At 41.1% G+C, this 72,089-nt stretch overlaps 1 protein-coding gene across 1 annotated transcript; it reads right to left on the bottom strand.

The window, feature by feature from the left end:
- Positions 1 to 10,761: 10,761 nt before the first annotated feature.
- LOC147315428 (cadherin-1-like) lies at positions 10,762 to 27,950 on the bottom strand. Its single transcript, XM_086258269.1, has 15 exons — positions 27,814 to 27,950; positions 24,859 to 24,973; positions 24,120 to 24,208; positions 23,668 to 23,769; positions 23,131 to 23,271; positions 21,351 to 21,506; positions 21,110 to 21,251; positions 20,343 to 20,515; positions 19,523 to 19,732; positions 15,406 to 15,561; positions 14,367 to 14,508; positions 13,977 to 14,149; positions 13,132 to 13,215; positions 12,523 to 12,575; positions 10,762 to 12,134 (listed from the first exon to the last, which is right to left on the bottom strand). The coding sequence occupies exons 1-14, from the start codon at positions 27,859 to 27,861 to the stop codon at positions 12,558 to 12,560; spliced, it is 1,749 nt and encodes a 582-aa protein (XP_086114395.1). The 5' UTR covers positions 27,862 to 27,950; the 3' UTR covers positions 10,762 to 12,134; positions 12,523 to 12,557.
- Positions 27,951 to 72,089: the final 44,139 nt, after the last annotated feature.

Consider the following 72,089-nt stretch of genomic DNA (forward strand, 5'->3'; position numbering starts at 1 on the left):
AGTGTTAATATTTGGTACAAAAGCCTTTGTTTGCAATTACAGAGGTGAAACGTGTCCTGTAGTTCTTGACCAGGTTTGCACACTGCAGTGGGGATTTTGGCCCACTCCTCCACACGCCCACATAGCAAGCAGGATCTGGTATCAAGCTGGCACTGCTGTTTGACTTCTGGCATGATAAGACGTATGTCATCCAGATATGGACCAGGCCTGGCATAGATGGCACTGTCTATGTGATAGCATGCCATATCTGGCTCGATTGTGGTTTGATTTATCTGGTCCAGGCCCATAGAAAACAGGTCTGGCCTGGATCTGCCATCAAGCTGGCACTTCTGACTGACCGGTGTCATGGCTGAGTTTATGTCAACCAGATGTGGGACAGGTCTGGCAATGATGGCATTATTTATGTTCCTATTTTCCTATTTTAGTTAGAAGACCCAAATGCCATGTTGCAATACTATACTGCTATGGTAGCCAACGTTTCAAACGTAGGTTTGACAGGTCTGTGAGTGTAAATTTTATCCAAAACCTAGTGAAGGTTTACTCATGCTTCCTGCTGGGTGGCTGTAGCTCAGGAGGTAGAGCAAGTCACCTACTGATCCAAAGGTTAGTGGTTCGATCCCTGGCTCCTCCAATCTGCATGTCAAGACTGTGGATGTGTATAAATGTAGTCAGGAAGCATTCGTTTAAAGATATTGGGTGAATGTGGTATGTTGTATAGAGCACTTTGAGCAAACTGGGAGTGTAGAAAAGTGCTATATACAAACCAGTCCATTCACTATCTGAACAGATTTTTGTCATGTTACTTTTGCACTATATGTTGTCATTACATGGCTTGGTTAAGGTACACATTAGGCTGACATTTGGGGCCAGAGCTGAAACTGTTCTGGGCCAGCGCAGGGCCAGCAGTGTGCCTGCAACTGGCCTTGTGTTGGCCCATGTGTGGGACACCTCTGGCAAACCAGATCTGCGCCATGTGGGCCATGTGTAAGCACATTGTGTGGTCCAGATCTGGGCCATACCAATTTTGCTATGTGGGACAGATCTCCTCTAGATGTGTCAAGTTTCTGAGCTGTTGCTGAGAAACACAGAGTTTCAGCTCCCTGCAGAGATTTGCTATTGGATTTAAGTCTGGAGACTGGCTAGGTCGGTCCAGAACCTTGATATAATTCTTGGTTAACCTGGCTGTGTGCTTCAGGTCATTGTCATGTTGGAAGACCCAGCCACGACTCTTCAATGACTGAGGGAAGGACGTTGTTGCTCAAAATGTCACAATACATGACCCCCTTCATCCTGTCCTTAATACAGTGCAGTCACCCTGTCCCCTTTGCAGAAAAGCACCTCCAAAGCAGGATGTTTCCACCCCCAAACTTCACAGTAGGGATGGTGTTCTTGGGATGCAACTCCTTCTTTTTCCTTCAAACATGGCGAATGAAGTTGAGGCCAATTTCTATTTTGGTCTCATCTAACCACATGACTTTATCCCATGCCTCAGTTCGAGGGAGACTGACAGTCGTCTTTAGCCTCTTCTATTTTCTAACAATTGCTCCAGTAGTTGATCTATTTTCACCAAGCTACTTGGCAATTGCCCTGTAACCCTTCCCAGTCTTGTGGAGGTCCACAATTTTGTCTCTGGTGTCTTTTGACAGATCCTTGGTCTTGCCTATGATAGTAGTTGGAGTCTGACTGACTGTGGAGTGGAGAGGTGTCTTTAAAGAGCTCAGACACTGGCTACTAATTTAGATTAATAAGTAGAGTAGAGGTGGACTTTTTAAAAGCATAGTAACAGGTCTTTGAGAGACAGAATTCTTTCTGATTTCCAGGTGTTTAAATAATGTGCAGCAGTGCAATACAAAAAAAATATTTCAAAATCATGCAATGTCCTGAATTGTTTTTAAATGCTGTCTCTCACAGTGGGAATACACCTACAATGTGTTCCATGATTTCTAAGTGGGAGCACTTGCAAAATCGCAGGGCGTTCAAATACTTATGTTCCTCACTGAATGCTTTATTAAAACGGAAAGTTTTAAGCCTAATCTTAAAAGTAGAGAGCAGCTCCAGAGAAGAGGGGCCTGAGAGCTGAAAACTCTGCCTCCCATTCTGCTTTTAAATATCCACATGTAAGCCAATGAGAGTGAGGCGGTCTGCTGGTATTATGAGAGCTTTAAAACAAGATGGGGCCTCATTAGGATCTTAAATAAAATTCTGGATTTAACAGGGAGCCAATAAAGAGAAGCCAAGATACAGAAATATACTCTCTCTCTCTTTTTTATCTTTTCTGCCTGTCCCGTTTGGATCTTTAGCCATCAGAATTGTTGTCTGAAGGCCAAGAAAGATGCCAAGCAGATTTATCATGGCCTTGCCATATTGGTCCATTTGATTGACCTTTATTATAATTATGTATTCATTTTATTTTATTTTCAGTTGTTACAGACGTGACAGACATGACTGGGCGATAGGACAGGGAGAAAGAATGAAAGAAAGAGAGGGAGAGAAAGAAAAATAGAGAGGGGAAGAGATGGTGAGAAAGGGGGGAAGAAAAAAAAGAAAAACAAACAAAACACCTGGATCACCTGCATGGAGATAAAAAAACAGAAGAGAAAACAAACAAAAAAGAGCAACATAATAAATACAACACTATTACAATAAACTAGCTAACAGTAGATAACAGTAGATACTAAATATTACATGTTATTGTGCAGTACGCAAGATTGACAGAGCACAATGTGCTTTGAGGCAGCAGCCACGAAAGGTGTAGTTTGTGTCTGTGAACACCTGTGTGGATCAGCACACTTGTATTCAAAAGGTTTCTCCATGTAACGATCTGCTAGGGAGTGTGGGGAGCCATAGCCCCGTCCCCCAGGGCATGAAGCAGGTATGGAGGACATCCAGGCCCCAGACATTGAGAGGCCCCAGATCCGAGGAGGACCACCAAAGGCGCCACCGTGCCACCCTCCTGGGAAGAGCTGAGGAGAGCCCCAAACGAGAGGTCACCCAGCAGCCACGGAGGAGAGGCCAGAGGGGGTTGCAGTGACGTGGCAGCGGGCTCTGCTACTACTCTCTTTCAAGTCCATGTCAGTACTCTTGCTGCAGCATTTTCAATTAACTGAAGACTTTTCAGGGAGTTTTAAGGACAGTCTGATAATAATAATAACAGTAGTGCAACCTAGAAGTAATAAGTGCATGAACTAGTTTTCTGGATTTAATTTTCTGAATTGCTCAAAACCAAACAAAACCAAACAAACCTAAACAAAATTCTTAACAAACAAGTGACTATGTATGTTAACTAAGTTGTATAGTACGAAAAAAGTTGAACACAGCCAGGGTTGCTTTGCATTACTTGGCTTGACAAAACCCCAAACCCCAGTTGGAGATAATGGGTATCATAACAGTGATTATCTACTTTCTCTTTTAAGCGCCACTTTCTGAAGCTTCAGGCAGTAAACACTCAGTTAAAAATGGTCGTTTTGTTGGTTGTGTAAATCTTCTTCCACACAAAATGATCCCTCTGAGTGCCAGAGACATTATCGCATGGTGAAATGCAATAAAATGCAACACAAGATATTCATGCTACAGAACACTGTTAATGTATTGCACAGAGTGGTTAAAAAAATTAATTAATAAATTCAAGTTAATTATGCTATTGTTGACTGTGCTCTTGTTGCTGCTGCTTGTGTGGGTGCACATTAGAGCTCTCAACCAGGTTATGTATTCAGCATAGGTTACCACAGTGATTTAGATACACTTGTATGACACAGGGAACTTTGACTGCTGCACCATTTCATATGAAGGACATGTCAAATGTTTTTTTTTAGAGAGGCACATTTAATACATATATATTAGAGCAGATGGACCGTGTGTCCATACATAGAACAATGTGTAGGTCTTAGTTCCTTCTGAGTGATTCATCAGCACAATTGGTTTACAGGAAAACCTCCATAGTAGGACAGTACATAACATGGTGGAACTTATCTATATGTCTGCAGCTGACAACAGCATAAAAGCACTTCAGCTGTTCAATAGCACTTGACTTCCTGTTAAAAGCCCATTGTCAGGCCGCTCATAAGCTTTTAGTTCCCATCAGATCATCATGGAAGAGAAGCCCTACTTTCTGATCAGAGCTTCACTTAAACACAGTCACATGACAACAGTGTTTGTGCACTCAGTCGTAAACAACTGCAGGTTTGCTCATTTGCAGCGAAGTGCTGCTGGTGATGAAAAAAACCACAGACCGCAAATTGATCATGATAGCGTAGAGCCACTAAATGAGACTGTATATCAGGTAATTCTTCATATTTGCAGGCAATAATTATTGCAGGCAAAGTTTTTGTACAAAAGATGACAGTTACAGATCATAACACAAGTATTACACCACCGCCCAGTGTAAGGTTTTTGCCTCAGCTGCCCTAAATGGTAATTACCAAAATATTTTTTATGCTTTGGTTAATCCTTAATTAAAATGCTATTTTTAATGCTAAAATATAATAATTGTTGTTATCCATAATGTTCTTTTTAATTTACTGTTTAGAAAAAAGTAGTAACGGACATTTTTATCATTTGTGATATTTTATTAGCCTTCCTAAACAGAAAATTGTGTTTTAGTTGTTGAATATTGTGCTTTATTGAGAAGTTCAGTGTGTCAGATCAAAATGTGATTATGAAAACATGAAGTCAGTTTGTTGTGAAGTAGGCATTCCAAGAACATGACTCAACATGAAGACGGTTTCTTCACTCTGTCAAGAGGCGAGTAGTGCTGTGCGATACTGCAAGATTTGGTATCCTTCCGATACCAAGCAAATATTGGGCCAGTATCGCCAATGCCGATAAAGTGGATGCATCATCAAATTGTGAAATCTGAATGAATTAGTTAGAACAGAGGACAAAAAAAATAAAACGATTAAGGCTGCAGCACATCTACTTGTAGTTTAAATATAGTAATCATACAATTTCCCTTTCACAGTTTAAGCAAAAGGGTAATTATATCCAGTCAAATCTGAGCCATATTATACCACCTTTATCTACCTGGATCTGAGCATGCTTGCTTGTTTGTTTGCACTGCCAAGTCACGTGACAGTACAACCTCAAAACACAAGCGAGGAGAGGAGGCGCAAACTGCCTGCTCTGTGCTGTGTGACCTGAAAGCAGCAGGAGAAGGCAGAAGTGCCAAGAAAAGAAGTGCCATTTCAAAGATAAGTCACAATTTGTCTACATTAAGTTTGACACCCCTGTACTAATGCGTCTATTAATTGCCTCCAATCTCTACAAAATGCCGAGGGAAAACGTTTATCTTACTCTCATAAATATTCTCATATTATCCCAGGGTTAAAGCTTCAGCACTGGTTTCCAGTCAGGCTCGGATTTCAGTATAAAACTTTGGCTCTTACTTTTATGGCTTTATAAGATGAGACCTTCAGTTAAGGGAGATTGTGCATTAAGAATCTGAGTTTCAAAACTCTGAAAGCTCACCACACTCTCTACATATCTGTGACATTCAGCTTACAAGTCATCTGTTCAAAGAGGCATTTGTCTTATGTTCTTTGTTCAGGGCTGGACATTTTCATTACTTTTACCTTGCACTGTCAGTGTCCTTACAAAGGTTCCCCTCATCCCCACCCCAGTGTAAGATCTGTGTATGTGTGCCTGTGTGGGGCAGGACAAAGGCCTAGTCATATTTTTTTCCCCTGTGGTTTCACCTGAAGCCTAATGCAATTGTACGGATGACGAAGTAGGAGAGGGGAGGTGATAGTTGCTCTAGCTCTTGAGTAATCGTTCCAGAGAATCATTTTTAGATAAAAGAGCAGACTGAAGAATTAGTCAGTGTTTTATTTTCACATTCTGTGACAATAGTTCATTTTCTCCTTATTTTAAAACCTCTTCATCCGAGAAACTAGGATTTTTTAGAAGAACATATACATTAATAGCAATATTGTTGTATAAAATTCATTTGGTTCCCACTGTTACCAACCTTACTGACGCCCAAGTAAATATTGGGCCAGTATCGCCAATGCCGATAAAGTGGATGCATCATCAAATTGTGAAATCTGAATGAATTAGTTAGAACCCAGCACATCTACTTGTAGTTTAAATATAGTAATCATACAATTTCCCTTTCGCAGTTTAAGCAAAAGGGTAATTATATCCAGTCAAATCTGAGCCAATATTGGTGTATAAAATTCATTTGGTTCCCACTGTTACCAACCTTACTGACGCCCAAACTGATTCTTTAGCAGTTACTGGAAAACTAATGCAAATGACATCAGTCTGACACAGAAAAGTGGTGACAGCTGCTTTTTCTGAAAAAAATAAAAATGTATATTCATTTAGTTTTTAATAAAAACAAAAAATAAACCTAAAACAACTGTACCAAAGGACCAGAAATAATTATGCTGAAAATGGAAATCCAAAAAGAGATTTTTAGATTTAAGAAAATGCACATTTTGAAAAATCTCCTCATGTTTTGAGGTTGTTCCTTCAAATCATCAGGTAGCAGAGAGACAAAATCTTAATGTTGAAATGCTGAACTCTGAAAGTGCCTGCAGACTGCCATCTCAGGTCTCGAGCTAAATACAGATGACGATGACAACAGAATCGTTTTCCATATACAGTTATGTTGAAACTGTGACGATGACAGAGGGGGAGTTAGAACATTTCCAATAACAGCATCACTGTGAGTGAAAGGGTGATCCACATGATTGCCATTCATATGATGCTCTGCTGCTTTCCTTCTGTACAACTTCCTGTTTCTCCCATGTGTCATTGCCCTGAGGCTTTGTGACTCATGCTGTGATGAGCCTGTCAGTCATGCTGTGATAGCGGGAAACCAGAAGCTGTGTTGAAACAGTGTTCCCATATCCTGTGATGGTGGTGGGGACTTCTCCTATTGCATCCACACACATGATGTGTCCTCCATTGTTATACTGATAAAAGAAAAAGAAAGAAAATATTATTATCAAAGAACACTGTCTGCATCTCCGCCAACTGTATGAAACATTTAGATTAACTGGTTAACTATCTGTACACGCCCTGCTTCATGGAGTCAAACTCCACACGAACTGCTAACAAATACAAAGTCCTGCTAGTGCAAGGGAAGTTATCTTATATAGAATCAAACACAAAGCGAAACAATGGTCTGTTTTGCAAACGTAAATATAATTTTTGGAAAGTGTTCTTGCCAAACAGTAACAATGAAAAATTCTCTTAATGATAAGGGATTCCAGGAAAGGTTAATATACCACCACGCCTGTGTGCTGGCCTTGTTGCTCTGTGCTTGTTGTCCAAAAACTGCTAAAACACAGCCAGTGTGGCTCACTGGAACATTCCTTTATTATCATGAACACGCACACTGGAGTTTAGTTTAACTCAGTCACACACAAACCACAAAGCTTCGAAGACCATGTTAATCTGCCACTAAAAACAGCCTACTGCCCTACTGTTTGATTAGTCACACTGAGCCCTTTTACAGTCTAACTGTAAATTTGAGCTGTTGTCAAAGATGGAATCTTAAGAAGGAATGGGTGGACACAGGTGCCACAGACAGCAGAAGTGATAGAAGGTCATCACTTTTGTATTAATGTGAGATTGAAAAAGGGGGGTGGCAGCAGCCATTTTGACATGAGGAGGTAAGGTACACACAAAATGAGTTATGGTTTCGTTCTGTTGAGTGTGTCAAAGCTCTCTCAGTGAGCCACTTCAACTTGTAGAGGCAGTAGGCACTAGTAGAGGCAAGCAAACAACTGTTAGCTGGATCTGGATCTGTCAATCATAGCACCCAGGCCTGATGGAGGGCTGGGTTACAAATAAATAAGTAAAAATCAGCCACTATACACTTGTTATGTAGGTGGAAATGTCTTTTGTAACAGGCTGTAAACATTAACGTTATCACTAATTTTTTTTAGATGGGCATAGACAGGTTAAGAGCCGGTCTTCCATAATGTAGCAAGCACAACATCCCAGGTTCAATCTCAGGAACAGACTCAAAAGTCCACAGAAAAGTCCACATTATTGAACACGTATGTTCAACAAGCTTTAACCTGCATTGGTTCTGTTTAGATTTCTCTCTCTGATCGTGTGTCACCAGAGTTCAAATGAGTTGAGCTCTCAGCTAACGGCACTGAACATGTTTGCAGTAAATATACCTCAGGCTGCTCACTTCCTGTGCTGACATGTTTTCTCCTGCTGGGAGTGTCTCTAAACATACTGCGCTGCGCTAACAATTTAGCCTAGTACTATGAAGCCAGGATGCTTTCAGAAAAACAACTCTTGTAACGACTTCACTTTAACAATAACCAAAGAGCAAAAAGAAAAAAAAAAAACACATCCATGGAAACTGACTGGCACAAACCAAAAGAATTCCTCTTCATCCCCCCATAACCACATCCTAATCCCTGGCAGACTGGAGCCTGAGGACGAGGCCTGTCTGCTGTTTATCTCTAAGAAATCTTGTGACCACACCTCTAATCTTTACCTCTGCATGTGCTTGTTGTGTGTGTTTAATGGCCTGTCTATTGTCATTCAGGTGCGAGCATAGGTGTGGCTCTTTTTCAGAATTACAGTCATTGACATTAGTAAACACAGGAAGCAAATCCAAGAGTAGGGCAGGAATGGCATTATTCTCTGGTTTTACCTGGTAAAACTATGTCAATGTTTGGTACAAAACCTTCCCCAAATGTTTTTTCAGTAACTGACACACCTCTGTGCCTTTCAGTTAAGCTGTTCCACTGCAAACAGAAGCAAGAGCCTGGCTTATCAGCAGCTGTAAAACTGCCTCACTCTCTGCAGACAGCAGAGGCTTGCTAAACAGGAACAACTGGCTCGCAAGACAATAATATCACATGTGCTTTTATTTCAGGTCTCTTTATCATTCACTTTAAAGTGTCAGAAAGCACAAACAATACCAGCAGTCAAGTCATGCATATTAATGTTTTCTTATTCACAAAATCCTTCCAGCTCCTGTATGTTTCACTTCTCCATAACTGCAAACAGCATGCAGTTAGCATTTAGCTAAAGAGCCAAACATTTTCAAGAGCCAGTATATCTAAAGGAAGTCTGGCCCAGAAACTCAACTCAACTCCATTTGTAAATGTTTGCCAACAAGTTTATCCAGGTGACAGTCCCAGTTTTGTTTCCAGCTGCCTTGAAAGAACAGATAATTATGTAGAACAGGTTTTACGTAGCTTGTTGTTTGTTTCTGTTTGTTATTGTTTCCATTTTCACTGTCTTTCTGCGTAGTTTGCAAATTGAAGTAAACCATTTGTAAACACTGGTGTATTTAAAGCTTTAACTAAGGCAGGAAGAGTGACTACAAAACAAACAGTTTAATCCACAGTTAGTTTATCGCGTATATCTGGCTAATAACCTGCTACCAAACACCCAGCAGACAGACAGGAACATGTTTGAGTCTGAATTCCCGGAATACAGACTACAGACGGCCCACTTGTCTGATCTTGTTTGTTGGAGACTTTGCTTTCAGTTTGATTCCTTGTTTTTTATGGAAGTCCTAATCAAAATGGCTTCAGAAGAAAATCACAAAGGAAAATTTGTAAAAAGAGTTGACAGTGATTCTCTAAATCAGGGGTGTCCAAATCCAGGCCTCAAGGGCCGGTATCCTGCAGGTTTTAGATGTGTCCTTGATCCAACACAGCTGATTTAAATGGCTAAATGACCTCCTCAACATGTCTTGAAGTTCTCCAGAGGCCTGCTAATGAACTGATCTTTTGATTCAGGTGTGGTGACCCAGGGTGAGATCTAAAACCTGCAGGACACTGACCCTTGAGGCCTGGAGTTGGACACCCCTGCTCTAATGGTCAGCATTATTAGAGACCCTTTCACATTAGAGGCCTGTTTGATTCAATGTTCAAATCAAACTTTGTTGTTTAAAAGGGCGTGATGACATCACAGTTGGGGTGGCACACAACTTAAATCTTTTCAGCCTCTTTAAGAGGAGATTGTTGTTCCTCTTCTTGTTTAGGTTGATTTCGTTCAGTTTTTTTGTTTTGTTTTTGGTTTCACTATTGCTATTAAAAATATTCCAAAGATATTGTTAAACAAAATATGTAGCTTGCTTAGTGCAGTTGATATTTGCACACAAGAAGTTAATTCTGAAATTAAACTTCTTTGGATATAATAAAACTTTAATATGAAAAAGAATATAAAAAAGAAGAAAAAACAACCTAAATGGCAATCCTTCTACCTTTGCCTTCTCTAAATCATGGACAAAGCAAAAAATTGCAAATATCTTTTCCAAAACAACAAATTAACGATATTTTTCTCGTATTATTTCACACATGCATGACCGACAGACTAAATTTTGTAAAGTGAGTGAGTCGCTGTGCTGGCCTGACACAGTGCACTGAGAGCTCAGACCTATAAGTGAAAGCAACATAGTCAGCAGGCTGGACTTCACCGTCTTTAAATAACATGGTGTTACTCCACCAACAAGCTGTGACTTGCAGTGACAGGCAGCCTGAACCAGTCGCTGCCCACTGTTGAAATAGGAAAGTTATTATAAAGGTCTATATGGTTTCACTTTTCTTTCCTGTCAGACATGTTAAATGAGGTCGTTTTCTGTTAGTGGTTATACTAATGCATGTGAATTTGTCGCCATCTAGTGGGCAGCAGTGTATATGAATAACATTCAATTGGGCAGACTTTCTTCTTCATGCATGATCAAAATGAACCCAAGTTTACAAAGCAAGAGCACCAAATTAGAGTGTTGTGTTCCTATGCTTTCATGATAGTGTATAAAAAACAGTCCCAGTTTCAACCTTGTGATTTTCAATGCTTAATTTTATTGGCTTTGACTGAAAGGATACAAGAGGCAGCATAGCAAGAGCAAGAGATAGACAGTTACTGTAAAAAAAAAAAAAAAGAGCAACAATCCCATTTTCCTTTCTTATACATGTATAGTACATATACATTATTTCATTTGTGTTTTATGCAGCAGGCCATATTAAAAGAACTGTGACTATACGGTATTGGGCCACACTGTTAAAAAACTTCCTGGTGATTAACACTGGCTGTTTTGTCACAATGCCATTTTCTGGTGGGTAACCTGGGTTCCCAGCACTCATGTGGTTCTTATGTTGAGACATAAGGTAATATGTCTATAGGTAATAAAAAACCGATATTTGACAAATGTAAAGGTTGGTGCAATGACAGAGATAGTTCTGTTTTCTGATCTTTAGGCTGAATAAGGATTTCTCTGAAGTCAAAGCGGACATGCGTTGATAGTTTTTGCAGGAATATATTTATCTGTGTTAGTCAGTCTATTTGCTGGGAAAAGCTCACTAAAAATGATATGAATAAAAACTATAATTGCAGTAAAACCCTGTTATTAAGTAAAAATAATATGCAGCACCAAGTATATTTTAAACCAGACAATATTGACTGGATTGTGTTTTCAATTCATGAAGTGGTAACTGGATCTGAAATATCATTTGGCATGCAACAGCAAAATGATCCCTGTCATCATACACTTCCTCTACACAACATCCACTTACAAGTTTCTTCTACAAACTTGTAAGTGGATGTAATAGTACTTTATTTTGAGTGTGCATCAAGACAAAGTAACAGTACTTAATTTCTTTGGAATTTAAAGATACTTTTGGACATAACCAACTGAACTTTTATGTTCGGATACCAATACTCTTAATTAGTTATATATGTTTCAGTTACTATAAAGAAGTATATTCCTCAGTGACAGCATGATCATGTTCCAACACATCATCAAATCTATTGTTTATGCAGCTGCTGACTGTGGTTTACACCATTTGAATCTTTTGTTTTCTTTGACAAACAGAGCAAGAAAATCACTTGAAGGAGTGCTCGCTACAATAATCATTGAAAAGAAAAGCAGCAGATACACAGCTCCCCCTGGAAGTTTTCTAAGACACATATGCAGAGCTTCCCACCACCTACAAAATGCTTACATGTGAATAATAACTATGCTGGGAATTTATTGTCACATGATCAGTGACAAACCAGCTTTGATCATTTTAACTGCTCATTCATGCATTCACACCCATTCACATAAGCACTTTTTTCTATGTAAGTGCTTTCTATCTAACATTCACACATGCATATGAAGAGAGCGTCATGTAGAATCAGCCAGTGATAGTTGTCTCTGATGTCTTCGTGCTCTGTTTTGGGTAAAACACAACAAAAGTTTCTAGCATATCAATACGGAGCCACCAAACCAGGGTGAACAATGTTTTTCTTCAAGGGGTCAAACTGACTCAGGATCAGTGGAAATGCAGTAAGTGGAACAAATCAGAAATTACTGTTTGTTTATTATTTTAAAAAGCTCCATTTTTGTTTCAATTTTGTTCTATCCAGAAATGTAGATTCTGTAACAGTAAGGTAAGAGTGCCAGCTCCTTGTGGGTTAATTAAGAAGCACTACTTCTTGTCAGAAGTTAGGTGATATTAATATTAATTCTAGAAATGTTACAATGGGGGAAGTGATGACAATTAGTGTAGTTCACTATTGGACAATTCAGTTTAAAAAATGAGATGTAGTTAAACTTACCAAACAGGAACAGGAGACCTGAAGCTTTTCCAGGACTACTGGCTCTCCACCACCTGTTATTCAAACACAGGCTGTTAAAGTGCCTCTAAAAACAACAACCGACTGCCAACTACCACATTTTGAAAACAAGGGGCAGCATTTTCACAGTGACAATGTTGCTACTGCTATCCTGTTTTTACTTTTGATGTTGGTTTTTAGCCCTCAGTTAATCAAGAAACTTTACGTTTTTCCAAGGTCAATACTGGACATACAAATATCTTTTTAATATGTAGCCTGGTTTTGTACAACATGAAAGCACAGCCCTCCTGATATGGCACAACATCTCATTAACACACCTTGTTTCTCTGCATTATTTTGATAGCTTTAAGCTAATTTTGGATAATCCTGAACTACTATTAAAACACTATTCATGAAAAGTGTTCTCAGAAAACGTGTCAAGGAAAGAGCATTTCATTCCTTTGTAGTAATGCTGACATCACCACACTGAGAGCCACGGTGCCCAACACTGGGCCAGCCCAGAATCTATTTGACACCTCGGCTAAATTTGCAAACGTGGAGTGATTATTAAGACCCTCTAGTGAAAAAGAGAACATTGATGTTATCTCTGACCTTGATGATTACTTGTGCTTGTCCAGATAACCCTTCTCCCTCCATATCTGCTGCCTGTACTGTCAGAGTGTACTGTGGATATTTCTGTTGGAGGAGAAATATAATAAGTTCAGCTCATCAACAAGAAGGATAAAACATTCTATCATCAGTTTGTATCCAAAGGAGACTCTGATGAGATACTTCTCTTTTTAAAGTTCAGTGGAATATGCTAACTAATTTCTGTTTACATAGAACTGACAGTGTCATGTGACAACATCCCAGCAGGACAAAGTTTTCATGTTGATTATTGGCAACAGGAATATATGGAATCAAGCTTTTTTCTGAAACCAGAAAGAGCTGACAGACACTTTGGTACATTTTAATGTTGCAGATTCATCTAATGCTATAATGCTGTCCACCCTATGAAGCTAACCACTAACTGTGTGGTAGCATAGGCAGAATGAGAGCCAGGGAGTTTATTTTCCAGTTGCACTCAGAAGAGACAGTTTTATTTCATTTTTGAACATATATCTTTGAGACAGCACCAGATCATATTTAACTTTGTCTACACTGACACACCTGTGTTAGCCTACTTGAATTAGTGGACATAAGTGGACAGATATCAGCTAAACAAGTAAAATGGAATGAAGTCGTGATCTTTTCCTGCTTCTTTGATACAATTTGCTGTTTGTTAAAGCTGTTTTTAATTTGTAAAAAAGTGGTACAGGGGAAAAGAAAAGTTAAAACTGCCAACTTAATAGTTGTTCTTTTTTTTTCTAAATCCCTTGTATGCCAGTCATAAGTGGGTCCCCTTATCCCGAGCTGGCCAGTGTGCTTACTGTCACTGAATGCGTTAGAAGGCTAACCTCTCTGTCTAGTCCAGTGCCAGCAACACTGATGGCTCCAGTAACTGAGTTGATTTCAAACATGTTGTCACTGGGCAGCTGCGGGTCTTGCCTCAGAATACGGTAACGGATATCTGAGTTGGCATTATCTGGTTCATCAGAATCTGTAGCCTCGACCTTAATCACTTCAGAACCTGGAGAGAAAGAATTCAGAAGTAGGAATTAAGAACAGTCATTCAGGCTTTGTTTATCTTTTATTTATAGTAGGTTTACAATGTACACATCCCACTTTACTGGAGCTAATTACAAATAAAGTACCTTGTAACTATTAGCAACCGATTCCTTTTTCTCCTGTAAAAGTGAAACAAGCACACATGACAAGCAAGCTTAAATTAAAAACACTATCAGTACCTTGTGCTGAGTTTTCAGCAACTTGTCCCTCAAAGGTGTTTTGAGAGAAGACAGGTTTGTTGTCATTCTGGTCGATGACTTTAACTGTAACACTCATGACCTCCTGGTGATCTCCACTTTCTGCCACGACATGCACTTGTAGCTGCCAATATACAATCACATTAAAATTATGCTGTTCAAAAAAAGAATAAACAATGTACATTAATGCTTTTATTCAAAATAATAGGAACATTTTGGGGCTTTATTGGATAGAGAAAGTGTAGATAGACAGAGAGAAGGAAAGACATGCAGCAAAGGGCTGCGGGTCATACTCAAACCACACCTGTTGCTGCTGCTGTGGTAAATAAAATAAAAAAATCTGTCAGCACAACTCTTTGGGCTTAAATTATTAGAAAGACTTCTGATAGCTTATTGCTCAGACTATGTTTTAATTATAAAACAAAAGGTTATAATCTATTTTCTTACAAAGAACTACCATAAATATCTTTGGTAGATAGTGAAACATCCACACTCTCCTGTTGTCTTTCTGTGACTTAATACTTTGATGCAGTATAAATGGGAGAGAAGCTATAAAACTTGTAAAACGTGTTCATCTGGACGTAACATTTAAGTGGAAGAAATATTGGCCATGAGTACCATCCAGAGAGAGTTGGGGAATGGCTGCAACCACAGCATTGTAAGATGTTGAAAGATGGTGGACAAGGAGGACGCTGGGTTGAGCAGGAGTCAAGGAGCCTGTTTATGTGAACCACCTCTGAACTGAAGAGGGGGCCTAAGGTTTACATCTCTCACTGCAAATTCATTTGTATTTTAATTTAGATTCAAATAGCATTTACATTCTGAAGCAGTAACCTTATTTTATTCTTATGTTAATACATCAATAGATTCAGTTACTTTTGCATAAAAACACTGCTTTCAAGTGGTCCAAGAGTACATTTCAGAGCTTGTACTTTTTCACTTTCACTTAAGTAAAGAGGTTGATTCAGTACTTTTACCTTTACTGGAGTATTTTTTAAACACAAGAAAAATGTCACTTTACCTTATAATGGGCTACTTCCTCTCTGTCGACTGGCTGTGTGACATACAGACTGCCAGTGTCTCTATTCATGGTGAAAAGGGCAACAGGAGGCTGATCAGCTCCTGGACCAGTGATGCTGTAATGTAAATTCTGCTTTTGATGTTCATCAGACCGTATCTAAACAAAACACACCAGGATTAGGTTAAACCACTCTCACTGACTACAGTTATAATATTGCACAACAACTATTGTAAAGCAGTTGTGCAGAGGTCTTTAGCTGTACTTTTTTTAAAACATTTATTATTAGCCCATTATTAGTTTTAACAAATTTTACGTAATACACCATGGACATAAAAAAATGCATAATGATAAAACAGAAAACAAAACAAAACAAACCATAACAGAAGGTAAGGGCAGATATACAAATCAAGTTAGCACTTCAAGCCGTTAAGTCCACAGTGTATACGTTACAGTTCACCAAAACGCTGTAGAATTTTGACCATATGGACCAAAACTTGTCCAGTTTATTTCTTAATGCATAAGTTATTTCCTCCATAGATAGTATAGATGTCAGTCCATTAAACCACTGAGATAGTCCACATATTTTTTGATTTTTCCAACACATAGCAACACAGCGCTTGGCTTCCAAAAGTCGATCGTTAACAGAGCTCTATTGTTTGCAGCAAGTACAAAATTATTTGTGTATATATTTAAAATACATATGTTGGGACTGAGTGGAATCACATCACCAATGATTGGACAGATTTATTACCTTTTCCCAAAAAACTTTCACATGTGGACATTCCCATATACAGTGAAACAAAGAACTCCTATCCACTCCACACTTAATACAGGTGTCTGGGATGTTTGGGTTAAAATGATGCATTTTTGATGGAGTAATATATTGTCTTGTTAACCATTTATGTTGAAGTAGTTTAGATTAATTGTCTGACTCTGGGCCAAGAAGCATGATTTATACCAATCGTCATCTGATATATCCATTTGCAAATCATTCCTCCAAGCCTCTAAAATAGACTGCGTTGATTCTTTGGAATTTTCCATAAATAATTTGTACAATGCAGAAACTTGGCCTCTCTCATTTAGATGATTTATAACTGTATTCTCTAGAGAGGAGTAGGTGGGGATTTCAAAGCTGTTACCTTGTGTGGTTAAGATAACATTTCTTAATTGAAGAAATTTAAAAAGAAATGTTTGACAGGAATAGAAAATGTACTTCTAAGCTGTTCAAAAGCCATAAGAGTATTATTCCTAAACATATCAGACACTTTTCTTATACCTTGACCGAACCAAAGTTTAAAGCCTGCATCCGCCCTACCAGGAGGAAAGCTGTTATTTCCAAATATTGGAGTGAACCTAGAAAGTTGTGACGTTTCTCCCAAGTAGTTATGTGTTTCATACCAGATCATTACAGTGTTTTTAAAAAAAGGGGTTCTTAGTGTGCTTAAGTAGTGCTTTCCTGTTGGCTGAGTAAAGATATAAGTTAGGGGGAATTTTGATTTCTGTAGACTGCATAGAAACTCACGCTGGAGTCTGCTCATTAGCAAAATAAAACATTGCCACTCTGATTTGAGCAGAAGTACCACGTTAAATTAGGAAGTTGTAAACCCCCTCTTTCATAAGGAAGGTATAGTAAGGAGATTCTGAGCCTTGGTCTTTTGCTATTTCAGATAAAGTTTCGGAATCGTTTTTGCAAATCTTAAAAGAAAGATTTTGGTCGGGAGAGAGATATTGATTGAAAAAGGTAAAGATATTTGGGCAAAATTTACATTTTTAGTATATTAATACGATCAGTTAAAGATATAGGTAATTTCGTCCATCTATTTAGGAGTGTAGTAACTGACGTCGTTAAGGAATTATAATTGGATGCAAGAATATTTTCAATTGAGGGAATTAATTTCACACCTAGATAAGTAAACCCATGTTCAGATTGCAGAAAGGGAGGACTTTGTCGTTCATTTTTATTCAAAAATAATATTTCAGACTTTTTATTTTGTAACCAGAAAATGTACTACGGTAAATGTATTAATGAGACTTAATATGGATGGTATTGATTTGTTTAAATTGGTGCAGAACAGGATCATATCATCTGCATATAGGGCAATACGGTGGTCAACATTGCCTACTTTAATTCCTGATATGTTTTTATGATTCCAAATTGGCATTGCAAGAGACACAATTGCCAAGGTGAACAAGAGAGGTGACAAAGGGCACCTTGTGTAGTACCACGATAGAGTCTGAATGGTGTGGAAAAAAGACCGTTAGTTAAAATCTCTTCTTGAGGATTGGAGTATATCAATTGAATCCATTTTAAAAATCTGTTTCCAATACCAAACTTTCTCAAAACTTCAAATAAAAATGGCCATTCAATCCTGTCAAAGGCTTTTTCATCATCCATTGAGATTAATGCATTGTCTCTGGTCTATTTTTTCTCATAAATGATCTTCATGACCCTCCGTATATTGTGAAACCTCTACCTCCCCTGGATAAAGCCATTCTGGTCTGAGTGAATCATATTAGGCAAGAGTGTCTCTAGTCTCGTAGCTAATAATTTGCAAAGTATCTTTTAATCAACAGTGAAATTGGTCTATAAGAACTGCAATTAATTGCTGGCTTTCAATAAAAGGTTTCAGTAAAAGTGTAATTGTTGCAATATTACATGGAGGGGGGGAGAGACCCAGATTCAAATGATTCCTGATACATATCCAATAAGGGCTGGATCAAACTGTCTTTAAATATGTTGTATATTTTTATTGGTATCAGTATTGGTATAATCAGGTCCAGTTTTACCCCCTTTCATGTTCCTTATAGCATTATAATTTCTTCTACTCTTATATTAAGCCCTAGTTCATCCATACCGTTCTAGGAAAATGCAGCTGATCTAAAAAAAAAAAAAATCATTTTTTTAATTAAAATGAATTTAAATGCTCAGTTTTGTATAGCTGTTTATAAAAAGTGCAAAAAGAGTCATTAATATGTTTAGGATCAGCTGTGATCTGTCCTTCATCTGTAGTTACAGAATTTATTGTTCGTCTGAGCCTGTTAAATACGCCAAGCCAGTATTTTACTTGCTTTTTCATCCTGTTCATAATATGACTGTTTCAGTCTTATTAAACTGTTAGTAGCTTTATTTAATGACAAAATATTGAATTTAGCTCTGAGTTTATTTAACTCTAGAATTGGAGCATTAGATTTGGATATAAATATCTCTTCCTCAATGTCTTTTGCCCTCTCAGGAAAGCCTCCCATTTTAAAGTAGCCGTGGTTTGAGTTGTATTATAAGCAAAGTAATAATCTATTTGCTTTCCAATGTGTTCCAAGAATTCTGGATCTTTCAACCAGAAAGATTGCAGTCGCCATCTAGTGGTAAATAATGGTAAGCTGGGTAAATATAGTTGAAATGAAACGGTGGAGTGATCTGATATGACAATACTATCACACCAGGATTTAGTTACCATGGATACCAAGGATGCAGAAAGTAAGAAATAGTCAATTCTGGAAAAGGTCCCATGAGTGCTAGAGTAGCAAGAGAAAGTAATCTTATCTGGGTGCATGTTTCTCCAAACATCAACTAAATTGAATTCAGTCATAAATTGTAGTATTTCCTTTCTAGACTGCTTATGAGCTGAATTGACTCCACTTGATTTATCAACACTTGAATAAAGTGTGCAATTAAAATCTCCCCCAATAATGATTTATCCTGGAAATAACAAAACAGATTTCTAAAAAAAGATGGGTTGTCATTATTGCATTCATATGTATTAAGTTCAATTTGTGAGGCTATCTCACATTGGACAATAAAATATCTGCCATAATAATCACTAATAATGTTAACAAGGTTAAATGGTACTGAGTTATGAATTAGTGTAATTACGCCTCTGGATTGAGAATTATATGAAGCATGAATAATGTGACTCGACAAATTAAAGCTCAAGTAATATTTTTACAAGCGACCCACCTAACTGCTGATGACACTATTAGAGTAAGGAGACAATGGCCGGATTCGATTCATAACTTGTTTCAGTTTAACCAGTTTATTCAACCTTCGAGTAAACCAACACGGAGACATCCTGTGCAGAAACAAAAGTCTGAAGTTAATTTCAGAATCAGATTCTCTTACTTCAATTAACTTAATAGGATAGGGTCCTCTGTTGTTCTCAGTGAAGAAAATAGCTGGAAAAACACGTGCAGTGTTTGGTTCCACGTTGCTGCTGCTGTCAGGAGCATTACTGCTGCCATCTGTCACCGAGAGGATGACTTTGGTTTGTCCAGTTAACCCTTCTCCTGCCATATCTGATGCTTGTACTGTCAGAGTGTACTGTGGATATTTCTGGTAAGATACAGACATCAGCTCATCAACAGGAAGGAAGAAACACTGACATCGGTTTACAGACTGTAACACAGCCTTCAGACGGACTAAAGCTCTTCATCTATGAAGGCCGATTCTGCTGAAAAGCTGAAGTTTAACTTGTTTAATATTTTACTTATGACAAACATGATGCTTTTGAGAGGCGTGACCAAACTTAATAAAATAAAGTATTCCTTGACCATTTGGCACAAGGCTGTTTGTTGTTGCTCTGCGAAGTCAGTCGCAAAGAGTTTTACGATGCTGCACCAAAAACAGATTTCTCTGATCTGCCATAGTTTGCATGGAAGACACAGATTTATCTGACAAACTATTTGCCAAGTAGGAATTGTGTGTCCAGAGGCATGACACAAACCAGAAATGTAGACTGATAAACTATAACTATACTTCAGAGGCTGTGTCAAATTTGAGTTTCATTATCAAAAAACAAAACATGTTTTTTTGCAGCACCCTCTTTGTGACTGATCTCTAGCAGTGACAGGCAGACTACTGATCCTGATTCATTACAAAATGTTTTTTCAGCCCTTAGGTGTAAAAGGACACTTGTGTTTTAAATGCGTTTAACAGGTTTTACCTCTCTATCCAGTCCTCTACCAGTGATTCTGATGCTTCCAGTAATTGGGTTGATTTCAAACATGTTGTCAGTGGGCAGCGGTGGGTCCTGGTTCAGAATACGATAGCGGAGCTCTGAGTTGTCAGTATTTGGCTCATCGTCGTCTTTGGCCTCAACCTTAACCACCTCAGTCCCTGGAGTGGAGGAAATAAAAAAGAAGTTCCTGAAGGTCTTCACACTGCTTCATTTACAAGATTTTCTGAATAAAATGGACGTAATGCAAAACGTCTGCTAATTTCCTTCCAACCCAATTCATTCTCTGGTGCTTTCGGCGTCATTTTGATTATCTTTAAGTCTCTGGTATCTTGAGATTCCTTAAATATAGTGGACGTGGAGAAACCTCCATCACGGATAACAATTATAAATAATAATGGATTGTATTTATATAGCGCTTTTCGGGGCACTCAAAGCACTTTACAATTCCACTATTCAGTCACTCTCACATTCACACACTGGTGGAGGCAGCTACAGTTGTAGCCACAGCTGCCCTGGGGCAGACTGACAGAAGCGAGGCTGCCATATCGCACCATCAACCCCTCTGGCCAACACCAGTAGATGGTAGGTGAAGTGTCTTGCCTAAAGACACAACGACCGAGACTGTCCGAGCCGGGGCTCGAACCGGCAACCTTTCAGTTACAAGACAAACTGCCAACTCTTTGAGCCACGATCGTCCAAAAACAAAGAAAACTACCTAAGAAGTCCAGAGGCAATAAGGTTTCTATACATACCGATGGCCGTGGCCTCAGCAACATCGGCGTTGTACTCCACCGTAAAATAAGGTTTGTTGTCGTTCTGGTCGATCACAATGACTATAATCTCCATGGGTTCCTCAGCTTGTCCTGCTCCGTCAACCACAGCATGTGCTTCAAACTACACAGACAGAAGATTTTAAGTTTAGATTCGCCCACACACACACTTTTCCAATGGGGATCAAAATGCAATAATCAGGTACGAAGTGAGGATGATTACCGTGTAACTGGCTGTTTGCTCTCTGTCGAGTGGTTGTGTTACATACAGAATGCCCGTTTCTCTGTCTATTGTGAAACGATTAACAGGAGGCAGATCAGCTCCAGGACCAGTGATGCTGTAAAAGAGCTTCTTTAATTTATCGTCACTAGAGCGGATCTGGAAAAACAAACAAAAACAAATGAAAAACACAACAGGACTAATTAAGATCACTCTCACCATCTAAAGTAACTGTTAAATAGTAAAGAGGCTGTGCATTAGACTCAAATTCAAGAGATTTCTGGTTATTTTGATATATAGATCAGAAGGACTCCTTGTGATCTCAAATCAAAAAGATTGTTAGATTCTCTAAGCATTTTGGGCACACTATAATTACTCATTGTAAATAATCTGAGTTATTAGCGTAGTGTTATCGTCAACCAATTTACTCCAGTTTTAGTTAATTTTGTGTGTCACTGTTGCCAAGTTCAAAACACTCCATACCGCAGGATTAAGACCCTATAGTATTAGAAAGAAATCACAACAATCATTGTAAGGATTGTAAGAAAAACAAGACAGCCCCCATAATCTTATAATTACAGTTGTGTATTTGGTTAAAATTTCCGATTGTTCAAATATGTTATTTTCTTTAGTTGTAAGATAATGTGTGCCCCAGTCTCAAATGAGGAGAATTATTCCTCTGTTACACCACAAGAGGGACCATCTCCTGAAATGAGCAGCTCTGGCTGCCAGGCCACTCACCATGAGGCAGTGTGCCTAACGAACGCTGTGTGAGACTGTGTACAAACCTGTAACTATGTGCATATAGTTGCAGAATATACAGTAAAGGCAGACGCACAAAGCTAAACTGGTTTCTATTTCTTTTAATCTAAGTGTGCAACAGGATCATTCAATAAGGCATCTTGTGATCTCTGAATAAGGAATTATTTTGATATCAAATCTTATTACTGAGTTTCGTTGTGGCACACGTGGGACAGTTTTCTCTCTCGCTGATCATCTAACTAATAATCAATGAAATCTGAATGCTGCTTATTTTAACAACCAAACCTGACTGATGTATTACTGGAGACATGAGTAACTGCAGGTTAGTGGTTCTTTTTTTGTCAAAATCTGTTCTCTGTTGTTGTTGTTTTTAAATATAATTTTGTTTTACATTTATATGGATGAATCTGAGACTGAATGGTTGTCTGTGTCTCTGTGTGTCTCTGTCCAGGGTGCACCCCGCCTCTCGCCCTCTGACAGCTGGGAAAGGCTCCAGTGCCCCCCGCGACCCTGGAACGGATAAGCGGAAGCGAATGGATGGAGGGATTTATATGGATGCTTCCTGTTTGTTTTTGTTTCCCGAGTCTTTAATTCAATAGTTTTTGGAACAAATAATCTGCCCATTGTGCACAGCCACGTTTTAACTGGTACAATCACACACAGACATTTTACAGTTGTTCTTTTTCAGTTCAGTTCAGTTCAGTTCATTTTTATTTCAAACATTTCAAACATGTGCCTTCACAATCATTACAAAATATCATTCCATTATTTGTTTGAAAAGGAGTAGGCTGAAGTATTTACTTATTTGTCCCTACCCCCTCAGTTGTTCTTTTCAAAACAGTATTTTAATGATTGCCAAACCGAGTTGCTTTCAAGTGGCATTTGAAAATGACAGCAAATGTCAAAACGAGTATACCCACTGTAAAGAAAGCCAAATGGAAAAGATCCTGTCGCGAAAACAACAAATTGAAATACACTTTAGAATAAATGTTTTGCCACAAGATAATTGAGGTCCCCTTACCTGAGCTACTTTCAGGGGATAGGTTCCTCTCTTATTCTCAGTAACACTGAGTGGAGGAATAACCCAGTCTCTCTTCCTCCTCCTCAGCCCTTCACCTGGCTTGGGAAACTGCAGAACAGGCACCTGAGCATCAGCTGCATTCTGGGAAAACAAGCAGACATTTTATAGAAGAACACTTCCAGAAATGGATCAAGTGCAATGAGGAGGATGAGATACATTCGATGTACTAGGATTATGTTGACTGTCAAAGGTGGCTGTAACAACAAGAGTAGCTCTGTAACCCACTAACTAAATGTAACCGACCCTTACATGTGCAGCCACACAGTGTTAAAGAGAAACAGCTCTTTGTGTCCAGAGCCTTAGTTTTGTATTCAAAGTCATTAAAAAGGTACTTGAGGTTTCATGCTCTAAGTAAATAACAGTACGATGTAAGCGGGATATTTTCCTTAAAAAAAATTATTTCGAGAAGAAGAAAAAATTGGTTTTCTTTTGTCTCTTATCTGACTGCTGAGCCCACTTTAATATAGTGATGCTCACCATGCTCACACTGACAGGAATGGTCAGTTTTAGGCCTTGTGAGTCCCAGGAGTGGATGAAGAAGTCATGGTGTCCTTCATGAAGATAAACTGCTCTCTTTACCTGAAAGAAAACATTTTTTATAGATTTTTAAAGAAGCTAACATGTAAAAAACATTCAGAATTTGTCAAAGTAAAATTCAGTGATGTCCGTTAGCAGTCTATGATACAGTGCTCAGTCGTCGAAGAAACTTTTGCTCCTCTTTAAATATGTTGCAACATTTCAGCTTTCATGTCAGCAAAAGCTAAAATATCCTCAGAGCTAGAAACGCTCAGTTCTTTTCAGCAAAAAATCCCACAAACACTAATTAATCTAACATTGTCAGAGATATTTGTTGCAGTACATTCAAGTGTTTACTACTTTCTGTTTACCCACAAAAACAGTACCAAGCAAGTCTTTGAATCTGCACTCACCATCAGTACACCGTCTGTCTTTACTACAAAACGTTTGTCAGAGGTGTCAAACAGAAATCTTGTGCGATCTGTGCAGTCAGTGAAGCCCACTGAGAACAGAGAGAGAATAGTTATTGTTTAATTACTGGAGTTCATGAAGAGAAAGAAAAATAAGTGGCACGTCTTAAATGCATAAGAACAAAGTAATAAAAACTGTTGTTAAATCAAATAGAAGTTAAGAAATATCCTATGCTTTGAAGGTCTATGAAGACTCCTGTATCAAAGCTGCAGAAAAATTGGTATTAGTTGATATCATGCCTGGTATTACTTCGGCTACTCTATAAGTATGTTAACTGGTCTAGTCTTATTACACCTCCTACATATCTGCAAGCTGCTTTGAAACCAACTTCAGCTTCAGGTGTGGTGAAATGTGCACATGTGATGTGAGATGTTTTGTCATCATTGTAGCTGTGCATGACAAACAAATATTTTGATTAATATATTTTTGGTATGGTGACGTAGTGGTTAATACTTTGGCTCACAGCAAGATGGTCTTGTGGTACAAACCCAGGAGCTCCAGGTGCAATAGTTTTCTCACTTGTGAAAAATGTGTTTGATTAAGAAATTTCATCCCTGAAATTCTCAGCTATTTGAAATGTGCTGTTTGCTTTTAACCTGTTGATGGCCTCTCAGAAACAAATCCCTACTAACTGCAACTTTAAACCACTACTAACCAATATACAACCATTTCTGTTATTACCTTTGCCCAGTACTGTGCCTCTTGTCAGGTAGTTTCTCGTCACACTGAAAGTGAGCTGATCTGACTGAAACCCAGGTACACATACTGGCTCCTCAGCAGTCACTAAATTTGGAGGCTAGGACAGAAGAAACAGCATTTTAATGGTTTCCACGAATGATTCAGATTCCTTTAAACAATTACTTGTGCATGCAGTTGTAGGTAGATCATCAGAGACATTACAGAGTTTTCAAAAGTATCACCAAGCAAGAAAAAAAGAACTTATCAGTGCGGTTACTTTCTGGTTCCCAGCAAAATAAGAAAAAAGTGTTTATAAGTAGGACTTCCCTGGTGTAGGCACAGGGCGCAGGATGTTTAGTAGCAACATGTTTCAGTCAGCCGTGTGGTGTTGTAAGAATGAGGACCCAAAATGCAGGCATTGGCTGTGATGCAAGTGAGCTCTTTATTACACGAGGTGAAAAACAACAAAAGCGAGGATGACAAGGACAGAACTAAAACATAGCCTAAACTGGGGAAAAACTAGACAACACAAACACACAAACCTAAAACCATACAACCTCTGGACGAAGATCGGAAATGTCACAGAGAATGTTGGGCAGAGAGATGCAGAAATTTCACCAGGTTACACAGACCAGGTGACAAGGAACACAGGCAGGCACACACTATAAACAGGGCTGCACATAAGTGGTCCGCGTGCGCTGTCAAAATAAAAGAGGTGCACCAGATAAGAAGTTGAAACGCGTGTTTGCGTACATAAGATTTTCTGGAGGAGGATAGACATTTGTTTAGAACTCTTAAAGATGTCGAAGAAGCTCCTTTAAGCAGTTACTGTGATGTTCCTCCACCTCCAAAGAAATGTCAGGAGTCCAAACCGCAAAAGAAGCGCGTATTCCTAGAAAAGTGGTTGCAGAAGGTGAGCTGGCTTCAAACAAATGATTGCGCGCACAGAATGTGGCGCAGAATGTGCCGCATACTCCCATACAACTTATGTGCACCCCTGACTATAAATACAGACAAGGTAACGAGGGAATGACATAGCAGAGGGGAACACAGCTGCACCTAATTAGACAAGACAAGGAAGTAAAACAGAATAAACTAACATGAGACAGGACCTTTCAAAGTAAAACAGAAACTTCACAAACACAAGCTCAGGGACATGAACAGAGCAGAGGGGGAGGACTCAGGCAACCAAAATCAGAAACAACTAGAACATAAGATAATAATAATACCAAACACAAAACGACCCAGGACCATGACAAAATCAGTGTTATTTGTTATCTATCCCTTATATTTGTTATCATCCACCTGGGTCTTACAGAGTTTCTGTCTGTTTGCTCAGACTTTTTATCTGATTTAGTGCTCAGCTCAGTAAAATAATTATTGTGGGTGATTTTAACATCCATGTAGATGCTAAAAATGACAGCCTCAACATGGCATTTAATCTGTTTTTAGACTCAATCGGTTTCTCTCAAAATGTAAAAGAACCCACCCACCTCTTTAATCACACTCTAGATCTTGTTTTAACATATGGCATAGAAACTGAACATTTAACAGTGTTTCCTGAAAACCCTCTCCTGTCTGATCATTTCCTGATACCATTTATATTCACAATAATTGATTACACAGCGGTGGGGAACATCCATTGTTATCGTCCTCTATACCTTTTTACCAACACAGAGCAGAACAGCTTCCTGAACACTACTCCAACAGAGGTTGATTACCTTGTTAATAATTTTAACTCTTCTAAGTATGACTCTGGATACTGTAGCTCCTGTGAAAAATAAGGCCTCAAATCAGAAGTACTTGAATCCCTGGTATAACTCTCAAACACGTACAACTGATACTTTGATACTTATTTAGTCTTTTTGTCCAATTGATCGTTCAGTCAGGTTTCAGAGCTCATCACAGCACAGAAACAGCTTTAGTGAAGGTTACAAATGATCTTCTCTTGGCCTCTGACAGTGGACTCATCTCTGTGCTTGTCCTGCTAGACCTCAGTGCAGCGTTCCATACTGTCGACCATAATATCCCATGAGAGCGATTAGAACATGCTGTAGGTATTACAGGTACTGTGCTGCAGTGGTTTGTATCATATCTATCTAATAGACTCCAATTTGTGCATGTAAATGGAGAGTCCTCTTCACACACTGAGGTTAATTATGGAGTTACACAGGGTTCAGCGCTAGGACTAATTCTGTTTACATTATACATGCTTCCCTTAGGCAGTATCATCGAAGACATCGAAGCATACATTTTCACTGCTATGCAGATGACACCCAGCTCTGTCTATATCGGATCTATACCTGATATTCTGTCCTGTTACCTAACCAACCAAAATTTCAAATTCAATTTGGAAATCGTGGATTCTTTGGGTTAAAAATGTGACAGAGTGCACTGCTTGTCGTGCAGTTGAACCCCATCTTACACTTGAACTCAACTGTAACACACCTCCACAGTGATTTTTCAGAGAATGCTTTACGTATTTCAGCAAGACTATGCCAAATCTTTTTCTGCATGCAATCCAACAGCATGGTTTCATAAGAGCAAGAAGTGTCTGCAGGCTAGACCTTTCAGTCACTTGAATTCAAGAAAAATTCAATTCAGCAGAACTGGAAATGAAATGAGAAACATAGCAAAGGACATTACAAACTATTAAGAATCTAAAATCTTTATCAGTACCGTATAGAAAAAAGTAAAGGCTTCTGAAACTGTAGCAACTGGTCCCATTAAATATAGAAAAGAGTGTTGTTAGAAGAGGTGATGCAGCAGAGTTGTGCTGTCACTGTCATCTATAAACAAAAACTCAATTTTATCCTCAATTTTTAAAAATAGTAAAAGAAATAGTAAAAAAATGTCTTGTAGAACATTTGAACTAATATTCAGTATTAAAATGATTTTGAAAATGCAAAATATGTAATATGATTTAATATATAAATATGTAAGATATCTAATTCTTACCTGAAAAACTGTTAAAATGCACCAAATTACAAACCAAATGCTCCCCATGTCTTTCTCTCAGTGAAGGCAGAGCACAATAACCAATGATCTTGTTTCCTGAGGGTAGTTACAGCAACTGAACATTCACGTAGACGAGTCTACTTTCAGCGCATGACGTCAGCTTGTAGAAGCTCTGGCTCTGTTTTCCTGATATGGTCATGCACACTAAACACACCTGAGCAGACAGATTTCAGTAGTTTCTGTATTTATGAACATGTAACAGACATACAACATACACTCTGCAGCATAGAGAAAGTTCAGCTTCAAAAAATAAACTATTAAGAGTAAGTCATGTAACTTCTGTTTGGTCTGTTTGGAATACCATCTGAATAGAATCAGAATTGCAACAGTTTTGTTCTTCAGCATGACAGTGACCCCAAACACACTGCCAGTGCAGTAAACTCATACCTGGATATCAAATACACAATGGAATACTATCAGTCATGAACTGGCCTGCCCACAGGCTGGAGTTCGACATTATTGAAACATTTTGGAGACGTCTTGACAGAGAATGTAACAAAAAGCAGACAACATCCAGATAAGAGCTCTGGAATGTCCTGAAGACCTATCCTGAAAAATATTTAGAGAAATTACAAGAAAGCCTGCCTAAGTGAGTTTAGGATGTGGTGAAGAATAAAAGTGGTCGTTCCAAATACTGACTTTTATGCTCATTTGAACTGTTGTTACACCCCGGCCTAGGCAACCGGAGTGCAACACGAAAAAAGTAAAAATAAGGCAAAAACACACGAGAAAAAACTAATACGGGCTTCCACAAAAATAATCCCAAAACGACATTTAAAGCAAGATACGACATTTATTTACATCACCAAACACAAGGCGCCAAACTATTTACAACGGGGGGGGGGGGGGGGAGATCACGACCATGACACACTGAAACACAGGGTTTAAATACATAGAGGGAGCAATCAGGAAAATGGACAACAGGAGGGAAACACAGCTGGGGCAAATTAGACCTGACGAGACAAGGAAACGTAAACTGAAAACACTAAGATAACACAGACTTTCAAAGTAAACAGGAAACACATAACAGTCACGCCAAAAACAACACACTGACAACACCGAAACGTAACACTGTACATAGTGTTTTCATCTAATATACTGTGTTTGTTTATTATGATAGGATCCCCTATCATAATAAAACAATTAGAAATTACCCAAGATTTCTGCACAGCACTGTAAAACAGGAACTTTCTTTTAGTGTACACTAATTCTTCACATTACACAAGTCATATAAATGAAATCTAATGAGCTTATGTGGAAATCCAAGCACTATAATAGGAAATCTGACTTAAATTGCTTAAATGTGACAAGCTGGTTTGTGTTTTCCAAACTGCCGATATGTTGTAAATTTTCATGTACAAATATATCTAGGGTTTACAGAGAATGGTCTGGAAATGAAAAATATAAGTGAAATCAATGTGACTGCTTTGTTCAAAAATGTTTTTTTGAGAACAGAGATCAGTAAAGAATTGCTGGACTGGTTTTATCTGATAGAAAGTCAACAGTAGAAAAGTATATGAAATGTGGCAGAAGATTTTTGCTATGTGACATAGAAGGTCATTATTGCTTTGCAAAGGCAAAGCATGTAAACTGAAAGATGGACCTTTTTTCAATTTTTGAATTCAATTGCAAATCCGTTAGAGACTGTTAGCTGTTAGCTGTCCAAATACTAAATCCCAGGTAAAAATTTACACACACAGACTAATATATATAACACCCAGCACGCCCCTGCGGGCGGTTTATCCTTCAAGCTCGGGTCCTCTACCAGAGGCCTGGGAGCTTGAGGGTCCTGCGCAGTATCTTAGCTGTTCCCAGGACTGCGCTCTTCTGGACAGAGATCTCCGATGTTGTTCCCGGGATCTGCTGGAGCCACTCGCCTAGCTTGGGAGTCACCGCACCTAGTGCTCCGATTACCACGGGGACCACCGTTACCTTCACCCTCCACATCCTCTCGAGCTCTTCTCTGAGCCCTTGGTATTTCTCCAGCTTCTCGTGTTCCTTCTTCCTGATATTGCTGTCATTCGGAACCGCTACATCGATCACTACGGCCGTCTTCTTCTGTTTGTCTACCACCACTATGTCCGGTTGGTTAGCCACCACCATTTTGTCCGTCTGTATCTGGAAGTCCCACAGGATCTTAGCTCGGTCATTCTCCACCACCCTTGGGGACATCTCCCATTTTGACCTCGGGACTTCCAGGTTATACTCGGCACAGATGTTCCTGTACACTATGCCGGCCACCTGGTTATGGCGTTCCATGTATGCCTTGCCTGCTAGCATCTTGCACCCTGCTGTTATGTGCTGGATTGTCTCTGGGGCATCTTTACACAGCCTGCACCTGGGGTCTTGCCTGGTGTGATAGACCCCAGCCTCTATGGATCTTGTACTCAGAGCTTGGTCTTGTGCTGCCATGGTTAGTGCCTCTGTGCTGTCTTTCAGTCCAGCTTTGTCCAGCCACTGGTAGGATTTCTGGATATCAGCCACCTCCTCTATCTGCCGGTGGTACATACCGTGCAGGGGCCTGTCCTTCCATGATGGTTCCTCGTCTCCCTCCTCTTTCTTGGGTTTCTGCTGCCTGAGGTATTCACTGAGCACTCGGTCAGTTGGGGCCATCTTCCCAATGTATTCTTGGATGTTCGTTGTCTCATCCTGGACTGTGGTGCTGACACTCACCAGTCCTCGGCCCCCTTCCTTCCGCTTAGCGTACAGCCTCAGGGTGCTGGACTTGGGGTGAAACCCTCCATGCATGGTAAGGAGCTTTCTTGTCTTTATGTCAGTGGCTTCTATCTCCTCCTTTGGCCAGCCTATTACCCCAGCAGGGTACCTGATCACGGGCAGGGCGTAGGTGTTGATGGCCCGGATCTTGTTCTTACCATTCAGCTGACTCCTCAGGACTTGCCTGACCCTCTGCAGGTACTTGGTGGTTGCAGCTTTTCTAGCAGCCTCTTCATGGTTCCCATTCGCCTGTGGGATCCCCAGGTACTTGTAACTGTCCTCTATGTCTGCAATGTTGCCTTCTGGTAGTTCAATCCCCTCAGTTCTGACTACCTTCCCTCTCTTTGTTACCATCCGACTACACTTCTCCAGTCCGAACGACATTCCAATGTCATTGCTGTATAGCCTGGTAGTGTGGATCAGTGAATCGATGTCTCGTTCACTCTTGGCGCATACACAAAATTCGGTTCGGTTCGATACTTTGGTGTCACGGTTCAATATTTTACGATACAAAAAAATGTTCATGCCTTTTTAATTTGTCATTTATAAAAATTATAACTATATATTATAACTCAAAAGTAGTTTTTAAATTTAATGTTACTGAAACAACAAAATAATAATAAAAAAAAATCTATCTGATGGAGAAATCACTCATCTTTGGAAAAGAGAGTTTATTACAGAGAAATGGCTCTTTCCAAAATAAAAGCTATACAGGGAGTGCAGAATTATTAGGCAAATGAGTATTTTGTCCACATCATCCTCTTCATGCATGTTGTCTTACTCCAAGCTGTATAGGCTCGAAAGCCTACTACCAATTAAGCATATTAGGTGATGTGCATCTCTGTAATGAGAAGGGGTGTGGTCTAATGACATCAACACCCTATATCAGGTGTGCATAATTATTAGGCAACGTCCTTTCCTTTGGCAAAATGGGTCAAAAGAAGGACTTGACAGGCTCAGAAAAGTCAAAAATAGTGAGATATCTTGCAGAGGGATGCAGCAGTCTCAACATTGCAAAGCTTCTGAAGCGTGATCATCGAACAATCAAGCGTTTCATTCAAAATAGTCAACAGGGTCGCAAGAAGCGTGTGGAAAAACCAAGGCGCAAAATAACTGCCCATGAACTGAGAAAGGTCAAGCATGCAGCTGCCAAGATGCCACTTGCCACCAGTTTGGCCATATTTCAGAGCTGCAACATCACTGGAGTGCCCAAAAGCACAAGGTGTGCAATACTCAGAGACATGGCCAAGGTAAGAAAGGCTGAAAGACGACCACCACTGAACAAGACACACAAGCTGAAACGTCAAGACTGGGCCAAGAAATATCTCAAGACTGGCTTTTCTAAGGTTTTATGGACTGATGAAATGAGAGTGAGTCTTGATGGGCCAGATGGATGGGCCCGTGGCTGGATTGGTAAAGGGCAGAGAGCTCCAGTCCGACTCAGACGCCAGCAAGGTGGAGGTGGAGTACTGGTTTGGGCTGGTATCATCAAAGATGAGCTTGTGGGGCCTTTTCGGGTTGAGGATGGAGTCAAGCTCAACTCCCAGTCCTACTGCCAGTTTCTGGAAGACACCTTCTTCAAGCAGTGGTACAGGAAGAAGTCTGCATCCTTCAAGAAAAACATGATTTTCATGCAGGACAATGCTCCATCACACGCGTCCAAGTACTCCACAGCTTGGCTGGCAAGAAAGGGTATAAAAGAAGAAAAACTAATGACATGGCCTCCTTGTTCACCTGATCTGAACCCCATTGAGAACCTGTGGTCCATCATCAAATGTGAGATTTACAAGGAGGGAAAACAGTACACCTCTCTGAACAGTGTCTGGGAGGCTGTGGTTGCTGCTGCACGCAATGTTGATGGTGAACAGATCAAAACACTGACAGAATCCATGGATGGCAGGCTTTTGAGTGTTCTTGCAAAGAAAGGTGGCTATATTGGTCGCTGATTTGTTTTTGTTTTGTTTTTGAATGTCAGAAATGTATATTTGTGAATGTGAATCAGAATCAGAATACTTTATTGATCCCTGGGGGAAATTATTTTTTGGTACAGTGCTCCATTTTAAACCAACATTAAGACAAGACAGACAATACGCTAACTAAGAATAGTACAATATATACATATATATACATACATACATAAGTCACTTATAAATAAATAGTTGGAAAAGAAACGTGTAGTTGTAGCAGCAAACAGTGTGTTAAGTGGATGCGTTGTACAGGGAGATGGCCACAGGCAGGAATGATTTCCTGTGTCGTTCAGTGGTGCTTTTCGGTAATCTCAGTCTCTCACTGAACGAGCTCCTGTGACTGACCAACATGTCATGGAGTGGGTGGGAGGTGTTATCCAACATCGTCTTTATCTTGGACAGCATCCGCCTCTCCGACACCACCTTGAGGGAGTCCAGCTCCATCCCCACAACATTGCTGGCCTTACGGATCAGTTTATTAAGTCTGTTGGCATCTGCGACCCTCAGCCTGCTCCCCCAGCATGCAACAGCATAGAGGATCGCACTGGCCACCACAGACTCATAGAAAATCCTCAGCATTTTCTGGCAGATGTTGAAGGACCTCAGTCGCCTCAAAAAATAGAGACGACTCTGGCCCTTCCTGTAAAGTGCTGTGGTGTTTTTAGCCCAGTCCAGTTTATTGTCAATGTGTACTCCAAGGTATTTATAGTCCTCCACAATGTCAACACTGACCCCCTGGATTGAAACAGGGGTCAAGTGTTTCCTGGTCTTCCTGAAGTCCACGATCAGTTCCTTGGTCTTTGCCACGTTGAGCTGCAGATGATTCTGCTCACACCACGTGACAAAGGAGTCGACCACAGCCCGGTACTCTGTCTCATCATCCCTGCTGATGCATCCAACCACCGCAGAGTCATCAGAAAACTTCTGAAGATGGCAGGTCTCTGTGCAGTGGCTGAAGTCTGTGGTGTAGAGGGTGAAGAGGAAGGGGGAGAGGACAGTCCCCTGTGGTGCCCCTGTGTTGCTAATCACCTTGTCAGACACACACTGTGGGAGACGTACATATTGTGGTCTTCCTGTCAGGTAATCAACAATCCAGGACACCAGAGAAGCATCCACCTGCATCGCTGCTAACTTATCACCCAGGAGGGTCGGCCTGATGGTGTTGAAAGCACTGGAAAAGTAAAAAAACATGACCCTCACAGTGCTCGCCGGCTGGTCCAGATGGGTGTAGACACGATTGAGCAGGTAGATGATGGCGTCCTCAGTTTCGAGACGAGGCTGATAAGCGAACTGAAGGGGATCCAGATGTGGTCTTACTATGGGTCGCAGCTGGTCCAGGATGAGCCTTTCCAGGGTCTTCATGATGTGGGAGGTCAGTGCCACGGGCCTGTAATCCTGGGGGCCACTGGGACGAGGCGTCTTTGGTACAGGGACGAGGCATGATGTCTTCCACATCACCGGGACCCTCTGCAGACTGAGACTCAGCATAAACAGTTTATGAAAGACTCCACACAGCTGGGGGGCACAGGTCTTGAGGACAAGGGGACTCACTCCGTCTGGTCCAGCAGACTTGCCTGAGTGAAGTCTCCTCATTTGCATCTCAACCTGGTATTGAGTGAAGGTGATGGGTGGGGGAGGGGTGTCAGGAATCTCACAGGAGGCAACATGTGAAGAGAGAGGCTGGCACAGTGGTGTGGCTCTGGATTCCAGGCTGACTGCAGGTGAGGTTGTGGGGGTGGGAGCAGACACTGTGGTGTCGAATCTATTGAAAAACAGATTCAACTCGTCGGCTCTATTCTCACCTCCCTCAGCTCCCCTGCTGTTGGTTGGCCTGAATCCAGTGATGGTCTTCATGCCCCTCCACACCTCTCTCATGCTGTTCTGCTGGAGTTTCCACTCCAGCTTCCTCCTGTAATTGTCCTTAGCCTCTCTGATCTTGTCCTTTAGTAACACCTGGATCTTCCTCACCTCCTCTTTGTTGCCCCCTCTGAAAGCCCTCTTCTTGTTGTTGAGGAGGGCTTTGATGTCCTTAGTCACCCACGGCTTGTTATTTGGGTAACAATGAACAGTCTGAGCTGGAACAATGGAGTCGGTGCAGAAAGTTATGTAGCCTGTGATACACTCAGTAAGCCCATTGATGTCCTCGGCGTGAGGCTCACAGAGTGTTTCCCAGTCGGTCACCTCGAGACAGCCCTGTAGTTCCGCTATTGCCTCCTCTGACCACCTCCTAACAGTCCTGGTGGTCACAGGTTCCCTCCTCACAATTGGCACATAGCGGGGGGTGAGGTGAATCAGGTTATGATCTGACCTACCAAGTGGGGGGAGGGAGGAGGAGCTGTATGCATCCTTGACGTTAGCATACAGTAAGTCTAAAGTTTTCTCTCCCCTGGTGGGACAGTCCACATATTGTTTGAATGTTGGTAGTGTATTGTCCAGTGATACATGGTTGAAGTCACCCGAGATCACAATAAAGGCACTCGGGTGCTGAGTCTGTAGCCGAGCTATGGCAGAGTGGATAGTGTCACATGCAGCTGTGGGGTTAGCAGAGGGGGGAACATAAACAGCCACCAAGATGACGTGAGAGAATTCCCTGGGTAAATAATACGGCCTGAGTCCAACAGCACACAGTTCAGTGTCCAGTGGAGATGTTATATTGGTTTCACTGGTAAAAATAAATAATTGAAATGGGTATATATTTGTTTTTTGTTAAGTTGCCTAATAATTATGCACAGTAATAGTCACCTGCACACACAGATATCCCCCTAAAATAGCTAAAACTAAAAACAAACTAAAAACTACTTCCAAAAACATTCAGCTTTGATATTAATGAGTTTTTTGGGTTCATGGTTGTTGTTCAATAATAAAATTATTCCTCAAAAATACAACTTGCCTAATAATTCTGCACTCCCTGTACTATACGCTTCTTCTGGGCTATATTCTCAGCAGCATATTAAACATATCAGGTCCCCATAAGGAGAATCATGTGCTAACGGCTGTCTAAATGACTCGGCTAAAGTTTGTAGCATGCTTGCTTGTTGTATTTGTCTGCTTCCATATGTCTTTGCACTAGGATGATGTCGGCGTAAATGTGCAGTCATATTTGTTGTGTTCCCACTAGTGCTGTCAGCGTTAATCTCGTTAAAATGACGTTAACACCATAACGTGGCAAATCTCCGTTAACGAGTTACCGCGGATCGCTCCGTGCGTGGGGCTGGACGGCATCAACACGTTAACGAGCTAACTGTGCTAACGCACTAGTTCCCACCGATATAATTGAGCATTGCGTGGCACATCCGACATACTGTTTTACCTTTGTCCATCAGGGTCATACTTCACATGAAAACCAAAAGAGTTCTAGATGGAAGCCCCTGTCAGGCATCATAGCAGCTAAGATGAACAGGCACATGGCTCAATACATGAGTGGGGCACAGAAAGGGATGGGCAAGAAGAGTAAAACACCAACTACTGGTCGACAGAGCAGTCGCCCGAGACTGCAAGACTAGGCTGACCAACCTGTGCACTGCCTGGATTGATTACAAGAAGCCTACAATGCTATGCCCCACACCTGGATCCTGGAATGCCTAGGCCTATACAAGATCAACAGGACCCTAAGAGCCTTCATCAGGAACTCAATGGGGATGTGGCGTATAGAGGCCAACTCCAAGCCCATAGCACAAGTCACCATCAAGTGCGGGATCTACCAAGGAGATGCTCTGTCCCCACTGCTGTTCTGCATAGGCCTGAACCCCCTCAGTGAGATCATTAACAAGACTGGCTACGGATACCGACTATGGAACGGAGCAGTTGTCAGCCACCTCCTCTACATGGATGACATCAAGCTGTATGCCAAGAGTGAACGAGACATCGATTCACTGATCCACACTACCAGGCTATACAGCAATGACATTGGAATGTCGTTCGGACTGGAGAAGTGTAGTCGGATGGTAACAAAGAGAGGGAAGGTAGTCAGAACTGAGGGGATTGAACTACCAGAAGGCAACATTACAGACATAGAGGACAGTTACAAGTACCTGGGGATCCCACAGGCAAATGGGAACCATGAAGAGGCTGCCAGGAAAGCTGCAACCACCAAGTACTTGCAGAGCCGCTTAAAGAAATACCAGAGATCAGGTGAGTCCTGAGGAGTCAGCTGAACGGTAAAAACAAGATCCAGGCCATCAAAACCTACACCTTGCCTGTGATCAGGCACCCTGCTTGGATAATAAGCTGACCAAAGGAGGAGTTAGAAGCCACTGACATCAAGACCAGGAAACTCCTCAACATGCATGGAGGGTTTCACCCTAAGTCCAGCACCCTAAGGCTGTATACCAAGTCGAAGGAAGGAGGCCAGGGACTGGTGAGCATCAGCACCACGGTCCAGGATGAGGCAGCGAACATTCATGAATGCATGAGGAAGATGCTGATGGGAAGGGACGTGAGTACTCAGACTGTGCTTACTAAACGCCATTAGATAAGATCTTGGAGAAGCTCACGGCTCTCCAACAGGAATTTGATAGACTTGGTGACCAGTTACGGACACCTGTGGAATTGAAATGCAGTTTGTTCGCACTAACCCAAGCAACCATGACCTTCACTCATGCAGTTACTCTGTCGCCAGCTGGCCCCAAGGCCGAGGCTGGCTGGAACAACAAAATTGTCCCTGATAACGGGACTGACTTTTGAAATAAAATATGTATATATATTAGGGGTGGGAATTTAACGTGTTAATTGTGATGAATTAATTTGAAAAAAAGTAGCGCATGAAAAAAATAAAGCCTTTAATTGCACTTTGCATTCCTAGATTTCCTTGTATACCGATTACACCGATGCACATATCAGAGTGTGGTGGGGCGTGGTTGGAGGTTCTGCGGCAGGGAAGGCAGATGCACCTGCGCAGCATCGCAATCATGCATCACCAGCTTAAGAGCGGTGTAGGGTCCGGTTATTTGTGAGCGTGTCCGGCTGGCACCTGGAAAGCTGAGCCGTAAGTGTGAACAGCAACTGAAAATAAAGTGGAAATGTCAGCACATGGTGAACCGTGGCTTCATTTTGCCTCATTCCTGCCACACAGAGCTACAATGTAGTGATGTGTCAGTCGCGAACGAAACGGCTCTTTACCTCGATTAATCGAGGTTAATTAAAAGCCTCTAACTGATCATTTTTTTAATCGAGTCCCAGCACTAATGTGTATATATATATATATTAGGGGTGCAACGATATTCGTATCGATATTGAACCGTTCGATACAGTGCTTTCGGTTCGGTACGCATATGTATCGAACAATACAACATTTGTAATTTATTTTATCAATTTTCCTTCTGACGATGCTGTCTGTGTTGAGCGCTCAGTGAATCTGTGTTCGACTACTCCGCCTAGGCTGCACTGTCCAGCGCAGATCCACTGAGCGCTCAACACAGACAGCATAGTCAGAAGGAAGAGCGCAGGGCACCTCCCCCACCCTCATTCAGATCTGGCGTTTGGAATTATTTTGGTTTTCATGTGACGTATGACCCTGAAGGTAAGCGAGTCATGGACTAAAGTAAAACAGTATGTTGGATGTGCCACGCAATGCTCAATTACATTGGTGTGAACTAGTGTGTTAGCGCAGTTAGCTCGTTAACGTGTTGGCCGTCTAGCCCCATGCACGGAGCGATCAGCGGTAGCTCGTTAACGGAGATTTGCCGTGTTGTGGCGTTAAGGTCATTTCAACGAGATTAACCTGAAAGCACTAGTGGGAACACGACGAATATGACTGCACATTTACGCCGACATCATCCTAGTGCAAAGACAAGTGGAAGCAGACAAAAAAAAGCAAGCATGCTACTAACTTTAGCCGAGTCATTTAGACAGCTGTTAGCACATGATTCTCCTTATGCTGCTGAGAATATAGCCCAGAAGAAGCGGATAGTATAGCTTTTATTTTGGAAAGAGCCATTTCTCTGTAATAAACTCTCTTTTCCAAAGATGAGTGATTCCTCAATCAGATACAGGGCTTGCAATATCGCTAGCCCGACGTCCCGGAGCTAGCGATTTTTTCAGTCAGGCTACCAAAATCTATCTCTGCCCTGCCCGTCGGGCTATTGTAGGAAAAATATATGTCAATGCTTTTGCATTCTTTCAGAAATGTAGCTGGGTAATTATGTCATTGGCATCGGTGAGCCACTGTCAATATGTGACATATTGAAGTCGCGTTTGAATTTGCGCTCGTTTTTTTGCTTTCACTTTGCAATCGTGCGAACTGTGTATAGAGAGCGACAGTACTGATCTGTGAGTGATGATAATTTGTGCACCAATTCCTCTGACATCGTCTTATTAATCGTTAGCTTACTATGCAAACATGACAAGTGAAATCTCCCGCAGCTTAAACATGTGAGAGGTTGATCGCGCAGAGAATCGCTGAGCTTATGTGAGTGAGTGTGTAAAAGCATTTCAGTTCTGCTGAGCCAAATAAGACAGGTCAGGGTGAAGAAGTGACAGCCAAAGAAAAGCTTACCACAAAACGGAGAAGTTATGACAAATCAGACTATAAGGCAAAAAGAAAGTGCAGCTTTATGGTTTCATGGACAAAAGAATTTCTGTGGCTGCGATATGACGAGCTAAATAACCAGGGCTGCACATAAGTGGTCCGCAGGTGTGCATTCGCTGTCAAAATAAAAAACACGCACAAGGGTTAGGGTTAAATTTAAAAACTGTACTTTTGAGTTAAAATATATATTTATAATTTTAATAAATGACAAATTAAAAATGCATGAACATTTTTTTGTATCGAAAAAATATCGAACCGTGACACCAAAGTATCGAACCGAACCGAACCGTGAATTTTGTGTATCGTTGCACCCCTAAAAAATATATATATATATATATATATATATACAGATAGATAGATAAGTAATCTTTATTACATTTTTTCTAAGATTATTTGAATTGAATTTGGTAAAACTTTAATGGGTTCTTCAACCCAGCCTCGCCTTTTCACACAAGCGCAGTCAACATGAACTCATAATCATAAACATTTGCAGCTTTCCACTGAAAGCTTACAAGTTGGGGCATCTCAACAAATCAGAGATAAGGTGATATTAAGTTTTGAGTTGGACAGGCCCAGTCAAGACTTATTTGTATTGGAATGTGTGTTATTCTGTGGGTTTACCTGACACGGGGTGAAAGCTGTTGATAAAGCAAAGCTCATTTTGGATCGAAAAGCGTAGTAAGCAGTGTGCGAGGCAGCAAGCATTGTAACAGCTCCTCCATTATAGGAATAGCTATTAAAATGATTTTACATCCTGGAATAAAGATAAAATTCTGCTTGTTAGCCTTAAATTAACATTCAATTAAGTACAGTATTTTCAAAGTACTGCTTTGTCTGGGTTTTTTGTGTTTGCTTTGATTTTGCTCTTCTTTACAGTCCATCCCAAAACAGCTGGATGGGATTTAGATCTGGAGACTGTGCTGCCCACTCCATGTTTTCAAGCCTACTCACTGACAGCTTGACTTTTTTTCAATTTCTCTGTAGGAAAGACCAACATTTTTAAGTGTTATGATGGTCTGTCTCTCTTCCATTGCCTTTTTCTTGACATTTTTGTGGCATTACACTACTTTCTACAGTACAATATTGTTCAACTGATGCTCACAATAGTATGATACAATAGTGGTTTCATTTCATACAGAGGAGGTTGTAAGTAATCCAGAAAACTTGGAACACCTGTAGGAATTAGTAGCACCAGCTTCCAACCTCCGTTGCTGCAGAACAGCTTTAAATTGTTAACCCATTTCATGTTTCCTGAAAAAGGCCTTTTTGTATAATTCTGAAATGTATATTATTTTTCAGTTTTGGGAATTCTTACCTTTTTTTTAACCTCCGTGAAGTATTTCACCACTTGTCTTTGTACAATTTCAGTCTTGAATGACTTGAATTGCAATAAATAAATGGAAAAATTGGGGTGTTCTAAAACTTTTGTCCAGTAGTGTAGCTGAAGGAGCACAAAAAAAAATGCAGCATACATACAGTGGGGCAAAAAAGTATTTAGTCAGCCACCGATTGTGCAAGTTCCCCCACTTAAAATGATGACAGAGGTCAGTAATTTGCACCAGAGGTACACTTCAACTGTGAGAGACAGAATGTGAAAAAAAAAATCCATGAATTCACATGGTAGGATTTGTAAAGAATTTATTCGTAAATCAGGGTGGAAAATAAGTATTTGGTCACCTCAAACAAGGAAAATCTCTGGCTCTCACAGACCTGTAACGTCTTCTGTAAGAAGCTTTTCTGTCCCCTACTCGTTACCTGTATGAATGGCACCTGTTTGAACTCATCATCTGTATAAAAGACACCTGTCCACAGCCTCAAACAGTCAGACTCCAAACGCCGCCATGACCAAAGAGCTTTCGAAGGACACCAGGAAAAGTATTGTAGACCTGCACCAGACTGGGAAGAGTGAATCTACAATAGGCAAGCAGCTTGGTGTGAAAAAATCAACTGTGGGAGCAATCATCAGAAAATGGAAGACATACAAGACCACTGATAATCTCCCTCGATCTGGGGCTCCACGCAAGATCTCATCCCGTGGGGTCAAAATGATCATGAGAACGGTGAGCAAAGATCCCAGAACCACACGGGGGGACCTGGTGAATGACCTGCAGAGAGCTGGGACCAAAGTAACAAAGGTCACCATCAGTAACACACTACAACGGCAGGGAATCAAATCCCGCAGTGCCAGACGTGTTCCTGCTGAAGCCAGTGCATGTCCAGGCCCGTCTGAAGTTTGCCAGAGAGCACATGGATGATACAGCAGAGGATTGGGAGAATGTCATGTGGTCAGATGAAACCAAAGTAGAACTTTTTGGTATAAACTCAACTCGTCGTGTTTGGAGGAAGAAGAATACTGAGTTGCATCCCAAGAACACCATACCTACTGTGAAGCATGGGGGTGGAAACATCATGCTATGGGGCTGTTTTTCTGCCAAGGGGACAGGACGACTGATCCGTGTTAAGGACAGAATGAATGGGGCCATGTATCGTGAGATTTTGAGCCAAAACCTCCTTCCATCAGTGAGAACTTTGAAGATGAAACGAGGCTGGGTCTTCCAACATGACAATGATCCAAAACACACCGCCCGGGCAACAAAGGAGTGGCTCCATAAGAAGCATTTGAAAGTCCTGGAGTGGCCTAGCCAGTCTCCAGACCTCAACCCCATAGAAAATCTGTGGCGGGAGTTGAAAGTCCGTGTTGCTCGGCGACAGCCCCAAAACATCACTGCTCTCGAGAAGATCTGCATGGAGGAATGGGCCAAAATACCAGCTACTGTGTGTGCAAACCTGGTAAAGACCTATAGTAAACGTTTGACCTCTGTTATTGCCAACAAAGGTTATGTTACAAAGTATTGAGTTGTATTTTTGTTATTGACCAAATACTTATTTTCCACCCTGATTTACGAATAAATTCTTTACAAATCCTACCATGTGGATTCATGGATTTTTTTTCACATTCTGTCTCTCACAGTTGAAGTGTACGTCTGGTGCAAATTACTGACCTCTGTCATCATTTTAGGTGGGGGAACTTGCACAATCGGTGGCTGACTAAATACTTTTTTGCCCCACTGTACATACATTTGGACATGAAAAGCAACAGAAAACTAAAGATAATATTTGAAGGAATAGTGAAATTGGGTAAACATGGCGTCAACATGTTTGCGCTTGTGCAGCCCCTCACACGAGGCATTAAAAAAAAAAAAAAAAAAAATATATATATATATATATTTATATATATATATATATATATATACACTTGCTCTTGTTCTATACTTGCAATAATTTGTTTATATCTTAATTGTTAAGTGAAATGAACCTTAATATTAATGTTTAACTCAGTGTGTAATGAGTTAAAGATTCCTCTAAGATCTGCACATCTAGTGTGGGTGTACAAATGGCACATAATAGATCTTTTTTTTTTCTTTTTTTTTTTAAGCGCACTAGTTGCTCAACTTTTCCCACCAGCCACTTGTTTACTTCATCTTCACTGTCCTTGCAGGGAATGCCACAGAGAGTTAACTTGTCTTATCGTGTTTTTTTTGGAGACTGTACTTTCAGTTTTATGACCTTTATGGAAGCCTGATCATACAGTCTATAACAGATAAATGAATGATAAAAAAACACTGCATTCTTCTCTTTTAATCAAATCTTTTCATCTGCACTTTTATGATGTTGGATTTCCTTCTGATCAAATGTTCAGCAAGCATACAAATTGCTATCTAAGTGTGTTTCTCATGAAAGTTATGTCTACGTTATATTAAAATGTTTTGAAGCTGTTTATTGATCAAAAATAGTCCCATTAGAATTGTTTGTTCCTTTCCTTATAAGGTCTTGTTGTTACTCCACTACTCTGCTGTGTCGAAGTATTCTGAAATGAAAAGCAATTACACTATAAAAACTGTGGCTATAGCTATATTATGAAGTGCAGCCAGAGTTTAGTCAATCTCAAATATACGAATAAACAAATAGCTGCAAATGGGCTTCACCCTACTTCTTTTTAAAGAAGAACAAAACAAAGAGAGTAACGACTCCTGGTTTCAGAATATTGCAAACAATCAACTTTTCATATATTTTATGTGGAAATCAATGTTTTTATTACATTAATTTGTTAGACTCCAGTGTGTTTCGGTGAGCGAACAAAAACTTTCCCTTTTACCGTTTTTTTTCCACAGCAACTTTTCCCACCAGCAGTTTGTTTACATTATTTTTACTTTTGCTTGCAGCGAATGCTGCAGAGAGTTAACTTGTCTGATCTTGTTTGTTTGCAACTGAGCTTTCAGTTTTGTGACGTTTGTCGATACTTGTTCATATAGTTTGATAAAAGACGCTGTATTCTTTTCGTTTTGTGGCAGCTTATCTTTTATGCAGGTTATAGCTTATGTTAATATGCATATCTTCAGACTGCAATTGAATATCTTTTTTAAAGTAAACTGTGTACTTTAAGATTTGATGGATTTATTTATAGCTCAATTAACTTGAGCAAGGAAAAATACACATAATGTATAGGAGCTAAAAGCTTTTTTCTCACGTGTCATCTCTGGGTGGTGGTCGTTTTGCAAAACAGAGATTGTAAACGCATGTGAGCCAAATCTTTATAATTTTTTTTCTTTATAAATCTCTTTTAATTTAAAAAACTCTTTGATAATTAAAAAAAACATTCCATGCTGTAGTCTATTCTAGTAAAAACGAATAGATTTAATTGATAGAAAAAGCAGAATAGTCCACCTTTAGTCTCGGTGTACTTTGCTGTGTGTCACTGTAATGAGACATTAAAATAAATTTTCATCATCTGGACAGCCACAGCCTGGTAAACCTGTATGGCAGAGTTTTTTCATTACAATAGACAGTGTGTATTTATATTTGTGATCATTGTGAACAATAAAAATCATGTAATAAATTATTTTTCCTTATTGTGTTGGATTTACAGTTACGTTAATTAAGTGCAATTTACTTTACTAACTCTGTGAATTATGAAGCACAGCATACAAAAACAATGGAGAAGCCTACCTATGGTAAGGTCCAGCCTGTTAAGACTGCCTTCACAACTCTAAAATATGATCTGAAAGGTTTGCAGAAATCAAATCCAAGGCATCAATCCATCCATCTTCTTCCGCTTTATCCGGGGCCGGGTCACGGGGGCAGCAGCCTAAGCAGAGAAGCCCAGACCTCCCTATCCTCACCCACCTACTCCGGGGGAACACCAAGGCGTTCCCAGGCAAGCCGAGAGATATAATCTCTCCAGCGTGTCCTGGGTCTGCCACGGGGCCTCCTCCCAGAGGGACATGCCCAGCGTGTAAAACCTGAAGCGTGTAAAACCTGAAGATAGTCAGATTAACAGAAACGGTATTTTGTCTCTATCTGCCATTCTGCAATTCATCTCATGTAAACAGTAACGTGGCGCACAGCATGACGTGAAAAAAGGTACATACCTTAACGAAACGCCGTTTACATGTGGACGAAACAGCTGCGTTTTCAAAAATACCCGTGTAGGTGTGGATGTAGCGTAAAAGAGTTAGTGGTTTATTTCCTTACTACCTGTAATTTATTGCAGATTACTTGTATTTGCTTAATTGTTTACTAAATGTTTGAGGTGTGAAATAAACTGCAATGGAGCAAAATATGGGCGTGTGTGGTTGGAGGATGTGTGCGGGGGGGGGGGGGGTACATTTTACTTGTCAAGCACAGGGGGGCCTAGCAAAAAACGTTTGGGAACCACTGGATTAGCAGGTGCACTGTCCTTTCCAGCACCCTGGCATAGACTTTCCCAGGGAGGCTGAGGAGTGTGATCCCCCTGTGGTTGGAACTCACCCTGGCTCCAGGGCGGGGCCCCGGTATCCATCGAGGGAACAGGGTAAACTGTTCCCTCGATGTTTTTCTCATAAGGGTCGTCTGAACTGCTCTTTGTCTGGTCCCTCACCCAGGACCCTACCAGGGGGCAAAAGCCCCCAGACAACATAGCTCCTGGGATCCCTGGGACACACAGACCCCTCCACCACGATAAGGTAGCAATTCACAGAGAGGCAAATCCAAGCCATCATGTCCTAATGTCCATCCATTCATTTTCTTATCCAGGGTCGGGTCGCGGGGGCAGCAGCCCAGACCTCCCTCTCCCCAGCTACCTCCTCCAGCTTGTCTGGGGGAACATCCAGGTGTTCCCAGGCTGGCTCCAAGGCCAACCATTACAACCTCTACAGACCCCTTTGCTAAAAACCCATATTTAAGATACTGAAATATTTTAAAGATGTCATTATTGTTTTTATCAGTCTCAAATATTTGACTATACCCATTCAAAAGCCAATCGGTTTAATCAACTTCTTTTTAAAGACACCAATATTGTTTCAGAGTATGCCAGACAATCTGCCTTGCATATGTTTTATGAGGAAATCAAATGATTCCTTACATAAATTAGTGCTGTCAGCATTAATCTCTGTAAAATTACGTTAACGCCATAACCACATTAATGCGGCAAATCTCCGTTAGCGAGCTAACGCTGATCACCCCGTGTGGGCTGCATGGCGTTGTTGCGAAATCAGTTTTACCCCTGTTCTCTTATTCGTCGAGGCATCCAGAGACGGCACCGGAACTCAGTGGTTATTTCACAAGACCTTTATTCATCTTTATTTAAGCATGCACTTCTAGAAGGGAAGACGAGGCCGGTGTGTTCCTCTGCAAAATCTTCACCCCTTTATTAGTTACAGCCAGCTTTATAGAGGCGTCCCCATCATAAAACCCCCCCACAGTGTGCTGCAAACTCTGTGTCTGTGTCTACGTCAGTGCTCGTGAGTGACTGTGTACGCATACCTGTGTGTATGTGTGTGCACGTGAGTGAGTGTGCGTGACAGTTAAAACACTGTGGGTGCAGGTGACTCCCTAGAGGTCATAAAAACCCATCTCCTATCCAGACCACAGTTATCCAGTTACAAATGTTGAGACCTTTCACAGTTCAACTGGGGAAGGGGTCTCCTACAAGTTCATGACACAGTCAGGGCTTTATTACATCGAGGGCAGTGTCAGTGTCTCTACAATAATTCTACAGTCTATGTTAACACATTTCTAAACTCTAAATCAGCTAAACATTCCTACAGCGTCAACATGTTAGCGCCGTGCAGCCCCTCACTCGGGCACTAATATATATATATATATACAGGGAGTGCAGAATTATTAGGCAAATGAGTATTTTGTCCACATCATCCTCTTCATGCATGTTGTTTTACTCCAAGCTGTATAGGCTTGAAAGCCTACTACCAATTAAGCATATTAGGTGATGTGCATCTCTGTAATGAGAAGGGGTGTGGTCTAATGACATCAACACCCTATATCAGGTGTGCATAATTATTAGGCAACGTCCTTTCCTTTGACAAAATGGGTCAAAAGAAGGACTTGACAGGCTCAGAAAAGTCAAAAATAGTGAGATATCTTGCAGAGGGATGCAGCAGTCTCAAAATTGTAAAGCTTCTGAAGCGTGATCATCGAACAATCAAGCGTTTCATTCAAAATAGTCAACAGGGTCGCAAGAAGCGTGTGGAAAAACCAAGGCGCAAAATAACGGCCCATGAACTGAGAAAAGTCAAGCATGCAGCTGCCAAGATGCCACTTGCCACCAGTTTGGCCATATTTCAGAGCTGCAACATCACTGGAGTGCCCAAAAGCACAAGGTGTGCAATACTCAGAGACATGGCCAAGGTAAGAAAGGCTGAAAGACGACCACCACTGAACAAGACACACAAGCTGAAACGTCAAGACTGGGCCAAGAAATGTCTCAAGACTGGTTTTTCTAAGGTTTTATGGACTGATGAAATGAGAGTGAGTCTTGATGGGCCAGATGGATGGGCCCGTGGCTGGATTGGTAAAGGGCAGAGAGCTCCAGTCCGACTCAGACGCCAGCAAGGTGGAGGTGGAGTACTGGTTTGGGCTGGTATCATCAAAGATGAGCTTGTGGGGCCTTTTCGGGTCGAGGATGGAGTCAAGCTCAACTCCCAGTCCTACTGCCAGTTTCTGGAAGACACCTTCTTCAAGCAGTGGTACAGGAAGAAGTCTGCATCCTTCAAGAAAAACATGATTTTTTTTAGAATAGAATAGAATAGAATAGAATAGAATAGCCTTTATTGTCATTGTACAGAGTACAACGAAATTGGAGTGCCACTCCCTTGGTGCAAGTTTCAATAATAAATATAAATGTAAAATATAAAAAGTACAAAAAAAACAATCGTAAGTACTCAAACAATAGTATGTACAATATATACAGGATAGCAGCATTAATATAATGACAGTATGAATAGCAGCATAATATAATGACAGTGACGGTATGGAATAGGTTCAATTGTTTTTGTGCTTATTCACTACGGTGATAGCTCTGGGAAAGAAGCTATCCCTGAATCTGTTTGTCCTGGTTTTATGTGACCTGTACCGTCGGCCTGACGGTAATAGTTCAAACAGTTGGTTGCTGGGGTGAGAGTGGTCCTTGATGATATTGCCAGCTCTGCTGAGGTACCGAGAGTTTGCAGTGACCTCCAGGCTGGGCAGAGAGCAGCCAGTGATCTTCTGGGCTGTGTTGATGACCCTCTGCAGTACTTTCCTGTCTGCAGCTGAGCACCCTGCATACCATGTTGTTATGCCGTACGTTAGGATGCTCTCAATGGTGGCTCTGTAAAATGTCACCAGCAGCCTCTCCTCCAGGTTGTTCCTCCTGAGCACCCTCAGAAAGTGGAGACGCTGCTGGGCCTTTTTAACCACCGCCGTGGTATTTGCAGTCCAGGAGAGGTCATCAGAGATCTGCACGCCCAGAAACCTCATGGAGTGTACCCTCTCCACACAGCTCCCGTGAATGTAAAGTGGGGCCGGGTCTGCTCTGCCCTTCCTGAAGTCCAAGATAAGTTCTTTAGTTTTCGTGGTGTTCAGTTGGAGGTTGTTAACTGAACACCACTCAGTCAGTCTGTTGACCTCATCTCTGTAGTCCGACTCATCCCCCCCTTGAGATGAGTCCAACCACTGTGGTGTCATCCGCGAACTTTATGATGGTGTTTGAGAGATGGGTAGGGGAGCAGTCGGATGTGTAGAGCGTAAACAGGAGGGGACTCAAAACACATCCTTGTGGAGACCCGGTGCTGAGTGTGATGGTGCTGGACCGGTGGGGGCCGAGTCTGACAGACTGTGGTCTATTTGTCAGGAAGTCCTTGATCCAGAGGCAGATGGGGGTGGAGAGTCCCAGGTGAGACAGTTTCTGGACCAGGATCTCCGGGATGATATGATTGAATGCTGAGCTGAAGTCCAGAAAGAGCATTCTCACATAGCTTCCTCGGTGCTCCAGGTGACTCAGCACAGTGTGGAGCGCTATGGTGATAGCGTCCTCGGTGGAACGATTTGTCCTGTAGGCAAATTGGTGGGGGTCCAGAGTGGGAGGCAGACCGGCCCTGATGTGCTGACAGACCAGTCTCTCAAAGCACTTCATCACTACAGGCGTAAGTGCAACAGGCCTGTAGTCATTTGGGCTGGCCACAGCTGTCTTCTTGGCGATGGGGATGATGGTGGAGGTTTTGAGGCAGGGCAGGACGTTGTTTGATGACAAGGAAAGGTTGAAGATTTTAGTGAAGACTCCGGTCAGTTCGTCAGCACATGCTCTGAGAACCTTTCCATGTATTCCATCAGGACCTGCCGCCTTCCTGGGATTCACTGACCTTAGAACACACCTCACTCATTTTCATGCAGGACAATGCTCCATCACACGCGTCCAAGTACTCCACAGCGTGGCTGGCAAGAAAGGGTATAAAAGAAGAAAAACTAATGACATGGCCTCCTTGTTCACCTGATCTGAACCCCATTGAGAACCTGTGGTCCATCATCAAATGTGAGATTTACAAGGAGGGAAAACAGTACACCTCTCTGAACAGTGTCTGGGAGGCTGTGGTTGCTGCTGCACGCAATGTTGATGGTGAACAGATCAAAACACTGACAGAATCCATGGATGGCAGGCTTTTGAGTGTCCTTGCAAAGAAAGGTGGCTATATTGGTCGCTGATTTGTTTTTGTTTTGTTTTTGCATGTCAGAAATGTATATTTGTGAATGTGGAGATGTTATATTGGTTTCACTGGTAAAAATAAAGAATTGAAATGGGTATATATTTGTTTTTTGTTAAGCCTACCGCAGACATGAGCGAGACAGATAAATATGAAGGCATGCCAGCTCGGACGTCGCCCGGATCAACAAGGTCCGCGTCAGGTGTTGAGGAACCAGGGCACCCTGATGAAAAGTGGGCTACTGGAACAAGAAGGCATGGAAGAAGGAACACGAGAAGCTGGAGAAATACCAAGGGCTCAGAGAAGAGCTCGAGAGGATGTGGAGGGTGAAGGTAACGGTGGTCCCCGTGGTAATCGGAGCACTAGGTGCGGTGACTCCCAAGCTAGGCGAGTGGCTCCAGCAGATCCCGGGAATAACATCGGAGATCTCTGTCCAGAAGAGCGCAGTCCTGGGAACAGCTAAGATACTGCGCAGGACCCTCAAGCTCCCAGGCCTCTGTTAGAGGACCCGAGCTTGAAGGATAAACCGCCCGCAGGGGCGTGCTGGGTGTTTTTATATATATATATATATATATATATATATATATATATATATATATATATCCAGATCTCTGATGTTGAACTTCTACAACTGTGCCATCAGCAGCGTTCTGACGTATGGATTTCTAGTGTGGTTCCCCAGCTGCACCAAGGCCGATCAGCAAGCACTCCAGCGGGTGGTGAAAGAAGCTGGCAGAATTATTGGAACAAGTCTGCCAGAGATCAGTAATATCTTCCCCACTCGCTGTCTGAGGAGGGTGCACAGTATCCTGCGGGACCAACATCACCCTGCGCGCCACCTTTTCCATCTGCTGCCCTCAGGGAGAAGGTACAGGTCTATACAGGCCAGAACATCCAGACTGGCCAACAGCCTGTATCCACAGGCTGTGAGGCTCCTGAACTCTCTGCCCCCCTCTCACGGACAATAACCATATCCAACTTCTTAATAGCAATGAACTGGTCTGCATTGGTGCATCATATCTTTATTCTCTTCCCCCTCCTGCCCCCCCCCCCTCTTTCTTAAATAGATAACTATCATATCTGATATCATATCTCACAGTACAATAATATTGAATGGGTTGCATTGTTGTATTTTGTCATGTTTCTCAGGTCTTTGTCTGAATTTCTACGAACATTATTGCTAAGGATTGTCTTATTGCATTGGAGTCACACTGGGTTAAATATGTACACTTGGGTTTTAAGGGGTATTTATTATTTTCTTCTTTTTTTGGGTTGTATGGAAGCCCCAAACGCAATTTCATTGTTCTTGACAATGACAATAAATAAATACTACTACTACTACTACTACTACTACTACTACATATATATATATATATATATATATATATATATATATATATATATATATATATATATATATATTAGATCTCAGCATGATTTGATGAGTGAATATTAACTATAAAAAAAAATTCCATTGCAGGTTCTATACTTGCAATAATCTGTTTATATCTTATTTGCTAAGTGAAATGAACCTTAATATTAATGTTTAACTCAGTGTGTAATGAGTTAAAGATTCCTCTAAGATCTGCACATCTAGTGTGGGTGTACAAATGGCACATAATAGATCTTTTTTTTTTTTTCTTTTTTTTTTAAACGCACTAGTTGCTCAACTTTTCCCACCAGCCACTTGTTTACTTCATCTTCACTGTCCTTGCAGGGAATGCCACAGAGAGTTAACTTGTCTTATCGTGTTTTTTTTGGAGACTGTACTTTCAGTTTTATGACCTTTATGGAAGCCTGATCATACAGTCTATAACAGATAAATGAATGATAAAAAAACACTGCATTCTTCTCTTTTAATCAAATCTTTTCATCTGCACTTTTATGATGTTGGATTTCCTTCTGATCAAATGTTCAGCAAGCATACAAATTGCTATCTAAGTGTGTTTCTCATGAAAGTTATGTCTATGTTATATTAAAATGTTTTGAAGCTGTTTATTGATCAAAAATAGTCCCATTAGAATTGTTTGTTCCTTTCCTTATAAGGTCTTGTTGTTACTCCACTACTCTGCTGTATCGAAGTATTCTGAAATGAAAAGCAATTACACTATAAAAACTGTGGCTATAGCTATATTATGAAGTGCAGCCAGAGTTTAGTCAATCTCAAATATACGAATAAACAAATAGCTGCAAATGGGCTTCACCCTACTTCTTTTTAAAGAACAAAAGAAAGAGAGTAACGACTCCTGGTTTCAGAATATAGCAAACAATCTTCTTTTCATATATTTTATGTGGAAATCAATGTTTTTATTACATTAATTTGTTAGACTCCAGTGTGTTTCGGTGAGCGAACAAAAACTTTCCCTTTTACCGTTTTTTTCCACAGCAACTTTTCCCACCAGCAGTTTGTTTACATTATTTTTACTTTTGCTTGCAGTGAATGCTGCAGAGAGTTAACTTGTCTGATCTTGTTTGTTTGCAACTGAGCTTTCAGTTTTGTGACCTTTGTCGATACTTGTTCATATAGTTTGATAAAAGACGCTGTATTCTTTTCGTTTTGTCGCAGCTTATCTTTTATGCAGGTTATAGCTTATGTTAATATGCATATCTTCAGACTGCAATTGAATATCTTTTTTAAAGTAAACTGTGTACTTTAAGATTTGATGGATTTATTTATAGCTCAATTAACTTGAGCAAGGAAAAATACACATAATGTATAGGAGCTAAAAGCTTTTTTCTCACGTGTCATCTCTGGGTGGTGGTCGTTTTGCAAAACAGAGATTGTAAACGCATCTCCAAAGGTTGATTCTGCTCATCTGGACGTAGCGTTTTCAGCATTTTCTGGCCTGACGAGGTAGCTCTTCTGTGTTGTGCCATCTGCTTCACCAGAGGTTGTTTGGTTTCCCCGATGTATAAATCCTGGCAATCCTCCTGGCACTTAACAGCATACACTATGTTTCTAAAAAGTTGATTCTGTTCATCTGGACGTAGTGTTTTGTGGGAGAAACTTCTTCAGTCTCAGCTGACTGCAGGTTTCCCCAATCTTATAAACAGTACATTTGCATAATGACTGAAACCAGCCCACTGAGGAAACAATGGGCTGAGAGGTCAGTTTCTTAATTGTAATTATGCATTCTCATGACCATTGATCAACAACAATTGACCAAAACACACTGATTAAAGCCCACTGATCAATGGCCATCAGTACCATTCACAGAGAGTTGGGGAATGGCTGCAATAACAGCATTGCCATCTTACAATGCTGTTATTGCAGCCATTGGTCAGTGGTTGTCGATATTTTTAACTGGGGCAGCAGTCGTGTGAAGGTGAGAAAGGAGGATCCAATGGCGGACAGTGGTGGAGGTGCAAGTGCGATTTATTTACAGTGAACAAAACAAAGATGTGGGCAGAACAGAACATAAACCTAATGAACATGGAGAATGAACACGGAGGATGAACACAGACGATCTGACGACGAGCAGAAGCCAACCCACACTATAAATACACACCAGGTAATGAGATGACACACAGGGGTGGACACAGCTGACACTAATGGACATAACGAGAAGCAGACCTACAAAGTAAAACCGGAAACACACAGACTGTTTTACAACACCAAACGCAGGGACCCGAATGGAGCACAGAGGGAAGACACAGGTAGGGATAATAAACACGACACCCAAACCCAAAGGACTAATACAAATTCAGAATAAACACCAAACACAAGATGAAACCAAAATGAAACACAAAACACTGGGTCAACAACCTGTCATGGTCCGCGGCCTGGCGTCTGAGGTGCTGATGGGATGCCCACTCCCGTGGGCGTGGCCGCTGACTCCACACCTGCATCCCATCCCAGGCGATCGCCAGGTGGACCATTTAATCCTGCCCAGCCTGCTGCTCCACGCCAGTCCGTAATCGTCCTTCAGCGATCACTGCTCGGCGTGTTTTGAGTCACCAGCCTGTCCACCTGCCTGTCCAGAATTTGGATCACGATCATCCCCAGCCGCCTCGCCCTTTCTGGAGCTTCTCCCCACGGACCCTCACCCCTCCCTCCGGTTCCCTTGGCCCCGCTATCATCGTAAGACGCGTACACTACCTCCCCTCGTATGCTGCCGGTTTACCCGCACCCCAATAATCCTTTTTTCTTTTTCTGTTTCAGCCTCCCACGGTCCCGCTCTCGGCGTTTCCTGCGCGATTCTTCTCCCGGTCCCTCGGTTTCTCTGGTTCCATGCGTTTTCTCCCTTCTACTCTCCCGGGACACTCTCAGTTATAATAAAGTTTATTTTTTCTCTCGTACCGCTGTGTGTGTGTTCTGCTCCTGGGTCCAGCTTGTGTGTTGAACTTCGGTTCTTGACACAACCCAGGACCATGAGAATTTTAGTAATTCAGGGTAAATTTGTAGTTTATTATTAACAGGAACACAGTGAAAAGAAACTATATCATTCGGATTGTCTACATTGGAAGGTACTTCCTCTTCCGCCTTTCATAGTAACGTGCGAAATAAATGTGTTGCAGCCCCTTGGTGTGTGCACTCACAACAATGGCTGAGCGTAAATGCAGTCATGTGTGGACGTATTTTACCTCCACAAACAGTCGAGACGTGGTTTGCGATACATGTGGCAAGAAAGTGAGGTGTTGTGGCAACACCACTAATCTCAAACACCTCAGAGTAAATCATATCACAGAATATGACGAGTGTATGTTGAGGCGAACTGAAGAGGAGGAGAGGGACAGGTGCTGCTAGGGTGAGACAGACATCTCTCACCTTTAGTGCTGCAGGCAAGGTGTTCAAATAGCGCACAACTTCAGTTTTTTTATTTCTATATGATGAACTCTGCATTATTAAGTGATAAGAACAAGTAATCTGATGTCCTGTAATCATTACGAAGCTATAATTTGAACATACAATAAATAAAATGTTTTCGTACAAAGTATCGCTATCGGATCAGAATCGTCAATACCGCCCTGAATTTTACTTGGTATTGTTATATTGTATTTAACTTAATGTATATAATTCACTCACTTATTGCACATAATGTCCTTTTTGTATTTATCTACATACTTACTGTATATAAAGTTTTTTCTCTCTCTCAAAGCCTGTCCAAATTCGAAGACTCCCCCAAACGTGGTCAAAAAGTGCGTCCTTTATTTCCCCGGATTTGAAGAATGGCACGGGTGTATACTTTGTGGCCCAACCTATCCCAGAATTCATAGCACGGCCCAGCCAATTCCAGTTTTTAATAATGGTGGCAGCGTCTTAATTTTAATATTACACTTATTATTCTTTCTGGGTCACAAAATAAACTTTTAATGTATTTTCAAGCGAGAATGTAGCTGAGTAAACTTCAAATATCTGCTTGGTTTATCAAGACATCGCATATTTGCAAAAGCGCTCCAACGTTTTCTTAGACGTCTGTTACCCACCAGCTCGATAGCTAGCCGGGGTTCAAGGCTCACTAGAATAGAATAGAATAGAATAGAATAGAATAGAAAGAAAGCTGAAGAAGCTGTTCCGGTACCTGGTGGTCTTAGTCCGGAGGCTCCTGTGGCGCCTCCCAGAGGGCAGGAGGGTGAAGAGTCCATGTGATGGGTGACTGGGGTCTTTGATGATTTTCCCAGCCCTTTTCAGACACCGCTTCCTGTAGATGTCTTTTATGGCAGGAAGTGGTGCTCCGGCGATGCGCTGGGCAGTTTTTACGACCCTCTGCAACGCCTTCCGGTCCGAGGCAGAGCAGTTCCCATACCAGACTGTTATACGGTTGGTCAGGATGCTCTCGATGGTGCAACGATAGAAGTTCACCAGGATGTCCGAGGACAGGTGGTTCTTCCTCAGAGTCCTCAAGAAGAAGAGGCGCTGGTGAGCCTTCTTGACCAGCTTGGAGCAGTTGGTCGTCCAGGTGAGATCCTCGGAGATGTGGACTCCCAGGCAAGGAGCCGGCAAGGACACCAGACTCCCGCCACATCATTTTCAAACCCCCGTGGTCTTTCGCTACTCAGGTTAAACATGATATATAAGTCACTCAGATCATTTAAAAATGTTATTGTTTGGCTTTTTACAGTGTTTTATTTGTACCTCAGTAAATTGGTTTGACTGAGATTAAAATTATAGAAAAATTATACAAAACGGATTCCAAAAAAGTTGGGACACTAAACAAATTGTGAATAAAAACTGAATGCAACGATGTGGAGATGGCAAACGTCAATATTTTATTCAGAATAGAACATAAATCACGGAACAAAAGTTGAAACTGAGAAAATTTATCATTTTAAGGGAAATATATGGTGATCCAAAATGTCATGGTGTCAACCAAGGTTATTATCGTTAACGAAAACTAACGAAATACTGAAAACTAGAAGTGAAAAACCATTTTTGTTAACGGAAATAAAAATAAAAACAAAAAAAGGAAAACTAAATAAAACTGTAATGAGTGTTCACAAAACTAACTAAAATTAACTGAATTTATAGCAAAAATGTGTTTAGTTTTCGTAGATGTGTGCCTGTCATACAATAGTCAAGGGTGAAAATGAAGTTTAGTTTCCAGATTTTTTCTTGCTGTGTCTCATTATGCTAGCAGGTGGCAGTACGTTAGTCGAGTCGTCTGTGTTGCTGCTCCGTCCACGCGCAGAATCATGTCAGGAAAAGTCGGGAGAAAGCGCCAGAGTCCAATATGACTGTGTTTTGGATGAAGCAAGTGTCGTAGTGGAAAGAGACAAATTATGAGGGACATTTCTAAAGGGAAAAAAATCCGAGTAAAGTGACGAGTAAGGTAAGTGACCCATGTTGTAGGTGACGTCAGACGCCGGAGAATTGGCGGAAAAAAAGCAAATGGTAGCATAGAGTTTAACAAAGGTTTTTCAAGCTTCAGTATTACCAAATATACTAATCAATTGTCATATAACTAACAACATCTGTTTTATCATCTCTAACACCCTGGAGGACAACGGGGAGAGTTTAGACGCTCTCCAAGATTACATTGACCGCTGTTTTCAAGATTTAGTAATGAATAAGGCCCAGAATGCATCCTCCCCGGCCAAAATTGAGACGCCGTCATCGAAGAGATGTCGCCCGGCAGACTCCCCCGGTACAACATCGCCTGCCGGCAAAGACATCGCAGACATCCTGGAGTCAATCGACAAGCGATTGTCCAGTTTCGATGCGAGGCTGTCCCTGGTGGAGATTTTACACCGGGAATTTAAATCTCTGAGAGAATCCCTGGAATTCAGCCAGCAGCAGGTGGAATCGCTTGCCGCTGAAAATACCACGCTACGGGAGTCGGTCAAATCTCTCACCGATAACGTGACCCAGCTAAACATTGAAAATAAAAAAATAAAAGAGTCCGTTATCGATCTACAAGCCCGTAGCATGAGAGATAATCTTGTGTTTTCTGGTATTCCAGAATCTGCCGGAGAGGACGCGGAGGCAACGGTGAAAAGCTTCATTAAAATCCACCTGAAGCTGCCGGAAGACACCGTAAAGAACATCGACTTCGATAGAGTACATCGCTTGGGGGGCGTGAGGTCGCGGACCGGGAGACCACGGCCTATTGTGGCCAAATTCGGTCAATTCAAACAGAAGGAACAGGTGAAGAGTCGCGGCAGAGAGCTGAAAGGAACGGACTTCAGCGTGAACGACCAGTTCCCCAAAGAGATCCTGGAACGATGCAAGGTCCTGTTCCCAGTTCGACGTAGCTTCATCCAGAAAGGCTCCCGTGCTGTCATCGCCGTGGACCGGCTCTACGTGGACGGACAGCTGTACCGCGACCCCGGCACCACACCATGGTTATATTGACTGCACTCCAGATAAGAACCCGCTACACTCTTTTCTTATTCATTCACACTTTCCCCTTTAACATGGGTTTAACCTAGTAATATCAGTATGATGTCATAGCAGATATAACACCGTCACCCTCCGTCATTGCTTTAATTGGAATGTTTCCGTTTCGTTTCTTTTTTTTTGTTGTCGCTCACAGTTCATGTGGTTTCTTTCTTTCTCTTGTCTTTCACTGCTGTGATCACCTACTTCCCCACTCACCTACAAACAACACCCTCTATTTCTCCATATTTTCACACCACGATCACGCAAACACATCCGCTCAACGGCAGCACATTCACAACAGCCTCACAGCACGCACAGACTTGCAGGACACATAACAAAAGCCATGCTTGTTCATATTAGTGAATATTCACACACATAGTCAGACTTATGGAGCCTCTCACCACACCTTTTTTTTCCCCTCTCTCTCTTTCTATTTACAAACAAGGGATGTTTCCACATTCTCTCCACCCGTCTAAACGAAACACCCAGCGTACATCATTAGAAATACACACACAATTATGGGCATGCTGAGGTTTGTCACATGGAATGTAAATGGAGCTGGCTCCAGAGGAAAGAGGTTAAAGATATTTAACCAGCTTAAAAAACTACAGGCAGATATTGTTTTATTACAAGAAACTCACAGACCTGTCACAGGTTTAAACGAACTTAAAACACCTGAGTTTCCTAACGTGTTTGCAGCCGGTTATAATTCTAGACAACGAGGAGTAGCAATTTTAATACATAAAAATGTTAATTTTACAGTACTCGATACAGTTATAGATCCAGAGGGTAGATTTCTAATTATTAAACTTTCAATATTGAACAAAAAACTATGTATTGTAAGTATATATGGTCCAAATGTTGATGAACCCTCATTCTTCCACGGATTTTTTAGTGCACTCTCTGAACACCTCGAATGCACACTCATTCTTGGCGGTGACCTCAACCTTGGACTAAATGAAGAAATGGATAGGCTCAACACAGCAGGAACTCAGCGCAATTGGCAGTCCACAAATATAATCAAACAGTATATGAGCGACTTTGGCCTTCGTGATGCATGGCGCTCCCTTCACCCCAACAGTAAGGAATATACTTTTTTCTCGCATGTTCATCACTCTTACTCTCGTCTGGATTATTTTCTGGTCAGCAGCTCACTGCTGAACGACATTTCAGACACTGAGATTCATCCTATAGCTGTCAGCGATCATGCTCCTGTATCTTTAACACTAATGCACAAGAATAACACTACGCCAAGTAAAAACTGGAGATTTAATACATCATTGCTTAAAGATGAAGACTTTATTAAATATTTTAAAAAGGAATGGACTTCATATTTAGACTTTAATGACACTCCCGGAATATCTGCTTCTGTTCTATGGGAAGCAGGGAAAGCTGTAATGAGAGGTAAAATAATTTCTTTCTCATCACACAAAAAGAAAGAAGAAAACAAAAATATTCAGGAATTAGAAAAAACCATCAAATCACTAGAAGAAGCCTACGCGTCCCACCAAGATAAGGAAACATTGAACAAAATACGCAAGACAAAACTAGAATTAAATGAAACTATTAATAAAAAAACACAATTCCTTATACAAAGACTTCGCTTGCAGAATTTTGAACACAGTAACAAATCAGGTCGATTTCTAGCTAACCAGTTAAAAATAAATAAAGAAAAAACAACTATATGTGCTGCTAAAGATTTATCGGGGAACACAATATATGACCCTGGAAGAATAAACAACATTTTTAGGGATTTCTATGAAACTTTATACTCACCACAAATAAACCCATCTAAAAATGAAATTGATCTGTTCCTTGACAACGTAACTCTTCCAAAATTACTAGACAGTCAAGCAATGGAACTGGATTCGCCACTGACGCCAAGTGAACTCCAGGAAGCCCTGATAAGTATGCCCAATAATAAGGCTCCAGGTCCAGACGGCTTCCCTGCAGAATTCTACAAAGAATTCTGGACAATTCTGGCACCAGTATTCCACAGAGTGTTACAGGAAATCGAGGAAAATGGCAGACTACCACCAAATATGAATTCTGCCAACATTAGTCTCCTGCTAAAACCAGGCAAAGACCCTTTATTTCCCTCAAGCTATCGTCCAATTTCTCTTTTAAATGTAGACCTTAAAATAATCTGCAAAGCTCTCTCAAAGAGATTAGAGAAAATAACCCCCCTCTTAATTCATCCTGACCAAACTGGTTTCATAAAAGGTCGGCACTCCTCAACAAACACTCGTAGATTACTTAATTTAATAGACTACTCATACAATAAAAACATCGAAACCATAATATTATCTCTAGATGCAGAAAAAGCATTTGATAGAGTTAACTGGAAATTTTTATTCGCAACTTTACACAAATTTGGTTTTGGAAACTCCTTCATAAACTGGATAAGAATATTATACAATTCCCCAACAGCTCGTATCAGAACAAATGACCAGACATCCTGCAGCTTCTGTCTCCTGAGGGGCACCAGACAGGGATGCCCACTCTCCCCTTCACTTTTTGCAATTTTTATCGAACCTCTAGCAGCAGCATTTAGACAGGCTACAACAATTAAGGGCATAAAATGTAAGAGCATAGAACATAAAATCAGTCTCTATGCAGATGATGTGTTGCTTTTTCTGCAAAACACACAAACCAACCTCTCTGAGGTAATTACTTTAATAAACTGGTTTTCAAGAGTTTCAGATTATTCAATTAACTGGCCAAAATCTACAGTTCTCCCCATTAACTGCTCCTTTCATAATTCTTCCTCTGCCCCACTGCAATCCGGAAATATTAAATATTTAGGTATTAATGTTTCTCCTAAGCTTTCAGACTTAACTAAATTAAACCACATCCCACTTCTAAAGAAAGTAGAAGGCGATCTGACTGTAAATGCCGGCAAAGCCACTTTACTTTGCGCTTTTATTTTGAAGAGTACCTTAGCACTTCCTCTTTTATTGTGTCAGACTTCCTGTTCTGTTCTCGGTGAGGCGACGCAAACACGTTGCTTCAGAACTGGCTAAGAGATGTGCATGGAGGAGGTTGGCTAGCTGATTCAGCATGATTAGCACCCTTGGAAGCAGAAAGAGGTTGGTTAATGATTGCAAACGATTGTTTATGTATTTAAGACACAGAAAGGTTGTTGTTAATTCATTTTATTAAATGCTGTAACATAAATAGTTTAAAAACTATTGATTTATGTCAATGTCACTATTTGAGTTAATCAAAATAATTTTCTATGGTAAAATGTGAACATTTCTGCACTTTCTACTTGAATGTTTAATGGTATTTGTTTGTGCATCTTTATAGTTTTCACGGTGCCATATTGTCGGTGGTTTAAAGAGGAGAGAATAAAGTTGCATCAGTCGAAGCTCTCTGCGTCACGAGTGGTAATTCCAAGTGGGCAGCTACAGTGAAAACTCTCTGACTGCAAGAGACCTGCCATCCCTGCAGAGAACCTGACACCATTTCATCAGAGATCCAGCTACCAACCTGTTACCAGCCAGCTGCATCCACAAACTGCAATCGCAAGGTTAGAAAGAACAGCATACTAAAGCTCAAGACTCCAGATACTGAAAGAGACACTGACTACCAAGAAGAAACACAGGACTGCTTACACACATGCACAAGCTGAATGCATAACTAGAAACTCTTTAAATAATGTTACGAGGCCAAAATAATTCATGGACTGCCAACACATAATATTCCTGAATCTGGTTAATGTTTCTTGGTGAGCGAAATGTGTTTTTTGTGGAATAATAATTCACAGGATGTCTGTTTATGAAAAGGTTTAAAAGGTGAAGCTCATTAGCTAATTTATGAACATTTGTTGTTGCTGTCTTACGCTAAACATACCTTTGAATGTCCATAATCAGTAAATGTTTGACACAGCGTTACTCTGTGGTAAAGATTAACTACAGCTTTAAAGTATAGTCAGGCAGTAAGGCAATCAAAGCTACAATCGACTTAAGGCAGCTACGGAAACAAAATGTCACTACCAGAAGAGCAAACAGACAACCCCACAAGCGCACCATGCGAATCCAGCTCATCAGAAGAAGAAACAGGCAACCCTACGAACGCACCATGCAAATCTAGCTCACGTGAGAGAAAATTAACAGAGAAAGGCCTAGAGATGCAAAAGCACGATATCAGAAAGCGTGAAAAATCATTCAACAAGACTTATGACTCTTGGAGCAAGGGAAACTAGAACAAAACTAAAATCCCTCTGCTCAGCAGAAGACCTCAATAAACTGCAGCAAAACATTGAAGCAAAGCACGACGCTGTAAGTTCACAGTATGAACCTATCCTGCGTAACAGTAACACCACACCTGACATTGTCAACAAAATGGACGCCTGTGTTACACTAACAAAGGAGGTATGTAACCTCATAAGTGATCGTCTAAAGACTGTTCATGAGGAATATAATAACCATCTTGAGAAAGAAAGAGTAAGAGAAGTGTTAAGCAAGAACGAATATAGGTCTGTTTTTGGCGACAGCATAACGGAAACTGCAAGCTCTATAGAGTTGTCAGAGCAATTGAGCCGTCACTCTGGCTCATTCTGTACCCGCAACAGTAGAGTAGATGCAGAAGCAGAGCTTGCTGCCAAGCTGGAGCAATCAAAGGCTATGGAAGAAATTCAAGCACAGCAAGCACATCTTCACAAGTTAGAAAGTGAATGGAAACTCAAAGAGGCAAAAATGTTGTCAGAAATTAAACTAAAAGAGGTGGAAATGCAACAACAGTTGGAACAAGAAAGAGCAAAACTACAGCAGTTACAAGCAGACAAAGAAGTTGCTATAGCAATAGCTCGCGTGAAAGCGTACAACAGCCTTGAAGGGTTTGAGAACCACAACAGGGAAATTGATAGTAAAATTAGCTCTGCTTGCTACAGAAGGCAAATTGAACCTCAGCTGAATCCAAATGCCGCATCATTCCAACCCCACAAAGCAATTCCAGAAATGACAATGACCCAGGAGTCTGTCAGCTTAGCACAAGCAATCGCTAGCTCATTAAGTATGAATCGCTTGCCAGTCCCTGAGCCTGCCACATTCAGTGGGGACCCTTTGCAGTTTACCGATTGGAAAATGTCATTCATTAATCTGATTGACCGAAAACCCCTTCCAGCAAGCGAGAAGATGTTTTATCTGAAAAATTATCTCGCAGGAGAAGCACGCAAAGCGGTAGAAGGTTTCTTTTACCAAGATTCAGAAAATGCATACAAGGGAGCATGGAAAGTCTTAGAGGACAGATATGGGAACCCATTCATTATACAGAAAGCATTTCGTGATAAACTCACGAGATGGCCAAAAATCAGTGCAAATGACCCACTAGCACTACGAGAGTTTGGCGATTTCCTCAAAGGATGCTCTGAAGCAATCCCACACGTCAAAGGACTAGCTATCCTAAACGATTGTGAAGAAAATCACAAATTGCTCAAAAAACTGCCAGAATGGATCGTGCGCAAGTGGAGTCGAATTGTTGTAGATGAACTTGACGAATCTGGCACCTATCCAAATCTTGCATGCTTCACAGACTTCCTGAGTAGAGAAGCACGGATAGCTTGCAACCCGATAGCTTCTCCACTGTTGATGAATTTCAAACCTGTAGATGATCGAATCCCAAAGAGAGCCAAAGTCTTCAACACAAACATGCAACCAAAGAGTTCCGCTCAGGAGAAACAAGACACAAACATTAGTAAATCAAAATCACCTTGTTCTGTTTGTAAAAGTGAAACTCATGGAATCTCAAAGTGTCCCATCTTTACAGCTAAGAGTGTTGAAGATAAAAGGGCATTCATCCATGAAAACCGGCTCTGCTTTGGATGTTTAAGAAAAGGTCATATCACCAAAGATTGCAAAAGACGACACACGTGCAACATTTGTGAACGTCGTCATCCAACCTGCCTGCACGAAAACAGGAAGCAAAGCCCTGCAGAAGCAGTAACAAATAGTTCCGCTCCCACAGAAGAACCTGCAAGCCAGGAAACACACAAGGTCATGTCTCATACATCAACACAACGCGTTTCGGCTACCTCAAGTATTGTCCCAGTCTTTGTGTCTTCTGTACAAGAGCCACACAGAGAAATACTCACCTATGCATTGCTAGACACACAAAGTGACTCAACATTTGTCTTGGACGACATACTTGATAAGCTGAATGTGGATGTCCAACCAGTAAAACTGAAACTCAGTACCATGACGGCTATTGACACAGTCATCTCGAGTAAGAGTGTTCATAGTTTACAAGTTAGAGGACTCCACTCTGACAGTTGTATCCAACTACAACAGGCTTATAGCCGCGACTTTATCCCAGTTGATAAGTCGTACATCCCAACGAAGGAAACAGCATTACTGTGGCCTCATCTCAGAAGCTTGGCAAATAAGTTGCCACCTCTCCAAGATTGTGATGTAGGGCTCCTGATTGGATATGACTGTCCATCTGCGCTGGCTCCTCTTGAAGTCATCATAGGTGACAAGCATGAACCCTTCGCACAAAGGTCAGAACTAGGATGGAGTATAATTGGCTCATCAAATCCCCACCTAGACAGACAAGGAAGCCAGAGCTTTGTGCATCGGCTCACAGTAAAAGAGTTGCCTGTTCCATCAGAGACAGATGTTCTAAAAGCCCTGGAATCAGATTTTGCTGAGAGAACCTATGAGAACAAATATGTGTCCCAAGAAGATGTCCATTTCATACAGTTCCTCAGTAATCACATCACACAAAGGGAAGACGGACATTACGAAATGCCTCTCCCTTTCAAAGGGAACAGCCCACCCAACCTGCCAAACAACAAGAGGTTAGCCACGGTACGTCTACAGTGTCTCAAGAAAAAACTAAAGGCCAACAAACAATACTACGATCTGTACCGAACATTCATGGAAGAAACCATCAACAGGGGTGATGCAGAGCCTGCTCCAACAGCATCTCAGGGGCAAACCGAGTGGTACCTGCCACATCATGGAATCTATCACCCCAGGAAGCCAGACAAACTAAGAGTTGTTTTTGATTGTTCGGCCAAATCCCATGGTGTCTCTCTAAATGATACCCTATTAACTGGACCTGATCTCATCAACCCTCTGGTTGGAGTGCTTTGCAGATTTCGGAAAGAAGCCGTGGCCGTAATCTGCGACATTGAAAGAATGTTCTATCAATTCGTTGTCACCCCTGAATCCAGAAACTGTCTGAAATTCCTCTGGTGGAAAGAAGGTGATTTGGAGAAAGAACCTCAGGAGTACAGAATGGCAGTTCATCTGTTTGGAGCTGCATCATCTCCAGGATGCGCCAATTTCGGTTTAAAGCATCTTGCACGACAACATCAAACCGACTATCCTCTAGCATCAGCCTTTGTGGAGAAAAACTTCTACGTTGATGATGGATTAGCCAGCGTTTCATCAGTTGAGGAAGCCAAAGAACTGATCATTCAGTCACAAGAGTTGTGCAGAAAAGGAGGCCTGCGCCTTCACAAATTCAACTCAAATGAAGAAGCTGCTCTCTCCAACTTAGACCCTTCTGAAAGAGCAGCAACCATTGAACCTCATGGGTTTGACCCATCCCCTTCAGAACGTGCTCTTGGCATTCAGTGGTCGATAAAGGAAGACACCTTCAGCTTCAACATCAGCCTGAAAGATCAGTCTTCAACCCGCCGTGGTTGTTTGTCTGTCATTGCCTCACTCTACGATCCACTTGGATTTATCGCTCCATTCAGCCTAAGTGGAAAACATATCCTACAAGAGCTTTGTCACAGAGGCATTGGATGGGACGACCCACTCCCAGAAGATGTGAAGCCACGGTGGGAGAAATGGATAAATGGTCTTTTCAAGTTGAATGAGATCTCAATTCCAAGATGTTACCACCCACACGACTTCCAAAATATTGTCAGAGTAGAGCTACACCATTTTTCGGACGCCAGTTGTGTAAGATATGGTGCATGTTCTTACCTGAGATATAAAAATGACAAGGACGACAACCTCCCACGAAACCATTGGCAGCTAGGTCGAGTTGTCGAGACCTTTCAAGACAATGATGGCTTAGTCCGTCGAGTCAAAGTACGAGTTGGGGAGAGAAAGCCTCAAAGAAAGCAAGATGCCCCTTCTAAACCTTCAGTAATTGAGAGACCAATCCAAAAACTAGTACTACTCCTTGAGAATTAAATAAAACAAAATATGTTAAGGCAATACTAGTTATGTTTATACACTACCTTAATCCATTAAGTATACTTACCTGTATAACTCTGATAGTTCAATTCAGTCATCCATTTATTAGTGTAAGAAATCCTGTACAATTCACTTGCTTTGTGAATTTGTTCGTTCATTGTATCAGGATTTGGTGGGAGTGTAAATGCCGGCAAAGCCACTTTACTTTGCGCTTTTATTTTGAAGAGTACCTTAGCACTTCCTCTTTTATTGTGTCAGACTTCCTGTTCTGTTCTCGGTGAGGCAACGCAAACACGTTGCTTCAGAACTGGCTAAGAGATGTGCATGGAGGAGGTTGGCTAGCTGATTCAGCATGATTAGCACCCTTGGAAGCAGAAAGAGGTTGGTTAATGATTGCAAACGATTGTTTATGTATTTAAGAAACAGAAAGGTTGTTGTTAATTCATTTTATTAAATGCTGTAACATAAATAGTTTAAAAACTATTGATTTATGTCAATGTCACTATTTGAGTTAATCAAAATAATTTTCTATGGTAAAATGTGAACATTTCTGCACTTTCTACTTGAATGTTTAATGGTATTTGTTTGTGCATCTTTATAGTTTTCACGGTGCCATATTGTCGGTGGTTTAAAGAGGAGAGAATAAAGTTGCATCAGTCGAAGCTCTCTGCGTCACGAGTGGTAATTCCAAGTGGGCAGCTACACTGACTAGATGGAAACCTTTACCCATATCACTCATGGGAAGGGTCGCCACTATAAAAATGATGATCTTGCCAAAAATAAATTACTTATTTTTGATGATCCCTAACAAACCATCACAAGATTGGTTCAGATCTCTGGATTCATATATTTCCAAATTCCTTTGGAAAGATAAACCCCCGCGTATCAGCTTAAAAACGCTACAAAGAACCAAGGATAGAGGAGGATTAGATCTGCCTAATTTTCACCAATACTTCTTAGCCAACAGGCTTCAGTTCATCTCAGAATGGTCAAAACATACCTTCTTAGATGAGCCCTGGCTAGATGTTGAACAGGCACTATGCAAGGATCTAGAGATTTCAGACCTACCATTTATTAGCTCAAACATCAAAAGACATGAATGCTTTAAAAGTATCAACATCAGCTTCTCTCTGACAGCATGGTGGGAGTTTCTAAAAATAACGGAGTCTTCATTAATCCCATGCAAACGTACACCTATCTGGAATAACCCTGACATATTACAAAACAATAATATGATTAATTTCCCAGAATGGAGTTGTAAAGGAATTAAATACTTAGAACATATATTAGAGGGAACAGAATTTATTCCATTTGACAGACTAGTTGCACAATATGGGATCAACAAGAAAAGATTTTTAGAATATCAACAAATTAAATCCATAGTAAAAAAGAAATTTAACCTCAGTCAAGTTGAATTACAAACACCACCAAGTGCGGCACATTTCCTTACTCTTAAATCCCCCAAATTATTATCTAAAATATACAGAACACTTTCTAAATTAGATGAATCAATATCCCTTCCTATTGCAAAGTGGGAAGCAGATTTATCAGTCAGCTTAGACCAAAACTTCTGGTCTCAGGTATGCTTAAAAACCTTTAAATTGATTAAAAATCCCAGTCTGCAATTAATACAATACAAAATACTACATAGAGTGCACTATACAGGTCATTGGATGTTCAAGATGGGCTTTACATCTTCCAACAACTGCTCACACTGTCAAGGCAATACACCAGACAATTACATTCACGCTCTTTGGTTCTGTCCACCAGTTCAGAAGTTTTGGCGCGAGATATGTGAAGACTTATCGAAGTGTCTGAAATGTAACATTCCAACCTCCCCCTTAGTGTGTTTGTTGGGCAGCTTAGATAATGTCACTTCAGAAAAGAATATCGCCCATATGGTTTTCACTGCCCTATGCATAGCCAAGAAAACAGTCCTCATGAACTGGAAAAATAAAAACAATCTTAATTCTAACCAATATAGAAATTATCTATTAGATTATATTAGTCTTGATACAGCCTCTGCCACCACATCAGATCAATTGCTCTGGGCTCCTTTGATCAGCTCCATCACCTAGTGGGGGTGGGGGGTCATAGTTTGGTCCCGCCTTCACTGTTGTGACTGGTGTGGGGGTAGGGACAGGCTTAGGGCGTCGGGGGGTTCCCCGGAGGCATCTTCCTTGGGGGGCTCAACCCCACACACACACACACACACGTACAACCTGCAGACCGCCACACTGATCCCTGGTTCCCCTGGTGTATCTACACACAGCACATACAAAAGTCACACTAAAGGTAAGAAGTACATAGGTAAGTTCACACCACACCTGCAGTGATAGAGCCTCTTTCCCAGGCTCTCAGAGTTTAGCTGGTATCCACCTGCACTCTTGGTGGCGCTGTCACTTGGTGTTCGGTCGCTCTGCGGTAGAGTATCACTTCCTGTTCCTGCTCAAACACAGTGGTGTTTCTGAGTAGCTTATTTGCTTAGCAATTTAATTAACAACTTTTAAATACATTCTTTTTTCATAGTATAATCTTCACATGCTTCATCCAAAGCACACTTTCTGTGTACTCACTACCTAATTTATAGCCAAAGTATTCACTCACTGTCTCTGTACTGTTAGCCGACTCGTTAGCACCATGGCTACTTCACCTGTCCCTCCTGCACTTTCTTGCTCATTGTGTCAGATGTTTAGTTACTCCTCGGCCTTCTTTAGCAGTAATGATATCTGTAACAAATGTAGCATATTTGCAGCTCTGGAGGCCAGGATTACTGAATTGGAGACTCTGCTTCGCAACCTTCATTCACCCGTAGCTAGCCAGGCCCCTGTAGCTGGTGCAGCCGAAGATAGTGTAGGCCCCGCTAGCTGTTCCCCGGCAGACCCAAGCAGCTGGGGAAAGAGGGCGGCTGGGTCACGGTGAGGAGGAAGCATAGTCTTAAACAGAAGCCCCAGATACACCACCAACCCGTTCATGTGTGTAACCGTTTTTCCCCATTCGGCGACACACCCGCCGAGGGTCAAACTCTGGTAATTGGTGATTCTGTTCTCAGACATGTGAAGCTAGAGACACCGGCAACCATAGTCAATTGTCTTCCAGGGGCCAGAGCAGGTGACACTGAAGGAAATTTAAAACTGCTGGCTAAGGGTAAACGTAAATTCAGTAAGATCATAATTCACGTCGGCAGTAATGACACCCGGTTACGCCAATCGGAGGTCACTAAAATCAATATTGAATCGGTGTGCAACTTTACCAAAACAATGTCGGACTCTGTAGTTTTCTCTGGTCCCCTCCCCAATCAGACCAGGAGTGACATGTTTAGCCGCATGTTCTCCTTAAATTGCTGGCTGTCTGAGTGGTGTCCCAGAAACGATGTGGGCTTCATAGATAATTGGCAAACCTTCTGGAGGAAACCTGGTCTTGTTAGGAGAGACGGCATCCATCCCACTTTGGATGGAGCAGCTCTTATTTCTAGAAATATGGACAAATTTATTAAACCCCCCAAAATATGACTATCCAGAGTTGGGACCAGGAAGCAGAGTTGCAGTCTTACACGCCTCTCTGCAGCTTCTCTCCTCCTGCTACCCCCCCAAAAACCCATCTCCACAGAGACTGTGTCAACTCCCAAACAGACAAAAAACAAACTAAAAACCAGCAACAAACAACTTAAACATAAACAATTACAAAGAAAGAACAATACAGTATCCACATCTGAACCAAAGAGTAAAACAGTGAAATCTGGATTATTAAACATTAGGTTTCTCTCCTCCAAGTCTCTGTTAGTACATGACTTAATAATTGATCAACAAATTGATTTACTCTGCCTTACAGAAACCTGGTTGCAGCAGGATGATTATGTTAGTTTAAATGAATCAACACCCCCGAGTCATTCTAACTACCAGAAATCTTGAAGCACAGGCCGAGGGGGCGGTGTGGCAGCAATTTTTCACACCAGCCTATTAATTATTGAAAGACCCAGACAGACTTTTAATTCATTTGAAAGCCTGATGCTTAGCCTCGTCCACCCCAGCTGTGAAACTCAGAAACCAGTCTTACTTGTTATCATCTATCGTCCACCTGGGCCTTACACAGAGTTTCTGTCTGATTTCTCAGACTTTATATCTAATTTAGTTCTGAGCTCAGATAAAATAATTATTGTGGGTGATTTTAACATCCATGTAGATGCTAAAAGTGACAGCCTCAACATGGCATTTAATCTGTTATTAGACTCAATTGGTTTCTCTCAAAATGTAAAAGAACCCACCCACCACTTTAATCACACTCTAGATCTTGTTTTAACATATGGCATAGAAACTGAACATTTAACAGTGTTTCCTGAAAACCCTCTCCTGTCTGATCATTTCCTGATAACATTTACATTTACAATAATTGATTACACAGCGGTGGAGAGTAGACTTTATCAAAGTAGATGTCTTTCTGAAAGCGCTGTAACTAAGTTTAAGAATATAATCCACCCACTGTTATCATCTTCAATGCCCTGTACCAACACAGAGCAGAGCAGCTATCTGAACGCTACCCCAACAGAGGTCGATTATCTTGTTAATAATTTCACCTCCTCACTACGTACAACTCTGGATACTGTAGCTCCTTTGAAAACTAAGGTCTCAAATCAGAAGTACCTGACTCCGTGGTATAATTCTCAAACACGTACCCTAAAGCAGATGACTCGTAAGCTGGAGAGGAAATGGCGTGTCACAAATTTAGAGGATCATCATTTAGCCTGGAGAAATAGTTTGCTGCTTTATAAGAAAGCCCTCCGCAAAGCCAGAACATCTTACTATTCGTCACTGATTGAAGAAAATAAGAACAACCCCAGGTTTCTCTTCAGCTCTGTAGCCAGGTTGACAAAAAGTCAGAGCTCTTTTGAGCCAACAATCCCTTTAACGTTAACTAGTAATGACTTCATGAACTTCTTCACAAATAAAATTTTTATCATTAGAGAAAAAATTACCAGTAATCATCCCACAGATGTAATATTATCTACAGCTACTCTTAGTACCATTGATGTTAAGTTAGACTCTTTTTCTCCAATTGATCTTTCTGAGTTAACTTCAATAATTACTTCCTCCAAACCATCGTGTCTTTTAGACCCCATTCCTACAAAACTGCTCAAAGAAGTCCTGCCATTAATTAATGCTTCGATCTTAAATATGATCAACCTATCTCTAATAATCGGCTATGTACCACAGGCCTTCAAGCTGGCTGTAGTTAAACCTTTACTCAAAAAGCATCTCTAGACCCAGCAGTCTTAGCTAATTATAGGCCAATCTCCAACCTTCCTTTCATATCAAACATCATTGAAAGAGTAGTTGTCAAACAGCTAACAGATCATCTCAGAATCAGAATCAGAATCAGAAAGAATCAGAAAGGGGTTTATTGCCAAATGTTGAGCAGGTTTACAACATTAGGAAATTGCTGCGGTGCTTCAGTGCAAACATAGTGTCATAAATAGCACTTAAATAGACATGAAAAAATAAAAGTAGGGATAAGAATTAAAAGTGCTACGTAGAAAGATATGTGCATGAGCTATACATGAGATATATACATGAGAATAAGAATTAAGAGTGCTACGTAGAAAGATATATACATGAGTGCAGGTGGTGATCAGTGCCAAACATGGAATGATGCAGTGACACAGCGTACGGTCATGTGTTAGTGGTGGGAACAGTCATATGGTTATTGTTCATGTGTCTAACAGCAGAGGGGAAGAAACTGTTCTTATGGCGAGAGGTTCTGGTGCGAATGGACCGGAGCCTCCTGCCTGAGGGGAGCAGGTCAAACAGACTGTGTCCAGGGTGAGAAGGGTCAGCTGAGATCCGAGCTGCACGCCGCATCTCCAGAGTAATGGTTTATTTGAAGAGTTTCAGTCAGGTGTCAGAGCTCAGCACAGCACAGAAACAGCTTTAGTGAAGGTTACAAATGATCTTCTTATGGCCTCTGACAGTGGACTCATCTCTGTGCTTGTCCTGCTAGACCTTAGTGCAGCATTCGATACTGTTGACCATAATATCCTATTAGAGCGATTAGAACATGCTGTAGGTATTACAGGTACTGCGCTGCAGTGGTTTGTATCATATCTATCTAATAGACTCCAATTCGTGCATGTAAATGGAGAGTCCTCTTCACACACTGAGGTTAATTATGGAGTTCCACAGGGTTCAGTGCTAGGACCAATTCTGTTTACATTATACATGCTTCCCTTAGGCAGCATCATTAGAAGACATAGCATACATTTACACTGCTATGCAGATGACACCCAGCTCTCTCTGTCCATGAAGCCAGATAACACACACCAATTAGTTAAAGTGCAGGAATGTCTTAAAGACATAAAGACCTGGATGGCTGCTAACTTTCTGCTTCTTAATTCTTAATTCAGATAAAACTGAGGTTATTGTACTCGGCCCTGAAAATCTTAGAAATATGGTATCTAAGCAGATTCTTACTCTGGATGGCATTACCTTGGCCTCCAGTAACACTGTGAGGAACCTTGGAGTCATTTTTGACCAGGACATGTCCTTCAACGCACATATTAAACAAATATGTAAGACTGCTTTCTTCCATTTGCGCAACATCTCTAAAATTAGAAATATCCTGTCTCAGAGTGACGCTGAAAAACTAGTTCATGCATTTATTACTTCCAGGCTGGACGACTGTAATTCATTATTATCAGGATGTCCAAAAAACTCGCTGAAAAGCCTTCAGCTGATCCAAAATGCTGCAGCAAGAGTCCTGACAGGGACTAGAAAGAGAGAGCATATTTCTCCTGTATTGGCTTCCCTTCATTGGCTTCCTGTTAAATCCAGAATTGAATTCAAAATCCTGCTCCTCACATGCAAGGTCTTAAATAATCAGGCCCCATCTTATCTTAATGACTTTGTAGTACCATATCACCCTATTAGAGCACTTCGCTCTCTCTCTGCAGGCCTACTTGTTGTTCCTAGAGTATTTAAAAGTAGAATGGGAGGCAGAGCCTTCAGTTTTCAGGCCCCTCTTCTGTGG

Source organism: Aulonocara sp. 'chitande type north' Nkhata Bay, linkage group LG13 (assembly GCF_057382095.1).
Source record: "Aulonocara sp. 'chitande type north' Nkhata Bay isolate Kocher_YH1m ecotype deep benthic linkage group LG13, A_spYH_male_GT1.1, whole genome shotgun sequence".
Classification (NCBI taxonomy): domain Eukaryota; kingdom Metazoa; phylum Chordata; class Actinopteri; order Cichliformes; family Cichlidae; genus Aulonocara; species Aulonocara sp. 'chitande type north' Nkhata Bay.

What these genes read in the sequence shown, in the direction of transcription:
- LOC147315428 (XM_086258269.1), bottom strand. Translation starts at nt 27,861, where the DNA reads ATGGGGAGCATTTGGTTTGTAATTTGGTGCATTTTAACAGTTTTTCAG. An exon ending in AGGAAGTAGCCCATTATAAG is followed by an intron (nt 14,509 to 15,405) that starts GTAAAGTGACAT and finishes GTATATTGGCAG; the next exon opens with CTACAAGTGCATGTCGTGGC. An exon ending in TGCTGAAAACTCAGCACAAG is followed by an intron (nt 14,150 to 14,366) that starts GTACTGATAGTG and finishes CTTTCTCTCCAG; the next exon opens with GTTCTGAAGTGATTAAGGTC.